Source organism: Canis lupus, chromosome 11, assembly GCF_048164855.1.
Source record: "Canis lupus baileyi chromosome 11, mCanLup2.hap1, whole genome shotgun sequence".
NCBI lineage: Eukaryota > Metazoa > Chordata > Mammalia > Carnivora > Canidae > Canis > Canis lupus.
Window position 1 is genome coordinate 12387364 of NC_132848.1, and position 72089 is coordinate 12459452.

Below are 72089 nucleotides of genomic sequence, written 5' to 3' on the forward strand. Positions count from 1 at the left end.
TCAGCTGACTAGAAACCTCAACTCCATGTGCAACCACAATCCCCTTTTGCCCTGTAACAGCATATTTATAGGTACTGGACATTAGGATGTGGACATTTGTGGGTTTATCATTCTGCCTCCCAGAATGCATAACGCCAAGGTATCCTGGAGAAGCGTCACACTCCAATCTAGTTTGAAAAGGGATCTTCACCACTACCTTGCTAGCTCTAGGCATTGCTGGGTGTTTTGTTTTTTTCATTTTGCTAATTCTTCAGTGGACGATGATATCACATATGGTTTTACTTGTACCTACTTGATTATTATTTTTTAACCTACTCGATTATTAAGGAGTATAAGCATATAGATGAACTTTTATTCTTCTGTGAAGAAAATCTGCCCCCTTTGCACAATTTTTATTTTTATATATTTTTTAAAAGATTTTATTTATTTATTCATGAGAGACAGAGAGAGAGAGAGAGAGAGAGAGGCACAGCAGACACAGGCAGAAGGAGAAGCAGGCTCCACACAGGGAGCCCGACGTGGGACTCGATCCCATATCTCCAGGATCACACGCTGGGCTGAAGGTGGCGCTAAACTACTGAGCCACCCAGGCTGCCCTGCACAATTTTTAAAGGTCTTTTTTGTTTGCCTTTCTCAGAGTCAAGAGATATTAAATATTTGCCTAGCATATATGCTGTAAATGTGGAGGTTTTTTTACAAGTCATCATCAGTTTCTCAACATTTTTTAATTACCTAGTCAAATCTGTCAAAATTTTTTTGGGAGGGTGGGGTTCTCTGGCTTTTGTGTTCTGTTCAGAAAAATATTCTCTACTGTATGGTTTTTTTCACTTCCCCTGGAAGGATTTTGCTCCATATTTACCATGAAAATTAGATATGTAGCCATTTGTCTAGTGAATTGCTCTAATCCAAGAGGATCAAATGGTTAAAGCCTGGGATAGGTACCCAGGCAAGCCTTCAAGGGGTCAGGAAAATGGGAGCTCTATTTCCCTAGGTAATTACATTCTAAAAAGGATGAAGCCCAGACTTTAAACACATTACCTAGCTTGTAAAAGATGCAGACATCCACCACTTCTGTGCTCCTTTAGAAGACATATTTAAATTCCAGAAGATTAGAGTAAGCACTCAGGACTCTTTCCATACCTTCCAGAAGGAGCAAAGGGTTTTTGTTTCCTCTCTCTCCTTTCAGGAGGGGAGAAGGATGGCTGTCTCTCCTTCTATACACAAATAAGGAAAATCGGTGTAGCTAACTCACTGCGTCCTGCTCTCATAGGAGTCTGACCTGGCTGGCCTGGTTTTCATCACATTACCCCAAGGATAAGGGCTGGGACAAGTGAGCTTTCTCACTTGTCACTACTGCAAGGTAAGTATAAGAAACCTCTCTTTTACCCAGAACATGTCATATGTACATTCAGGCTTAAATTAATAAAGAGAAATATTAAAAACCTAACAGCCCCTCCCAAATTATAAAAATATTCTAACTTCTGGTAACTTGCAGTTTCATTTCACATATTTCAATGTTGATTTTCTTTGTTTTGTTTTGTTTTGTTTTAAGATTTTATTTATTTATTCATGAGAGAGAGAGAGAGAAAGAGAGAGAGAAGCAGAGACACAGGCGGAGGGAGAAGCAGGTTCCATGCAGGGAGCCCGATGTGGGACTCGATCCCAGGACTCCAGGATCACTCCCTGGGCCAAAGGCAGGTGGCTAAACCGCTGAGCCACCAGGGATCCCCCTCAATGTTGATTTTCAATGATTTTCAGTGTTTTATTTGGTGTATAAGAGTGAGACATGGATTCAATTTTTTCCTCACAAATGGCTCTCCAATTGCCAGAAGCTCATTTCTAGAAAAAACAAACAAACAAACAAACAAAAAACAAAAAAACACTTTATCCCCTGTGACTTGAAATCTTGGTGGGGTCAGAAGTGAAGACAAAGACATTTTATTCCTATTTTATAATTAGGAAATCCAAAGGCCAAAAGAATTAAATGATTTAAGATTACTAAAAACTACTAGGGAAGCTAGAGCTAAATTTTTGGTCAAAGTTCCCGCTCTCTCTCTCTCTCTCTCCCCCTGTGGGAGAAAAGAAAGTGTTTCTGTAGTTTGTTTCTAGTAACGAGTGGGTCATTGCACCCAGGAAAAATCTATAGGAAAAAAAAAAATGAACGGAAGATGATGACGTGGCCTGATATTTCACACTGATCATCCATCTTGGAGCAAAACACACCATCAGTAGCACTTTCTCCTTCCTACAGATTCTCAGAACCAATTCCGAAGTGATTTTGTGCCTTTTTCCTTATCTATACACTGTTTTGCCCAATGGTAAAATCTTAGAAAATCTGTAAATATATAAATAAACCATGATACCTTTTTAAACATTAAAGAAGAAAACTGCTGTCAAAAACCTTGACTTGTATATATAAAAAATAAGCAATCAAAAAAAATTAACCTATGAATTATTTTTTTTCTCCCAAGGACCATTATTCAAAACTCCCTAAGAAAAAAGAATTTTCCCCATGACCAACTTCTTACAGTCACAAACACATTACTGTCTTATTGTTAATCCTTAAAAATGTGTGTAGTAAGTCTGATGAGTTTGTTTACATCATTTACTTCAGGATCCCGGGCAGACTTCAATTGAAATGGTTAAAAAAAAAAAAAAAAAAGCATCTTGAAAATGACCCTGCCCCAAGCTGAATGCAAAGTTTGTAGGGGCCACCAACTGAGCAGAAACTCAGATATTTGTGTATTTAGAAATACCACAGGCAGCTGAATTCACTGGCCATAGAACTGTGGCTGTGTGAAGATCATCATCTATTTGCACCTCTGTCCTCTGACTTAACTTTAAATCACAAAATGCAGGCATGCCTGGTGAGTTTTTGCTTGCTTTTTCTATTTGTTTAAACAACTTTCAAACCACATAAAAAATATTAAATTTAAAAGAAAAACTGCATATATACCACCACCCTTATAACATCACATTTTTATTTCTTTTTGTTTTTAATTCATTCAACCAATATCATGGAACACATTTTGTTTCGTATTCATTTCATAAAATTGTAATTATAGAATAAATAAATGTTTTGCTCATTTTCATTTAACGTTACTTTGAACATTACATTTTCTGCAGAGTTGTATTTTTTATTTGATCATAAATTCAGTGGTGATTAAGTAGTCCATTTCATTATAAGGTATAATTTGCTTAACTGTTTCCCTTTTCTGTTCATTTACATTGCTCTTAGGTTTTTGCTAATGTAAGAAATATCACAGTATGCATTAAGATATTGGCCCATACAAGTCATTTTTTGAATACTTAATTTAGAATGAATCTTTAGAAAGGCTATCAAAGGATTAAAAGTCATGCACATTTTCATAGCTCTCTTCCAAATTATTTCCCAAGGATAGATAGTAATTTGCAGAGCCACCACCAGAGTATGAGTATACCCATTCCCCTGGTAAATCCCGGACTTTGAATTTTAATATGAACTCTTGAAATTTTCATAAAATTCTTCATCAGCTGAGTTAATCATTTTTAATTACTGGCAGATTTGAATACCTTCCCAAATATTTATTTTCTAAACTTCTTCTTGAGTGAACTGTTGATGCCCTTTTTTCCATGTATCTATTGGAATATGACTGCAGTTCTTTAGTTGTGGGAGCTCTGCACACACCACAGAGCAGTTTCTCATGCATAGCCCTATTGATATCTTGGGCCAATTATTTCTATGGATCTGTCCTGTAATTATAGGATGCTGAGTAGGTCTCTATCAACTAGATGACAGTAGCAGTTTGTGACACTCAAAAATGTCTCCAGAAATCGCCAAATGTCCCCAGAAGGCAATTGCCCTAAGAACACTGTCATAGATCATGACAGGTATCACTGTCAATTACTAACCAGTCACTACAAGTCTAACACGGCTCCAAGTGTCTGTTCTTATGCACTCATGAGAACTCATGTTCTCATGCACACTCATGCATCCGCATCTCCAACATTGCTACAAGTCGGATACTATTAGCCTCAAGAAAAAGAAACTGAGACACTGATGAATTAAATACCTTGAACATGTTTACACATGGAGTAAAGGCAGGATATGGACCCAATGGTCTGACGTTAAAGCCCCTGCTTTACCCACCCCTCCTGGACCTTCTTCTTTCCCATTATCTACTGCCATTTTTCCATTTTAGCAAATTCTTTTTTTGTTGTTAGTTTGAATTTTATACCCAATTTTACTTAATCAAAATTGTCCATCTTTTTCTCTATGATTTCTTCTATTGCTTTAATTCTCTCAAAAGCATCTATCTCTTTGACATATCTGGGAATTATTCTCTTTAAAAAAAATTTAATGTTTTACTCTCCTATGTTGCATTTTGGCATATACCTCTAAACTTAATTTTTCTCCATATTGCTATCTACTTATTAGAACATTTAATAAAGTTTTCTATAATTTAAACTTGAGCACACATCTACTATTATAAACTAAATTGATTAGAATTTCTACTACATTCACTCAACAGATAATTTTAGCACTGATACACTGTTTAACTATTATTATTATAACATAATCTACTATCTGTTAGGATTGGTCTTTCCCATTATTTTTCATTGTCTTTGAAATATGCCTTGATGTTTTTCTTGCTAATTTCCAATGCAATTTAAAAACCATTTGGTCTAGTTCTGAAAAAAACGGTTAAAAATTTTGTTTGATGTTAAAGCTATTAACCTGATGAAAAATTGTCATCTTTACAGGATGAGGTCTTATCCAAATGTACTGGATTATTTTACAAAATAAAGAGAATAAATTAATGGTATTCACATAATACATGAACTGAAAATACGTATTATTCTACCCAGAAATTTAACGTCCAAAGTGAGTCAATACATAAATGCCATGACTTCAAAATTTGAGTTCCGAACTCTCATTTGCAAGTTGATATTTTAGACATCAAAATTTTTGTTATGAAGAAACAGCATTATATAAATGTTAATTGACTGGGTTGTTGGGTAGCCCCCCCAAAATAAATAAATAAAACAAAAACTCTCTTATTGTAAGGAAATACCCAAAGAAGACCATTACTCTATGAAAAGGGCACTCACTGAAATGAGTATTTAGAGGTTTCCAGAAATGAAAGTCACATTTTGAGACAGGGGAGCAGCTGGGATTCGGCTTCTATTGGCCCTGAAAACTCCGTGAACACGGCCTTAACCGGACATTTTAGAAACCTTCTCCCTCCAGAATCAAATCAAGGAGCAGAGTCCAATAAGGCTTCTGTTATACTCTCAGACTTTATTACCCCAGGGCACATACCTGGAGGTGTCTGTTATTCATAAGCTTTTTAATTGACTCGTATTGTATCTGTTATTCTCCAACTTCTCACCATTATGATTAGAGTAAATCCTTAAAATGAAGAGAGATTTTTACTGGAGCAACTATATCCCCCTTCACAGCCTGGTGAGAAGGGGCTGAGGGGCAGGTGAAGAACCTCTGGGGGCCGAGTGAAGAGTCGTCTCACAAAGATGGAAAAGTTGATGTGCCTCCTGGACCTGTGGCAAGCAAGAATAATAATACTTTCTAGGGTTGGGGCGAAGAGCAAACTAGTTAATATATGCAAACAACATGTAGAACAGAGCCTGGCACGTTAACTGGATCTTCATAAAGTTAGCTGGAGTTAATTAGGAGTAATTATGATGCCTTGAGGGAAGAAATATCTTCCTAATTCTCCCCCCTAATGTAACTGAAATTTGTACTCACCCTTTAAGCTGACCCAGAGGAACTGTGGCTTCTTAAGCTAGAGGAAAAGAAAGGCAAGATGAAGTCACACGTATTAATGTGCCCAGCTCTGTAGTAGGCACGGATAGTAGCTCATTAATTTTCTAGGTCTTTACCTCCCTAGAGTGCCTCATTTGATCTGATCTCTGAAACTTAGTGGGATCAGTCCTGACTGGCCTTTGATGGGGACTCAATCTTACAGGAAGGCTATATGGCTTAGTGGTTAAGTGCAGCTGCGTGGTCATCAGTAACTTGCTAAACCTCTCTGTCTAAATTTCTTCATCTGAAAAGTAGGGCTAACAATGGTCCCCACTTTATGGAGCTCTTGTTAGCAGTAAGTGAAACAATATATATGCCTCACCTACAGTCTGTAGCCATTAGGTTAGCTACTATTTTCAATATCATCATTCTTATAATTCCAGGAGTTGGAAATCATTACTTTCATTTTAAGAAAACAGAATAGGCACAGAAAAGTTAGATAAACTAGGTCACACAGCCATTAGGAAGATAAAGCTTGTATTTTATCCTTAGACTGATTTTAGAATCCAGGTTTTGCATTTTTATATTTTTCTTTTCTTTACTTGACATTTCCTTAAGAGAAGACTTGGAGGAAGACATGAGAGCTGTCTGCGGCTATTTTAAGGGTAAGCTCGCAGATGGGCAGGACTAGACTTTCCTTGTTGCCTTCAAAATCAGATCTGAATCCCAAGAGTATAGGCTGCAGAGAAGCTCTTTGGGGCTGACTATAAAGAGAAACGTTTTGCCAAGAGGGAAGAAATGCAAAAGCAGAGTGGTCTCTCTAAAGGGCTAGTAAATTCTGCTACTACCTCAACGTCTTAGCCTCTGGTGGCACGCAGACAGGTTAGATGTCAGCTTGTTGAGGATATGCCAGAAAAGATTCCTGTAACTATCTCCAGGGCACCCTGACCTCCTGTCCTCAGCACTATTTTGGGGACCAACATTCTACTACATGAATATATCCTCTTTCTTTTGTTACGGGGCAGATGGACTTCTTAGCCAGCCTCTAGAACCAAGGATGAATGAGGCTTCCCTGGCATCTGCAGGAAGAGACCAGCATTTATCCTTTGCTCACCTGGGATTATTTTCACACGCCTCCTACCAGATGACTGACCTATTATATCCAAATGTCTAAAGATCCTCTAGGTCATGCACAGAAGTTTTTTATTTATAGCTCTATCTCATCAGCACAGCTTCAGAACCCTTCCTGTCAGCTACTCTAGCTTTGACAAGATCTTAACTCCAGGGAACTCTCTGGAAGGATTCCACAGCTCGCAGGACCTGTCTACTCCTATACTTGGCTCTCTCTCAGCTCCTGCTCGCAGCAGACTCTGCTGTAGGTGCAGAAAACACTACTGGGGTGGGCAGAGCTGTTTTCAGGGAATGACCATCCCGAACCAAATGGGGCAGGAAGAGAATGACCCAGAGCACAGGTCATTTGCCCCCCAAAGCAACAAATAGTGCTTGAGCCTAGCCTCTCAGAAGGCATTTTATTGTTCACAGAATGTTTCCAGATATTTTCTCTCTTATTCCTCTGTACCTATCTATTATGATTAGATCAGACATATGTAAGAGAAAATTCAACCAACAATAACTTAATCAAAATAGGATAGTATTTTTATCTCAAGTAAATAGAAGCCTGCAAAGGCAAGGCTGAACTGGTGGCTCCACTGGTACCAGGAACCCAGGCTCTTCTTTTTCTGCTTCATCATTTACAATGAGTGGTTTCCATCCTCAAGGTGACCTCACAGCAACCTTAGGTCTCAGGAGTTCCGGTTATCATGAGATTGCTCAGGGTAGGAAGAAGAAGAAGGGTCTATCTCCCACTGAGCTACTTTCATTTAGAGATTTCCCATTGGCCACTCTAATCTGCAAAGAAAGCTAGGAAATGTATTTTGAATTTTTTTTTTCTTAATCTGGACACAAATCTAGCCTCATCAGCATACAGATCTATCGCTAAGGAAGTAGGGGAAAATGACAGCTGGGTAGAAAAACAATAACCTTCAATCAAAGAAATTAAGGCTAATTGAGATTAAATGACTTTGCCAAAGTAAAACGACTTGCTTCTTATATAGGTTTGTTGCTATACAACCCCCAGGGACCCAGTGGCATCATATTCTCTGTGAATGGAACCCTCCACACTTTACAGTGCAGTGATGAAGGGCACGACTTGTGCCTTCACATACAGTGACCTGACTCCTCCTCCTGCGCTTGGTGAAGTTTTATGTGTAAGACCTCTCACTGCCACCCCCCCGGAATCTCGCCTTCCCTACCCTAATCAGTGGGAGCTAATATTTATTGCTGCATATTCTCCTGGAGAAGTAAGGTCACTGTCCATCTCATGGAGGCCCTCTTCCTGCCCAGAGGCAGAGAGTCCTCCTCAAGTTTCTGCCTATCTGATCAGGGCCTTCCCTGATTAGGCGTGGAAATGGGAAGAGGATGCCGTCTTTTCACTTCTTCTAGTCGGGGAGTTTGCACTGCAGGCCTATTTTCATCAATATGTAGGAAAGTAAGTATATATTAAACACCAGTTTTTGAGGACCTCACTTGTTTATGAGAAGCTACCCTACTTTAGGCAGTACAGGGCTTTTGCTAATATTAATAAAGTAACACTTTGACTTTTATCCAAGTATGATCCTTGGGTGTATGTTCCATATGTAGAACCTTGAAGGATGGGAGGAAATAACTAAGAATACCACTTTATTACAAATAAAAGGAACTAAGTTTGGAATCATATATATTTTTTTTACTTAACGATTATATTGAACGGCTAACATAATAGAAAACTTTAAAGGTAAATAAATACATCCCCCAAACAGTTGTTATTCTGTCTTTTTTCCCTAAAAGTCAAATTGGGGAAAACAAGGGGGTGGGGGTACACTGGTTAATTAAAAATTTGGGTTTGGTTTATTGGAGGTTTCAGTGTAATAAGTTATAAATGCAATAAGCTGGGATCTCGCTTCCCCGATAGAATAGTGCATGGTATACTTCCCTAAATCTAGATTCCTACTTTCAAAGACATGATCACTACAGTCTGAAGTCAGAAAATGAGACCAGCAGATTGTCCTCGGGCCATCCGGGGGTCTGTCAGTAAACTGAAAGTAACTGAATGAGAGAGGAATCTCCAAGAGAGGCCAGGGGAGTGCCACCAGCCCACCACTACAGAGAATTTCAGAGCTAAGCCACTCACAGAAAGAAAAAAAGAAAAAAGAAAAAAAAAAAAAAAAAGCTCAACCACAGGGCGGATGTGATGCTTTTCACACCCAAGTCATTTATTTGAAAAGCAAAGGCAGTAAATTCTTGAAGCCTCCGCTATGTTAGGATTGCTCCAGAGGAAAAGAAAAAAAAAAAAAAAATCAAGAAACACTGAGCTTCCCTTTCCAGTGTCTTCCTTGCTCACTTTTTCTCATAGGGAAACTCTTTATACCTTATTTCTTTTTGGCAACAGAAACCTATAAAATAAGACAGTTATTTTTAGCCTTTAGGAGTCTGCATTTAATTACGTTCACTGTTACCTCTACTGTGTGAAACCAGAACTCCCAAGGACATGAGTGTAAGTTCCACGTGGACCAATGGCAAGAGTATTAAATGGCCAACCTACCACTAAGGCTTGAGTTCTAGTAGCCTGTTAAATAAATGAAGAATAAGAGGTTCTAAGAAGAATTAGGCTAAGGCCCCTCAAAAGCTAATTTCAAATGAAAAACCAGAAATAGCCAAGTGTTCTTTGGTATGCCAATGCCATCAGGGTTTTACTGTGCCTCTTACCCTACTGCCTAAGAATTACTATGAAAAATCTTTAAGGTCATCCCAACCCTGGATCTTGTTTAGCAAGAGCAGAAGTTTGCTTACTTAACCAGTCTGAATAAGGGGTTAAACCTACTCAAAATATTTCTATTGAAAGCCGACTCGAATGAGAAGGCACTGGAAAAAGTTGTCCGGACAGGCTGTTTACCTGTCAAACTGTCACTGGACAGTTTTGAAACCATTCAACTCCTGCTGTAACCACACTGATGGGAATGGAAATTCTATACATTCAGTTAAATAATTTGCATACTGGAGCAGTAAGCAAATACTGGAACAGAGGTCCCGAGCTTAGGTCTCTTGCATTTCTCACACTCTTCTCTGAACCTGTCTCACTTATGGTCAATACCTCACAGCTTACTGCTTACTCATGCGGCCTCTACTGTTTGGGCCCCCAAGCCGACTGGAAGCTCCATACATGACAGGGACCATTGTTACAGCTGTCACAGATCCCCCACAATTCCAGAAGTGGCCATGCTTGCGAGCATTTATTCATCCATTTATTCAACTAATGTGCATTGGGTGCCGACTGTCAGGATCCATTGCACATACAGGCTATGGTCTGTATGAAGTCTCTACTCTTGTAGGGCTGAAATCTGAATGAGATGACAATATTTGTCACTGCTGAAAAAGACCAGCAGTGACAAATATGAGAGTCATGTGAAAGAGGAACTGAGTGGCTACACTGAACTGGGTGGTCAAGACCTCTATGAGGAGGTGACATCTAGATGGGGATCTGGTGAGCTGGGCATGTACAAAGGAACTAGCAGAGGCCCCTCGCGGCCAGGGCATACTGAGAGAGGAGGATGTGATAAGAGAGGAGGTGAGAGAACAGTAGGGAAGACTTTTCAGGGCTTGGGAACACAGACATGTGGATTTTATCCTTAGATGCAGCACAAGGTTTTACCCAAGAAAATTACATGATCTGATTTATTTTTTTAAGGAGAACTTACTATTTTTATGTTCACAAAATACACAACAGCACATACCTCACCCAGTCTGATAGCCAGTTCTTTAGCCTTTACCTTTTCCAACTTGGCAACGTGAGCCACAGACTTTGGACCTTGGACATTGCCTCCTCAGTAACAGCAGATCTCATCACATCTGTCACTGTAATCAATGATTACAATTGATTGTAATCAATGATTACAATTGAAGTTCTGATAGCTTCCACCTGCTTATGCAGCGCTCCCTTTTCCTCTGAGTTAGCCTGTGTAAAGGCAGCAGTGGTACAGGTCTCCCTGGGTACTAGGTGCCCCAGCCTGGTCTTTCCCTCGATAATGCAGGAAGGAATCCCCATCTTAGGACACAAGGGAAGGAGGCAGACACCAACTCAATGGGATCCGCAGCATGTGCAGTCCCTACCAGCTGAGCCTTTTGGGTTTCCACCATCCTACCATGGTGGTGACAGTACTATCCCGAGCCCAAAGGACAGGCGGCCTCTTTGGGAGAGACATTCTATTCTCTTTGCCAGCAGTTTTCTACTCAGCCCGGGCCAACAACCTCTGCTTCTTCTTCTTGGTCTGTATCTGTGAGTCCACTTAAGCGGCTGAGTAGCTCTTTGACAGTCCAAGGCCTGGGCGAATTGGCTAATCACAGGAGGTGCTTCTATATTATTTCCATTTTTTACTTAAATTCTAGGTAGTAGAGAGGTCAGGGCAACATTCTTCCCCTCAGCCTTCTTTCCTTTCAGCATCTTCGATGGCTGGAGTGCTGATTTACATTTTTTAAATGCTCTAGCTATTGTGTGTGAGGGAAAGCAAAAAATGAAACAAGGAGAGTAGGTTATTGTAATAATGGAATACGACATGGGTATACATGGGTATAGTCTAGAAGATTATGCTCAAAGGCAGCATTAACAGAGATGGAGAAATACAGATTGAGAAGTTTTAAGGGTATCATCAAGATGATTTTCTGATGCATCAGGCGTGAGGGAATGATGGAAGAAGGAAATCAAGGATTACTAAGATTTGTGGCTTAAGCAAATGAATAAATGACAATGTCTTTTACTGATGGATGAGGAACAGGAGTGTAGGAAGTGAGGCTGGAGGGGGAATCTAGAGTTTCCTTTAGTAGTGAGATGCTAACTGAAGATGTCCAGGATGAAAGTTCAACCAAGCAGTTGAATACAGGATTTTTTTTTAAGTTTTTTTTTTAATTTATTCATGAGAGACAGAGAGAGATAGAGATGCAGAGACACAGGCAGAGGGAGAAACAGGCTCCATGCAGGGAGCCTGATGTGGGACTCAATCCTGGAACCCCGGGGTCATGCCCTGAGCCAAAGGCAGACACTCAACTGCTGAGCCACCTAGGCATATTGAATACAGAATTCTTGAAAAAGGTCAAAGTGAAGTTGTATGTTCAGCCCAACCAGGGTACCTAAAACCATGGGACTGGATGAGATCTCACCTAATGGTTAAGTAGAGAAGCATGAGGGACCTGTTTAAAGGCTGAAGTCTCTTCTCGTTTCCGTTATTAATAGATAAACAAGTTAAATAAGAGGCCAAGGCAATGAGTTTTCACAACATCTACATTAAAAGGTAGAGTACGAGTATCCGATTTCCTACTCCTTTTAACAGAAAAGGACACTAATTAATGGGTGGCTGTTTGCTATCTTCATCAAGGCATTCAACATCAGAAACTCTGATCAAAGTCACTAAGTATGAGAAGAATGAAATTGTATATTCATTGGATTTCTGTTTCATTAAACATATGCATATGTTGCTCACAGTTCATAATTGGTCTTGAATAATCACATTATTTTAAATAGAAAACTGAGGGATCCCTGGGTGGCGCAGCGGTTTGGCGCCTGCCTTTGGCCCAGGGCGCGATCCTGGAGACCCGGGATCGAATCCCACGTCGGGCTCCCGGTGCATGGAGCCTGCTTCTCCCTCTGCCTGTGTCTCTGCCTCTCTCTCTCTCTGTGACTATCATAAATAAATAAAAATTTAAAAAAAAAATAAATAAATAAATAGAAAACTGAGGGGATCCCTGGGGAGCTCAGCGGTTTAGTGCCTGCCTCCAGCTCAGGGCATGATCCCGGGGTCCTGGGATCAAGTCCCACATCGGGCTCCCTGCATGGAGCCTGCTTCTCCCTCTGTGTCTCTGCCTCTCTCTCTCTCTCTGCCTCTCATGAATAAATAAAATCTTTAAATAAATAGAAAACTGAAATGACATCTGCCTAAGAAAAGCTAGTTCTGTAATTATCTTGACTTATGAAATACAATATTAAAAAGTTCACTGGAATTTTAATGTGGTTCCCTCAAATAAACTCTATTTGTACTAAGTATAAAAATGAAAGGAAGGCTTGAAAGAGTGGGATAATGGAGTCCTTCCTATGTGAGAAAGTAAAATGCTTCTTTTTAAAAAGCTTATTTTCTAATTGCATAATATAACATATTGTAATTATTTAAAAAACAAATATAAAACTAAAGTCCATCTTGATAACACCCCTCAACCTCAAGCCTGTCTAGAAGTCACCATTTCACCAGTTTTGTGTGAATTCCTTGAGTCTTCTGCTTGTGTGTGTGTTTGCACTCGTGTAGGTGTGTATGTGTATACGTGTGCATGTGTGGTAGAGGCAGTTGCTGCCCCACCCAGGTCCCCTTTTCTGCTGTTGCCAGAGCTAATAGGAACTCAGCCTCCCTTTTCTCTGGAGAATTGCCTGTAGCCAACCGATGCTGTGACTACTCCCCGTATCCCTTGCAGATGGAGGCACGTCACATTTGCTCAATAATGGACAGACACGAGGATGTAAGCGGCCTCAAGGTAGGACCCACTTTGGTGCAATCAGTGCTCCAGAGCATCCCTGCAGAATCACACAGTGGTCTCCACACAGGACCACAGTCACCTCCCCGTGTCCTAACCTGCATCGTTCACTCCTGGGAGCATTTTCTCCATGAGTTGCTTGAAGAAGAATCATTTCAGCCTCGGCTTCTACAACTAAAATAGCGTATGTCTATATATCCATATGTGAGTATGAGAGTAACTTTTACATAACGTCAAGATAATATCATTAGTTTTCTGAAGCAATAGTTTTCCTGAAAGGTTGTTGTGTCAATATGCATAGATTTATGGTTATCTTTCAACTGCATTATATTACATTGTGAAAAAAAGATTAACTTAGCAAAAACTTCAAAAATGTTTCAATGTGGTAAGTGAATGTTATCAGTTGCATTTCCTTGATTACCAGTAGTAGAGTCATCTATGTCATCATAGACATAGTCATAGACATAGACATAGTCATAGTCATCAGAGTCATCTATGTTTATACTCCACTTGCAACTCCTCCTCTGTGAATTATTTTCATATTCTTTCATTTAGATTGTCCTTTCCTTATAGATGACCATTGGCTCTTTATAAATTCTGAGTATTTTTCATTTGTCTATGGTATGTTAAAAATACTTCTTCTTACTTATCACAGTTTATTACGGACTTTTTGATATGGCCTTTTGTATTATTCAGAAGTTTGCTAATGTACTAAAAATTATATTTTATTCTTGACTCATTAATATATTTATTTTAAGAGGATCACTGTACCACAAAGACAAAAACACATCCTCCTAGATTTTCTTCTAATATTTTATAATTTTCAGCATTATTTAATTCACCTGAATTTTTTAATGAATGGTATTAGGTATTGATATGAAATTATGTCAATGAAATTATTGAATTTTCTTTTTTTTTTAAAGATTTTATTTATTTATTCATGAGAGACACAGAGACAGGCAGAGGGAGAAGCAGGCTCCTTGCAGGGAGCCCAACGTGGGATTCGATGCCGGGTCTCCAGGATCACGCCCTGGGCTGAAGGCGGTGCTAAACCCCTGGGCTGCCTCATTGTATTTTCTAAAATGGATAGTTAATTGTCCTTTATATACACAGGCTCATTACTAGACTCTCAATCCTATTCTATTGATATTTTGGTTTTTTTTTTTCCTACTTGAATATCATACTATTTTTACTACCACAGATTTGCTATGTATTTTGATTCCTGGTGGGAACCAAAATATGATCTCCTTTTTTTTGTTCATTTATGTTTCCATATTAATTTTAGAATTAGCTTATGACATTTCTTTTAGGATTTTGTGATTTTCTTGAATTCACAATGTAGTTGGGGTAGAAGTGATATCTTTTCCCACACACAGACACTGTGTATGTTTTTTATGTTTAATAAAAAACAGGTCTTCTTCAGTAATTTTATTAGTTTTTCCATAAATATATATTCATTATTGGGCTTATTCCTAGATATTTTATATTTTTTTTCTGTAACTGCAAATATTTTTTCTAATACATTTTTAATTGGTCATTGCTGGAATTTTTATATGTTGATTCATACCCCTTCTTAATCTCTCCAGTTTATTCTAGTAATGTTTTCACTGGTTCCCTAAGAGTTTCTATATAGACTATCAAACATATATAAATAATAATGTCTTGTATCTTTCTTGGTAACAATTTTGTCCCTTATCTATTTTTACCTTGTATTAGATTGCATAGGTCCTCCAGTACACTATCAACCAGTAACTATGATGCCTGGTATCTTGACATTGTTCTCACTATAACAGAAATGAGTTGAATGTGGTGTCCTTAAGCTTATGCTAATTGTAGGGTTTTAGTGTATTCTCTAAGAATTTTCTTCTGTTTCTAGTTGCTACGGAGTTTTTACTTAGAAAAATTGGATCAGTATTGAAGTTTAACAAATACTTATTTAATATTGATTAGATGGTTTTCCTTTTCTCATCTAGTTAACGTAAGGAATTTCTTTGGTAATTTTTTTCTTTTGATAAAAACGTTAATATAATTATTTATCAGCAATTTTTTTCAAGTCCTTACCATGGCATTTATGGTCTTTAAGTGATTACCCAAAACACTGCATTCCTAAAATGGTAATTATCTAACCCATGTAGATATGTATGTATGGGTCATTACTTGCCTTTTCTTATTTATTGCCTTATAGGAATTTTCCAAATTCCCTCTTGGAATAGGCACGAAGTTTACCACATGAAATGACTTCCCTGCAGGCAAGTGATCTGAAGAGAGCTTAAGTTATTAAGTTAACATTTTTACATAAAAATTTTAGTTTTAAATTTCCCATCAATTTATTAAAAAAAAATCTGTAAATTATATTTGCTTATTTGAGTAATGCTAACAAGTAATAACACCTAGAAGCAGCATAAACATGTTGCTAATCATGCTGAAGACAGCAAGAGAGGATTAATTTCAAGATCACTTAGAAATCTACATTCTTGGGGTGCCTACATGGCTCATCAGTTAAGCACCTGACTTCAGCTCAGGTCATGATTTAGGGTCCTGAGATCAAGCCCCATGTTGGGGCTCCCTCCTCAACAGGGAGCCTGCTTCTCCCTCTCCCTCCGCCATTCCCCTCACTTGTGCTCTCTGGCTCTCTCTCTCTCTGTCAAATAAATAAAATCTTTAAAAAAAAAAAAAGAAAGAAAGAAAGAAATCTACATTCCCAGCAGCTTAGCCTCTGGGAATGAGCAATTCTGATATACCTGGTAAACAATTTCCAATTTCATCCAAATGGGTTAGTGTCTACAATATCATTGTTAAGACATATGCCAGCCATACCGGAGTCTTTCTTCATTCCCCATCCACTGTATTGTTTTTCATTTCAGACGTTCTTTCTAAGAAACACCATTTTCTTACATCCTGAAATGCATCCTTTAGATATTTACTTAAGAGTGGTCTATTGGTGGTAAACTCTCTCGGCTTTTCTTTTTCACCTTTAGTATAAAACTATAATTTTGCTTTCTTTCTTGCATCACCTTAAAGATAATACTCCATTTCTCCTGGCTTCCATTGTTGCTCTTGAAAAGTCATCTTTAAGTCCAATTGTTGATAATTTGCAGGTAACTTGTCTTTTCTATTTGCCTTTAAGATATTTACATTAAACACTGGAATGCTCAGGCCCCTTCTCCTGTCACCCCCTTTTATGGATATTTCAGCCAGTCTCATGTCTATAAATACCACTTATGATGACCCCAAAATCATACCTCCAATCGAGACTTCTCTCTAGCTCCACAATGGCATACCCAACTGTCTAATGAACACCTCCTCTTGAAACATCTCAAACATAAAAATGCCTAAATCTGAGCACATGGATTTCACTCCTTTCCCCAAACATGTTCTTCCCTATCTCACTAAATGACAACACTACTTTTCCATTATCTTAAGAAAAAAAGTAATCATTTTCCTTAGACTCCTCCTTCAGTTCTTCAGAAATTTCATCAGCTCTACATTCAAAAATAATTTTTTTAAAGCTGTCCTTTCTTAAGATTTTATTTATTTATTCATGAGAGACACGCACAGAGAGAGGCAGAGACACAGCAGAGGGAGAAGTAGGCTCCATGCAGGGAGCCCAACGTGGGACTCAATCCCGGGTCTCCAGGGTCACACCCTGCACCGAAGGCAGGTGCTAAACCGCTGAGCTACCCAGGGATGCCCTCTACATTCAAAATTTATACAAAATTCAATCCCTTCTTGCCACCCACACTGCTCCAAGCAACCACCATGTTTTGCTTGGATCATCACAATAGCTTCCTAGATGTTCTCCCTGCTTTTATACTTGGCCTTCCTCCAATTCATCTATTCTTAACATAGTAACAAGAAAAATGTTGTTACCCTGTTATCTCTGAATCAGATAATAGCACATATCTACTTAAAAGCCTTCAATGGCTTTTCGTTTGTCTCTGAGTAAAAGCAAAGTCATTTCAATGGTCTACACAACACTTACATGATCTGGCCCTCTCTACCTCTCTGATTTTATCTTTATCTCTCTTCCTCTTAATCATTTGGATCTAACCACACTAACTTTCTTGCTATCCCTTCAGCACACAAAGCATATTTATGCCTTGGGGCCTCTGCATATGCATTTGTCTCTCAGATAAATCAAATGACTCACTCACCTCTTCCAGGCCTTTGCTCAATTTTCAGGCTCTCAGGGCCACTTCACCTGATAGCTAAATTTAAGATAACAATGACTACCCCTCCAAGCATTCTCTACCTCCCTTCTCTGCTTAGAGTCTTACATAGCATTTATCACCATCAGATATACTATACCTTTTATTTATTTTGTGTCTAATGCCCTCCCCTACCACACAAACACCAGAATATAAGATCCATGCAGGGAGGGTTTTGCTTTTCTTTCTATCTTTTGATTATTGTATCCTTAATACTATAAAATTGTCTGGCACATGGTAAGTATCCAACTCAGTAAGTATTTGTCCAAGGAATGAATGAATGTTTTGCAGTTTCTCTAAAATGTCTAATTATGTATTTTTAAAACTTAATCTTTTCTTGAATTCTGAATGCAAATATGTATTTTATCAACATTACCAGATGATTTGTATGAATATTAAAACATACATAGCACTTCTCTAAGATGTATGCCTATGAGTATTTAGTCCTGGGCCACAGAATATACATGCTTTATAAAACGATGCTGAACTGCTTTTCAAAGTCATTATGTTGCTTCCTCCAATAAAGTATTAATAAACATTCTAAGAGTATCATCAGACCTCTTCAATTTTGTCAAATTAGTTGTGAAATGGTATTTCATTATACTTCTAACTTGCCTTTTCAGATTACTGATGAGGTTAAGCACACTCTTTTTTCATAGGCTTATTCACCCCTTATGTCAAATACCTACTTTTTTATTGTGTTAATTTACTAAATGAGTAGTTATCTCCTTATCAATTTTAGTGCTTTATACATTTGAGATACTAATGTATTGTTGGTAATACTGTGGTTAGCAGCTGCTCCCCTGTTATAGTCTATCCTTTTACTTTCTTATAGACTCTCTGATGAACAGTTCTTAATTTTAATGTAGTTACACATATCATTCTCATCCTTAATATTTCATGTTTTTATTTTAGAAATTTAAGATTTTAAAAATTCTCCCATATCACACAGTGATAAAAGTTTCTCCTAACATTTTAAATCGATTTTTCATATTTAAGCCCTTAATTCATACAAGAAAAAAACATTATGTATAGTGTGAGCTAGGAATCCAACTTCTTTTGTAAGCAATAGTCCCAGCACCATTTCTTAAGCAACTCTATCTCTCCCCAATGATCTGAAATGCCAACTCTGTAATACCAAGTTTCCATATATTGCTGAATTTGTGGCTGGCCTCTCTTCACTGGCATTGGTCTTTTTGTTTTAGTATACACAAATCCTACACTGTCTTAATTATTATATGTTTATAAGTTATGAACTCTTATAACCCACCTCGCTGTTGTTCTTCAGCAGTGCTGTGATTTTTCTTGGCCCTAATTTTCCATGTTGTTCATTTTAGAATCTATTTGTCAAGGTCCATTGGAAAAAAAAATCTGTGAGATTTCAATTAATATTTTATTGATTCTATAGATTAATTTGGAAAAGATTGGTATCTCTAAAATGGTGAGTCTTCTTATCTATAAATGTTAAAAAACACAGTATATAATATCTCCATTTATTTAGGTCTAATATTTTTCAATATGAAAGTTTATAATTTGGGCAGCCTCAGCGGTCTAGCACCGCCTTCAGCCCAGGGCGTGATCCTGGAGAACCAGGATCAAGTCCCACATTGGGCAGCCTGCATGGAGCCTGCTTCTCCCTCTGCCTGCGTCTCTGCCTCTCTCTTTCTCTCTCTCTCTCCCTCTGTGTGTGTCTCTCATGAATAAATAAAATCTTTAAAAAAAAAAGAAAGTTTATAATTTTCTCACATAGGTTTTATGGATCTTTTTAATGGTCTTCATACCTCTTACTCATCTTTATCTTTCCTGGCCATCAATATCCAACAACTATAAAGTGAGTTTTACCACATTAAACCCGAGGCTCAAAAATCTGTGGTAACTACCTATTGCCTATAGGATCAAATGCAAACTTCACAGGCTGGGATTTAACTGGCTCTGTTTACCCAGCCATCATCACAACTTGCTAGGACTCTACATCATTTGTTTACTTATGGTGGAATTAGTGTAGGAATGAAGAGCCCATTTACATAATATAAATAAAATTAGAATCAAGCCTTGACTCCATTACTTACTAACTTATGGCTTAGACAGAGTGATTTAGTTCTTGGGGTCCTCTTTTATAAAACAAGGAAAGTATGGATACTCACAGCATAGGACATTGTAAACAATAAAAGAGACAGTGAATGGAAGTTATGTGGCACTTGTAACTTACTAGAATTGCTATTATTGTGTTAATGTTATTATTGACTAATTAAAAATTAACAGATAATAGCATGTCTTCTCTAAGTAAATAACCATCATCATACCTATATTAAACTATCTTTTGCTTATTAAAGTGTCTTTCTGCTTTTTTTCTTTCCATACATTTTTAAACTTAGAGCAGAATCTGGAAGAGGAAATGGTCATACTCTAGATGGTGTGTCCCCCACACTGGGCTAGTGGTGAAGAGAGGAAACTAGAAATATGTAGGCCTAGGGTTTGGAGACCAAGCTAGCTTATAAATAACTCCTGATATACAGGCAACCAGCATCCCAAAATCATAATTACAAAAGCACACGCATAACAAATGCAGATGCAGTCCAAGCTGATTTCAACATGTAAAGGAAGCCAAGAGTAACCCATTGGTCACCAGAATGCAGGAATCACCTGACAATCATAATGCTAAGAGCCAGGTAAGTGGTGATATTGCTAGGACCTTCTTGAGTGCTTTATCCAGTGTTGAGGGCTGCTAATGGCCAGCCAAGTTGCTAAACTCCCTTCCAAAAAGGGCTGGGTTCAGAGTAGGGCTCCCAAAAAAGGAAATCGGTGTACCATCTTTCTTTAAAGTGACAAGAATTCAGCCATTCAGATCAAACAATCCTAGCAAGGGTAGACAAAAGACTGCAGCTTCTGTAAGTACTAAAGTTTGTTATTCTCTTGCTTAGCATTTGACTATGAAAAAAAAAATGATTAGTGAAGCCCCAACACTATTTTCTTTTTAATAATAACTTTAGCCACATAGTAGTAAACTCCCTATTTTGATGATATATGACATGACATATCATGTGAAATTATGTCAGTCTGACAATGGTATGCCTTAGGAAATCCGTCCATTTGTAATAGGAATTCCTACCAGATGCAAAACTTGAATCCTAAGGAAAGAGGACTTGTAAGAGCTAATCAAGCTCCTGGAGTTCTGGATCACCAGTCATAGAAGGAACCTTGAGCCATGTGGCAGGGAGGCAAGGCAGACTAGGATCAAGGAAGAAGCTTCAGTGTGCCGTCTGGGTTCACTTACCATGAGGTCAAGTAAACTTATTACTCAAAGACTATGAAAGTATGCAGGGCTCATCTCTGATACACGGATATACTAGTACAGTGGATACAGGGTCTGCTTAGCAAAATAAAAACATTCTTTTAATAGATAATGATGAAGTCACTGGTTTTGACATTTAAGACAGATACTATTAACAGGGTAAGTGAAAACTTGTAGGTGGATATTTGTTCATTTGCTTTTTCTCTCTATTGCTTAAGATTGTTTAAGAGGACACTGAGCACAATGGAGGATCAGAGGAATGATTTGTAGAGAATCCTGAGGAGGCCAGAGATGGAACTAAGGGCACACAGAAGAGGATGAGCCCTAAACAGAAGGGAAGAAACCCCAATGTCACAAGGGCTAATTAAGCATCACTTTATAAATCATTCTCACCACTAAGACTAGGGACGAAAAGTAGCTGATCAAGAATTGCAGCAGTATTATACAATGATGGCATTCTATCTTGGGTATAGATGGTGATAATTTCTCCTATTTGTCTGGAATTCAGCAGACAAACTCAACCAGAAATGCATTCTTGGTCCTTAGTTGATAACTTAAAACCACGTATGAATAGTGCTGGGGCAACAGGTCAGCCACGTGCAACAGGATGAAACAAGACCACTATTTTACACCAAACACAAAAATTAACTCAAGATCTGAATGTAAGATCTGAAATTATAAATTTCCTACAAGGAAACATGGGCAGTAACCTCCTTGACATTGGTCTTAGTGATGTGTTTGTGAATCTGACTCCAAAGGCAAGGAAAACAAAAACAAACAAACAGCTCATCAAACTAGAAAGTTTCTGCACAGTGATGGCAACTATAAGCAAAACGAAGATGGAACCTACTGAATGAGAGAAGATATTTCCAAATCATATATCTGGTAAGTAGTTAATATCCTGCATATATAAAGAACTTATGCAATTAAAAAATTAAAAAAAAACAATAAACAATTAAAAATAGGCAGAAGATCTGAATAGAGATATCTTTAAAGAAGACATACAGATGGCCAACAGACAAATGAGAAGACATTCATCTTCACTAATTATCAGGGAAGTGCAAATCTAAACCATAATGAGATATCACCTCATACCCGTTAGAATGGCTATAATAAAAAAGACAAGAACTAACAAGTGTTGGAGAGATTGTGAGAAAAGAGAACCCTCACACACTGTTGATGGGAATGTCAATTGGTGCAGCCTCTATGGAAAACAGTATTCAGATTCCTCACACAGATCTACCATATGATCCAACTATTCCACTTCTGGGTATTTATACAATGAAGAATGCATAAATATTAATTCCAAATGGTACATGCAAGCCCTACATTTATCGCAGCATGGTTTACGATAGCCAAGATATGAAAACAACCTAAATGTCCCTGAACAGATGAATGGATAAAGAGGATCTGGTATATATATATATATATATATATATATATATATATATATATATATATATATATATATAATGAAATACTATTCATTCTTTAAAAAGAATGAAATCTTGCCATTTGTGACATGAATGGACCTTGAGTATATTATACTAAGTGAAATAAGTCAGATGGAGAAAGACAAATATTGCATATTCTCACTTATATGTGGAATCTAAACAAACAAATAATACAATACAGAAACAAGCTCACGGACACAGAAAACAGGTTGATGGTTACCAGAGGGGAAGCAGATTGGTGGGGAGTGGGCAAAATGGGTGAAGAGGCTCAATTATATGGCAGTGGATGGTAACCAGACTTTTGGTAATGACTATTTTATAATGCACACAGATACCAAATTATGTTATACACTTGAAATTATATAATGTTATATGACAATTTTATCTCAATTTTAAACAACATACATTTGAAAAACAGATGAGTTTCATAACATTCTTGCTAAAATATCTGTAAACAGAGTCAAAGTCAACGGTCTAACCCCACCACAGAGGTTAGGGATTTTCCTCTGTACCTTACTTTGACCATTTATCAGTAACATGATAACCTCAAGAAAAAAAAAAAAAAAAGGAGAGTGAGTTTAAAAATCCCACCAGAACTTTGGTTTTCTTCATAGTTTACCTGACCTCCGTATTATTTCAATGACAGCCATTTAGTGACAATAGCCAGGGTGGTGGCTGATAATTTTTCCCTCCTGCAAGTTAAAGCCAAAGCACTGTGGTGGGACCCACTGAGAAGTTTGCTTCCTGTCAGTGCACAGTTTGCTATGAGCAACCCTTGCTCTGGGCTGCCCGGGCCTGTGGTCTGAACTGTGTGACACTAACATTCAATTACGGTAAAAAGTCTATTTAATAACTGACATTTCCAGTAACTTCTTGTGCATTCAATAAGCCTTGAGGCTAATTAGAAAAGTTCCAGAGGATACTAAGAAATACTTTATTGACAAATAATTTACACTCCTTTCCTGATTTATTCTGACCAAAAATATTAAGGATTCTCCTTGTAGTTACTTAAGACATAGCTGGGATAGATGTGGTGGGGCTTTAGTATTTAAACCCTGGGAATTAAGGAACCTAGAACTATTTTTGTTGGGCAGAAAATACTTTGGGCTGCTGAATCCAGGTCTAGAGAAGCATGAGAACACCCTTTAGGTTTCCCATGGTCTAGTGACAAATATACATCCTCTGGTCCTTATATGCACTTTAATCGAACCACAATGGTTCCTAGTAACATTCTGATCTCCAGTCATAGGCATAGCTCAAAACAAAGAGAATTTGAGGAGCTCCCAGTTAAGGTAATCACTAGGATTTGCTTCTTTTGGGAACCAAGGTAAGTTTTTCCACAACCTTATCAGGTTCTAGATATAAGTATTCATCTGGTTAACAAAACAATTAGATATACCTTTCCTGATACTCTGAGTTTTCTTAGAAAGTTTGAATCATTTTTCTTTTCTTTTAAAGATCTTAGGGTGGGGGGAATATCTCTTCTCTTTCAGTTTTGATGGAGTTAGTCAGGGCGTAAAGATTAAATCAGAACTGGCCACAGGAACCCAGGGTTCTTGGTTTCAAAAATCAAGTGTCAAGCTGGAAGACTGGGTGGGAGAAATTTAACACATGCTCATCCACTTTTCTATTCTTCTCCAGAGATATAGAGCTAATAACTTTAAATGAAAACACCCACTAGATGCATAAAATTTTGTGGATAAATCTGTGGAGTTTAAATATTACTTTTGCCTGATAGGTTGGGAATAGCGTATTATATTACATCACTTCACAGTTCACTATCAAATATATTGCTTCATTTGATGTGCAAACATTCCTATTAGGTAACCAAGGTACATATTTCCAAATTCATTCACAGATTGGGAAAAAAAACAAAACAACAAAAACGAAAGAGTTTAGTGACCCGACCAAGGTTAGGAGTTGGAAACTAAGCAATAAGGAGTGTATCATAAGATTTAGTCTCTTCTGACTATTCCAAAAATGGGAGATGTAATCTTAGGGATTATGTAATTTTTAAAAACTTGAAATATCTTTTCAGTAAACCATCTTTTGTATCAAGAAAAATCTCCAAATCTAACTTCTTAAAAGGACAGGCTAAACTGGTCTATGCTCTACATGGGTACAGCTATCCTCAGCACAACCCCTATACTACACTGAAATTTTCTCAACAAAATCTGTGATGACCTTCTAGTTGCCCAATTCAATAAATCACCTGACTTTACTCACAATTTTCTGACCTAACCTTCAGTTGAACCCATGGTACCATGTTCACATTCACGAAATTTCCTTCTTCTCTTTTTCTCAGCACCATTGTCTCTGTGTTTTCCTAGGCTAGGTATGCTGGAGCAACTGAAAAATCATTGGATTTGGAGTATTATCTGGGTTACAAATCCAGTCCTTCCACCTCCTAGCTTGGGGTCTCGGGAAAATAGACCTTAACAAGCCTTAATAAAAAATAATTAGTATTACCACTACGAAAGGGCAGTTTAGAGATCAGAGATAGCCTATGAAAGCAGGCAGAGCCCAGCCCATTAGAAAGCCCTCAGTGGATGGAGGCACCTCCTCAGACTCTTTTTGTTGAGCTCTTTCAGTGACCACACAGTAATACCAGGGTGCTGATACATTTCACATCTCTGCTCTTTTCACTCTGTATACCAGAGCTGCTCAATGGGACTTTCTCTGAAGACTAAACTTTCTATAGTCTATGTGTGTCTAATACAGTAGCCACAAGCCACAGGCAGTCTTTGAACACTTGAAGCATGGCTAGTACAACTGAGAAGCTGAATTTTTAATTTTATTTATTTTGAACTAATTCAAGATCAAATTTAAATAATCACATGTGACTAGTGGCTCCCATATTGGACAATGCAGCTGTATACTTTTTCCCTTAGTAGCTTCATTCCACTCCATGACTTCGGCCACTACCCCATACACAAAAGAGTTCCAGCTTGCTGTATTTATTTTGGGGGTGGGGAGGCAGAGGGAGAGAGAGAACCTTAAGTAGGCTCCATGCCTAGTGTGTAGCCTGAAGTAGGGCTCTATCTCACAACTCTAAGATCATGACCTGAGCCGAAATCAAGAGTCAGACACTTAACTGACTGAGCCACCCAGGTGCCCCGATTGCCAGCTTTCTTCCAGCCTTCCAGCCTTTCTGCCATAACAGGGCATCTCAGAGGCACTTACTATTCATCATGTTCACAATGGAATTCATCAAATCTTCCTTCAAACTTGATCCTCCTCTTGGGTCCCAAATTCAAATCAATAGCACCACAGTCCAGCATCCAGTTCAGTCCAGATAAGTGTTGCAGTCATGAGCCAGGAGTTACTATATGGAGTCCTTTTCTCCACCCAAATTCTATGCCTATCAGCCCATAATCATCTGTACATGTTAAATATCCTTCTCTCTCCATCTGTGCTGTCAGAGGCTTAATACAAGCCCTCATTATTTCTGACTGAGATATTATGATGGAGTTCTAATTAGTTGACTTGTTTCCAGTCACACCCTTCACCCCGCACTCAATCAGCTTGGTTGTGAGAGTGTTCATTCACTCACTTGATCTTGTCTGGAATTTACCCAAAATCTTCCAGTGGTCCGTCACAGATTCACAGTGGTCTGACCCCTGGAAGTTCTCCAGGTTCATGTCCGATTACACATCCCAAAAGGAAAAGAGAGAGAAAGGGGCTGAAAGCCTATTCAAAGAAATAATGGTTAGACACTGGGAACATATAGTTTTACAGGTAAATCCTATCATAATTTTAAGAAAAAGTAACTAGAATACTAATTAAACTATGCCAGAGCACAGAGAAGGAAGAAAAGCTTCTAAATTATTTCTGTAAAAATCAGCAAAGTGAAGCCAAATCTAACAAAACTCCTATAGACAAAAACAAAAACAAAAACAAAAAAACTAGACGCAATATTACTTATGGCTATTAGGCAAAAAAAATAGTGAATGTTGGAAAATATTCTGCAGCACATTAAATAATATACCACAAAAAAGTGATCATTATTATTATAACACTACAGTTCTAAACATCAATGGGTGTAGGAAAGAATGGTTCTACTCCACGACTCCACATATTGATCAAACTGTGGTCACTTCATTGTGGTCCAATCTCAATGAGAGAAATAACTGCATTGTTATTCTATCTGTTCTCAGCCCATTATTATTAAAAAATAACTTTTGGATGGGGTCCCCCGCAGTGGAGTGGCTAAGAGCACTGCTCAGGATTCAGAGACTAACATCATGGTCTGTGTAACCTCTGGCTATTATGTCCCTAATATACTTTCCACTCAAACTCCTGATACAAAGTCCTCCTATCTCCCTTCCATAAGAATTACAGTTTGGTTACTATGGGCAACTTCTCCTCACCTACTATTCACACACAATTGATGATTAGAATGTAAGAGCTGCTATCTTAGCCTGAAACTTCATTTTCTGGATTGAGAAAAGGAAAAGTATAGGTATTTTTAACAGTATGAGAGAAAAGAAGGCATAAACTCTTTTTCTTACCTTCCCCTCAACCTTCCTTATTTCTTTTTGTTTCTCTCTCTACCTCCGTGTTTTTCCTTTTTTCTATCACTCTGACAGGTGATACAAATGTTATCATTTTTCAAGGTCACTTGTGGAATAAAATTTCTAGAGAGAAATCAAACCATGTTTTATGCCTAGACTCAATGAGATCAGCACTGGTAGAAACTCAGTATGCACGTGAGGCTAGCCAAATCTGCTAAAATGATATATAGAGGTTTTTTTACTTATGATCCAAGCTCCCTCCCTCAAAGTCACAGACAGCCTTGGTGCTGCCCAACCTTAGAAAGGACAGACTAAAAGTCTTGTACAAGGAAATTTATAAAACTTCCTACTGGTGTTCCAAGTATAAACATTATATCAAGTGTTCTCTCAGATAGGGATTTATGACAGGATTTTGTTAATCTTGAAATATTATGGTATTTCCATGAGCCTATCACCCTTGCTTGTTGAGCCAAACTGATATTTATGAATTAAATTCTTTAGATTATATTGTAGTTGAAGATCAGACTGGTATATATAAAACTTTAAAATACTTTTTATTGGAAGCAATCTTAAAATGCTAAAGAAATAAGTAGACATTTAAAAAATGTTTATTGAAAGTGGAAGGAACAAGGAACTCATGTTTGTGCCAATAATAATGCCTAACATTTATTTAAGCACATTACATAGATTATCTTATTTGATCTCATAGGTCTGATTGGGGTAAAACCTTAGCATCCAAAATTTGCAGGTAAGAAAGCTGAAATTGAGAGAAGTTAAGAAACTCACCTGAAGTCACCCAATTGGGAAGTGATGGGCTGGAATCCAAACCCATGCACACTTATCCGTGGCACAGCTTATGAGCTCAGGTTTGAATTCTTGGGTTGGAGGAGATGCTAATGCCATCTACATCATAGAAGACATGCAGCCTGGCAAGCTTTAGCTTCCTTATCTTTGTCATATCACCCTTAAATGTATCTATGTATGTGCTTACTGATCATGTACGCACCTCCTTCTCCACTGCTGTCCATGGAGCTAATCCTTAAATATGTGCACTTGACCCATCTCCTCCTCTACTTGGTATTTCTCCATAACCTCCTATACCTTTATCTTCACTGTCTTCTTTTCCAATGACTCTCCCTTGAATTATAAAGTGTGAGTTATAGTCATTTTGAAGGGAAACAGGCTTCTCTCTCTATTGACTGTATAATCTCTTCCATTCTATTTATGGCCACACTTCAAGAAATAATAGCTTGCATTCCTTTTCTCTACTTTTTGACTACCGACCCACTCTCAACTCTTCTTCGGTATCAGCCTTTACAAGTCCTCTAAAATTGTTCTTAATAAAATCTAACATTATCTTCTATTCACTTTCATAGTCCAATAGATTTCAGGCCTTATCTCATGTCTGTAGAAATACCTGACACCATCCTTCCTTCTTGACATCTTCTCATCTCTTTCCTTCAATGACACCTCTCATTCTTCCCTTCTCTGCCTCCTTAGCTGTCCATTCTTCTCAGATGTTAGAGTCTCTAGGGTTCTTTTTTTTCTGAAAAAAAAATTATTGAGGAATAATTGACATACAATATCCTGTTAGTTTCATATGCACAACATAGTGATTCCACATTTATATACATTATGAACTGATCACCACAATAAGTGTAGTTATCATCCATAGCCAAAGTTAATATATTACTGACTGTATTCCCCATGCTGTACATCCCACCCCCTATTATTTATTATTAATCTAGAATTCTATTCTTAAACACCTCTTCCTAATCAACATGTTCTCCAAGGATGACTTCTTTCTCATGGAAAATTTCCAATGGTCTCTGGCCTCACTGCCATAATGTTCCAAGAGCTACTCAAACAACATGGATCAAACTAAATTAATTGTCCCCTGGATCAATTTCTCATACATTCTCTATAGTTTAATTATATAATAATCCTCTATTAGAAGCCAAAAACTGGAGTCAACATTGATTTTTTTTTCTCTTTTACTCCCTAGTCCATATGGGAATTTTGTATGCCTCTTTCTCTCCCCAATGACGCATTTTGCCTCAAGGCTTTATCTGCACTACTGCAAAAGCCCATTGTTTATTTTCCTGAACTTCTATGTCACGCTTCTTAAATCAACTCTGCATGTGATCAGAAGTGATACTTCTAAAACATAAATATTACTGTGTGTAATAGGTTGAATAATGGCATCCCCAAAGTTGTCCACATTCTAATCCCTAATGCCCATAAATATTTTTTGGGTTTTGTTTTGTTGTTGTTGTTGTTTTGTTTTGTTTTGTTTGAGAAAGAGTGTGCACATGAGGGGTGGGGGAAGGGCAGAGGGAGAAGGAGAGAGAATCCTAAGCAGGCTCCATGCTCAGAGCAGAGCTAGACGTGGGACTAGATCTCACAAACCTGAGATCGTGACCTGAGGCAAAATCAAGAGTCAGACACTTAACCATCTCAGTCCCTTAGACCCCCCCTTAAATGTTACTTTATAAGGAAAAAGAGACTTTACAGATGTGACTGAGTTAAAGATGGTGAGATGGGGAGATTATCCTGTATTATCTGCAAGCACACAATGTAATCACAAGAGTCCCAATAAGAAGGAGGTGAAAAGGTCCAAGTGTGTAGTGTGAGATGTGATAGAACCAAAAGGTTAGAGTGATGTAAATAATGGTCATGAACCAAGGAATACAGGCAGACTCTGGAAGCTGAAAAGAGCAAGAAGACAGATTCTTCCCTAGAACTTCCAGAGGAAATGCAGCCCTGCTGACACTTTGATTTTAGCCTAGTGAGACTGATTTTGTACTTCTTACTTCCATAACTGTAAGATAAAAGATTTGTTTTATCTTAAGCCATTAAAATATTTAAAAAATTTTTAAGATTTATTTGAAAGGAAACACTTATGCATGAGCAAGGGGAGGGGCAGAAGGAGACAGAGAATCTCAAGCAAGCTCCATTCTCAGCATGGAGCCCAAAGCAGGGCTGGATCTCACAACCCATAAGATCACACCCTGAGTTAGGCGCTTAACTGACAGAGCCACTCAGGCATCCCAATAATACCAAGATTTTTAGGAGTGACTGGATGGCTCAGTTGATAAATATACAACTTGATCTAGGGGTTGTAAGTTCAAGTCCTACATCGGGTGCAGATGTTACTTAAAAATAAAATCTTTTAAAAAATGTATATCAAGATTTCTTACAGCAGCCATAGAAAATACATTTAAAAAACTATTTGGAAATTGAGGGATTCTCATTTCCTACAGGATAAATTCCAGGAAGACATTTTTAGCCTTTCTGGTTTTGCCCTCTAGGGAAACTTCTACTGATAGGAACCAAATTTCTTTTCAAAAGTTGATCCACATGGTCTGACAAAGAATTTTGTGCAACTTGTATGTATGAAAGTTTGGGAGGAGACATAATTTAGACACCAAAATGTTAGGGGTTGGTGAATATGAACAATGGCACAGAATACTTCAGTAGCCAAGATGTACTCACTACAATCACATGAGAAAAAAAATATATTTTGCCATTTACTAAGTAATTTTACTGTATCAATTCTTGGACTTTTGGATGTTGTCCCTTTTAACTGAATGTCTTCTCATTTTTTGCCTGAACTCCCTCCTACTTATTCTTCAAGATTCAGCTTAATCATCATCTCTACTGTAAATGGATTTTCACTGACATACCCTGGCACAGTCACTCATTTTCTCTGTGTTCCTAACTGTACATTTAATATGCTCTTTTACCATATCCTTCTCTGAATGCTAATAATGGAATGATCTATTTATGAATCATCCTTCCCATTAGACTACTTGCTTCTATGGTAGTATCCCAACATGGCTCTCAATGAACCTCAAATTCTGGTGTTCCTATCTTTGTGTAGTTCCCTCTCACAATGAGCCTTGGTTGACATATACCAGTGATATGCCATAGCCAGCTTGTGTGAGCTCTCAGGAATCAACTGTGCTCATCTCTTCCCAATTCTGTGTTCAATGGTGTTACCCTGGCTTGAAATCAGCAAAGGTGGAATTATTTACACTAGAAAAATCAGCAAATGTTACAAATTAGTGGAAGTTTTTTGTTTGGTGGGAGAGTCAATTACCCAATATACCTCTGCTTTTGATTCACAGTAACAAATAGAATGCAATGGAAAAGATTTTGTGTAAATGCTTGACTTAATTTCAAAGAGGATTAGAGGCTTCTACACCCACCCCTTGAACACTGATTTTTGCCACCTCATATCAGTTACCTGATAGACGGACATTTGAACAGGTCCATGTGAAGAAGAAGCCTTGAGATTATATAGAAAAAGAGAAAAGCCCACTTATCCTAGCATTCCAAGTAAGTCTCTGGATGGCTCCAGTCACAGCCACCATTTCACTACAACCACAAGAGACATCAACAAAGATCAGAAGAACCACCAGGTCACCTATAGAATTATTTAAAAAGATAAATAGTTCCTATTGTTTTAAGCCATCAAATTTGAGAATGAGTGATTAGAACTATTATTAAATTAAATGAACAGTTTCCCATGTCAAGAGCCATATGTCCATCTGTGTATCCACAATATCTAAACAAGTACCCAATGAGTACATGCTGGATAGAGTGGATACTGTCTCCTTTTTTTTTCTTCAGTACTTCCATAAAGTAGTACATACCCATCTATTTCATTACAATGAAGAAATATACCCTTCATAATAATATAATACTATATAATAATAATTAATGAAAGCAAATTAGTTCCTAACAAAGATAGATCCTTCCTGGACAAAACACTATAACTCCTTTCAAAACTCCACTGAAATGGCCTTCTAAAACGGACTAAAATGTCTAGCTTCTCATCTCCTGGTAAGTATCAAAGGTCTCTACTCTTCTACTTGACTTTCTTAAGGGTTTTCCTCCCATGATGACACCAAGGCAAGATTCCTGGAAGGAGGAAATACCTGAGATATCTGAGGTATGTAAAAAGAAAGCCTGTAATTTTGGTCTCAGGTGTGGTAGTAATCTAGTTTCTACTTCTGACTATGTGGTGCATGGCAAATGACAAAATCTTATTTTGAACTCTGAACTTCTATCTTTTTTCCACAATAAAATCTGTTTTTCTTTTACCTATTTAGTATTTTGTAACTTCCTATACTTTCTCCTCCTTTCCTTTGTTCTGGTCTCTTGTTTTTCATCCCTACATATGTTCCCTCTTTTATACGTTGCTATGCTCCCTAGCCCTGTAAATTATCTATTAAAAATTAATCATTTTGCAAAATGCATTACACATATCCCATTAATCCTTTTCTCACGCCCATGTGCTAGGTATTATTATTTGCAATGTATAGATAAGGCTCACAGAGGTACGTAACTGGTTCAAAATCTCAGCCAACAGTAGAGCCAGATGTGCAGCTGGTTCCAAATGTCCTCAGATCTGCACAGCTATAAAATACAAGAAGTGGGAGATTGGGGGAAGGGGTTAAATACAGTTAATGTATACCTTTAAAAAAAAGAAGGAAATTAAAGAAAACAAGCAAATATATATTTTGCATGAAGAAACACAGAAACTTGTTAAACACTGTACAGATAGACTTACTAAGAAAAGACGTTTTCATTTCCACTTCTAATCTGGGGGTATATAAGGAAACTATTCTCTTTTTCTTAGAACCCTTACTCTGCAGGATCAAAATGAGCAAACGGTGACCACGTAAGTGAGAAAGTAAATTAAGATGTGCTTATAGTTGCATTCTTGTGACTGACATAAAACTCTGTACCACAGCCACTCCTTAGAAACCAGCTCATGGGATCAGACATACAGGCAAGCCCACTTCTAAATTCTGCATCTAGAGACCACAGTGTAGAACATACTTGTGAATTCCTCTGTACCCAACCTAGCTGCCACTTCACCATCGCAAAAGGGAACTGCCAACAGTTTCTGTCAAACTCACTGCTGTGGACTCCACAGCTGGCACAGACCTGGTCTACAGTCATAGGTGTCCAAGTCATACAAATGGTCTGGACTTGATGAAGAGGTGGGGATCAGAACTCTTTGGTAAGCTACGTTACCATCAAATGTTGCGACACAAGAAATGAGCCCAAAAATGTTTCAGGAAGGTACAGTTTTATCTTTGCAATCCATTTGCATGTGGTAGTTAAATATTAAGGCAAAAGCAATGTAAAAAATTACATAAAATTATAAAGCACTTATGAATAATAATGTCCTAAGTACTTGAATACTTATTACATGTCAGGAACTTCATACACCTCATCTCACTCCATCATTGCAATACATCGGTGCAGCTGGTACTACTACCCTTTTCCCAGGAGGTAATCGGGCTCTGAGATGTTTAGTGTCTTTCTTAATTGCTAGCTAGTTAAGTGGGAGAATCAGGACATGAACCCTAGTCACTTGGTTAAAGAGGCAGAATGATATGGTGATTTAAGAAGCAGGACTCTGAACCCAGACTGCTACCTAAAAATTCCACACTAGCTATATGACTTTGTTGAAGTTACTGTGCCTCAGTTTCCTCATCTGTAAAATGGGGATCATAATAGCTTCTATGACATGATACTATTTTGTTACTGTTCGGATTGAGTTAATATATATAAATGTGTAAATATGTGTTATATAATATACATAGTATACACAGCACCTGACATACACACTATCAAGCATTGCCAATTATTACTGATTCCCAATCCACTGTTTTATATCTACCACCATGTCCCCTTGTGTGCGTGTGTGTGTGCATGTGTTGGGGTTCTAAAATCTGGAATGGAGGTGGAAGGTAGCACTGAGAGAGAGGAAAGGACTGGAGATGGCAGCAGAGAGCTTCTGGCAGGTATGTTTAGGCTCTGACTCAATCACTGACTCAAAGAAGCTTGATGCAGCTCTTTGAAGGCAGGAGAGTAAGGAAGCCCTAAGTTCTATAGTCCTATTTTGAGACTAAATCAGTATAACATCTTCACCCAACCAAGAAATAGAGATTCCAATGTGGATGGTGTAGCTCTTACCTGAGGCTGTTCAACCCATTCACAGCTGATCAAAATAAAATCTCCAGAAGCTCTGAAAAACCTAATTACAATTCAGGTCATAAAGCTAATAATTTTCTGACCTCCCAAGTTCAAGATCTGCTCTATCTTGAATACTTTACCCACTTATATTTATAGAAATCTTTGTCTATATTGCTTTACTAATTTGTTATATAAAAAGTAGAATTAAGAAAAAGGATTTAACACTTTAAGCATACCATGCATATTGCCAAACTGCTTTCCAGAAAAGCTATGCCAAATTACACTCGTTCAGCCACTCCCATCTACCACTTAGTATCATGACTCAAAAAGGAAAAATCTTTGCTAGTGTTAAAGAAGAAACCTGGTTGATTTAACTTGCATTTCTTTTATTACTACTAATGTCAATTTTTTTTCTATTTGGAAGCTATTTGTATTATTTTTTTAACTATTTTTTTTGTCTTTAGTAAGCTTTTCTGCTGGGAGATTCTATTTTATTTAATAATTTATGCAAGATCTTTTTCTAGGGTAACAACATTGTTTCTTCGTTAGTTTGGTGGAAAATACTTTCCCAGTAATTCATCTGCATGTTAATTTATTTACCTTTTAATTTTTTTAACAGAAGTTTGGAGTCCTTCTCATAGGAATTCAGAAATAATTTTATACATTCCTATATCAAACTGAGGTATTTAAGAAATATACCACTCTTATTTTCTTTATATACAGAAAGGTCAGTTTTATCAGAATACAAGCTCTTCAAAAAAAGAGATCCGACCTATTCACTCACCACTGTGTTCCCAGCACTTATAACTGTTCTTAGCACGTGGCAGGAGTTCTACTTATTGAAGAACTAAGTGCACTGCTATCTTGCAATTTGCATGAAATCAGCAAATCAAACTCCCAAAGACTTTGCAAAAATAAAACAATTATTGCTGACATGCAAAATCTGCAGTGACAATGCCTGGGTTACTGGCTAAAATACATGTCATTATTAGAATATTAGAGTGCATAAAACTTGGAGCTTTTGGGTTTTTTGTATTTCTAATTTTTTCACCACATAAATGAAAATTCTGCATGTTACCTGAGATTTCCCTTATGAAAGTAGTTCAAAAATATACCTCCTCTTCCTCTTGATCTCCACTGTCATCACTTTAGGCTAAGCCTGCATCATCCTAACTTGGACTCTTGCAATGACCTCTCAACTAGTTCTCCACTTCCTCTTTTGATCTCTTTCAATATCTTTTTCTATACAGCTTGGAACATAAGCATCTCAAACCATCAATCTGATTATGACATTCCCTTACTTTCATTGCTTCCCACTGTTTTTAAGATAAAATTTAAAATCCCAAACCCCACACAATCTGGTGTAGCTCCATTTGGGGAAACCCAACCCCACCTGCTCTTGCTGTGCTCAGCCATGCAGTAGTAGCCATTTCAGTTTTCTGAACAGGTCTGACTCATTTCACCTGGGCCTCCCCACTGTCTGCTGCTTCTATCCAGGTGGCTCTTACACCCCCCTGCTTGGCCAGGTCCCAGTCATGTGGTCACTTTCTGAGCATCACCTTCCCCAATGACCCACCATACTCCAAGCTACATTAGGTCTTAGATTCTTCCCATACATGTGCTACATTGTACTTGCGCAGCATTGTTCACAGTCTGTAATTACATATTTACTCCTGGAATTCTTTGCTTTTCCTCTCTCTCTGACATAGGGTTTGGTCTGTTTTGCTCATCATTGTACCACTACTACCTGCCACAGAGTCTGGCACCTATATGACACTCAACAAATACAAGACGAGCAAATGAATGAAGGAGAACAGCTCAAGGCCATCATCTGCCAGGAAGCCTTCCTCACTGATGCGGAGGCTACAGGATACTTCCCTTTTTGAATAGCCAACAGCTTTCTTGTTTATTTTGTCCCAAATGACTTCTTATGTTGTAATACATAATGTTTCTCATTTTCATTTTTCTAAGTCTGCTTATTTTCTCAGCTAGTGTCTCCCCTTCCCCCTCCAACCCTGGCCTCAGAGCTGGTTCTCAAACACCCTTGGCTCACCCTTATCAGAGACCTGTTTGCTGTTCTCATTCAAAACACTCCTCCCCTACATATTCGAATGATTCCTTCCCAGTTCATTCAGCCTCAAAGGTCATCTCTTCAGGGAGACTGCCTCTCCAACAACTGATCTTACCTAACTGTTCCTCGCAGCTTTCATCACTACCTCCCATTATGGTACACATTTACACACTTGTCTATTATCTGCCTCATCAGAACACAGAATAAGAGAATTTGTTTAGTTTCTACTGTATACCTGGCATATAGTATTGATTATATACTGGCATATGAATACTTATTAAATGTCTGCTCTGAATACCAGCTCCATCCAGAGTCCAAAGCTTCCTCATTTTCCAGATCAAAATGAGGATGAATAGTTTCAGCTGGCTTCAGAAGCTAACTCAACCTTCACTTCAGGGTCCCATCTCAGGGAAGGGAGTAGTCATTTCTTTACTGATTGTTTCTGATGCAAAGAGGCAACTGATGCAAGGAGAGGAGAAAGTTGATGAAAAAGAAGGTGGAGAATAGAGGAAAAATCAAGTCAAGTGAATGGGAGTGAAAGGGAAAATACTGGAATTGTAAGGATATGAAACTTTTCAACAGCTACACGACAACCAGAAAGTCAAAGTTTGAATTGATCTTCCTTTGATAAATGCAATCTCTCTGTTTTGGCAAATCAGAGATCAAATCAGTGTGGTGCTCATGTATTTGATGAGATATGACATGTAGAGATGTAATTAGAAGAAACTAAACAAATACAAGAGAGAGAGAATTTAGGTCATATAAAAAAGAAGTTAGATGCTAATTTGGGCCAAAATATCTATCAAAGTCTCACAAAAAGAGTGAGAAAATAACAAAATCCTTTGTTAAACATAACTGCTACATTATAAATGGGCTGATCTGTCCAGAGCTCTTGGAAGGATGTTTCTACACTGAAAACTACCCCCAAATCTATAACTTTAGTTTTGTATATAGAATATATAAATAAAGTATAAGGCGTGATAAGGCGTTACTACAATACAGCAGTAAGAACTGTGATAAATTAGAATGAGTAGGTGGTTTTCTGCTGTTTGACTGTTTGACTCAGAAAGCAAGTGCTGGAACAGTTCTTTGTACTTGATCACCTGATATAAGACTGGAATTATGCTTGCAGTTTAATATTCACTTCTTGGGGAGAAAACAGCTATGTCTATAAAAATATCAAGTACAATTTTAGAATCTATGGTTATCTGAAATAAGCTAGCTCCCACCACGAGCCATTTAACTAACTTACATATCCAAAAATGAACTCTTATCAGCAGTAAGGACTTCAGGTTCTCATTTTCTTCCTTGATAAACAAAAAAATCCAGGCAATGAAAAGCTCAAAATAAAACAGAAAAAGTTTTTAAAAACTGAGAAAAAATTTCCTTTGTTTTTTTTCATATTTTTTTTATTGGTGTTCAATTTACCAACATACAGAATAACCCCCAGTGCCCGTCACCCAATCACTCCCACCCCCCGCCCTCCTCCCCTTCTACCACCCCTAGTTCGTTTCCCAGAGTTAGCAGTCTTTACGTTATGTCTCCCTTTCTGATATTTCCCACACATTTCTTCTCCCTTCCCTTATATTCCCTTTCACTATTATTTATATTCCCCACATGAATGAGACCATATAATGTTTGTCCTTCTCCGATTGACTTACTTCACTCAGCATAATACCCTCCAGTTCCATCCACGTTGAAGCAAATGGTGGGTATTTGTCATTTCTAATGGCTGAGGAATATTCCATTGTATACATAAACCACATCTTCTTTATCCACTCATCTTTCGATGGACACCGACAGTTGATAGTTACATTACAAATCAAAACTTAGAAAAGGAAAAGAATTATGTATAAAGTCAAACTCATAACTGAAGAAAATGCAAATCATGCAGTAGGAAAATAAACAATGTATTATGTATCACCAGCATCTACACATTTATGTTTTCATCCATCTTTCTCTCTGAATAGCCCAGCCATCATTAGTAAAAAACGATAGTTTACATGAATTATTTTATATACATTCCCAACAAATATTCAATGTAAAGTGGAAAACTCTTTTTTTATGCAACAAACTCAGAGCACATCATTTTACCTCTGTTCTAACTGGAGAAGCCCATGCAGTAGGATTCATAGTCTTTTTCATCACTTTCTGGAGCTCCAAAGTTTTATCACAGACATCTTCTCTCCTATTGCTTCTCCCTTGCTAAAATGAAACTTACTAGACCAAAGAAAGAGAAAAGAATGCAGGAGATCAAAGGGTAAATTTTTTTCTTCGCTGACCTTTTAAAATGAAGCAAAATGAAATTTTGCTTGTGAATAGCATTCATGACCCCCACCCCCCATGATTTAAAAAGTGGAAAGCAGAAGAGTGAAAAAAATTCCAGTGGTAAAGCCTACAAAATGCATTGCTGAAATTACGTTATCATTTTATTAATTAGATTCTATTCAGCAGAATGCAGCATTTCCACCCCAGAGGTTGATGTCACTGTGAATTCTTGGAAGAGAAAGCAGGATCAGAGTATTTGAAAGATATTTATGGCTCTATCATGATTTTGCGTAAGTTTGGAGGAGAAAAACTCAGACGATTTTATGATCGTCTGGTTATTTTATAATCAATGTTTGAAGATGTTGTTATGCACTGTATTATCCACTTGGGTTACTGTCACAGCCCTGGAAGGCTTAAACAACAGAAATTTATTTCTCAAGCTCTGAAGGCTAGGGAGTCCAACATCAAGGTGCTAGCAAGGTTGGCTTCATTCTGAGGCCTCTTCTCTTTATTTGTAAGTGGTGGCCATCTTTCCATGTGCTCACATGACCTCTTCTTTGTGTGTGCACAGAGACAGAGAGATAGATCCCTGGTATTTCTTCTTATAAGAGCAATAATCCCATGAGACCAGGGTCCTATCCTCATGATCTCATCCAACCCTAATTATCTCCCAAAGATCTCATCTTCAAATACCATTACACTGGGGGTAAGAGCTTCAACATATGAGTTTGGGAGGGGGACATAAATCTTCAATCTGTAACATGCACATGTCATTTTGTTCTTTCAGTCATCAAATAATATACATTCTAAGGATAAAAAAATCCAGGGTCCAAATAATTTAGATGACAAAAAAATATGTATACATAAATGTTGAGTTCAGTTCCATACAATTTAATAAACCTCATTTAAGTGATGAGTATATTCATTTTACAGGTGTCACACTTGAGAACCACAGAACTGAAGTCTTGCTCCAGATCACAGAGCTGAATGATAATAAATAAGATCAGTCTGCTGACTCCAGTACTCTTTTCAATAAACTCACATCATCTCTAACTGGCATGAATACATTTCCACATGTCAGTCAATAGAACATGTCATAACCTTGGGTCATATTATAGTTTGAGACGTAAGCCCTAGGCTGTATACTCCTGACCTCTGGGAGTCTGGTGGCTCACCTTGAGCAGAGAAAGAGGTTGAGAACCTAATCCCTATCCCAAGACACCATAGAGGGTTGCACTGACAGACATCCTCGGTGCAGATGAAGAGGGCTTTGAGCAAGTTCCTTAAAACTTTTTGCAGGCACATAGCTGCTGCTGGAAGGTCCAGACAAGTTTACCTTGAGGAGCATAGAAAACCCATAGTTCCAAAGAACCCAGAAACCCTTTTAAATGGAGATAAACTCCATCAGGGCTAACTGGCCCTGGGAGGAGTTCCTCAGAGCCTCTGATGTGACTGAAGAATGTAAAGGAGCTGATGTGTCCGAAGAATCCCAAGCAATGCTACAGAAGGCACTGGCAAGGCCAGAAATGAGGTAGAGCCACCGCAGCAGATGCCTGGTTGGACGAGCCACCTGAAGACACTTATCTCAATTCTTTTTTTCAGAACACCAGTCTTAATTGCACTTAATTATGGAATTACATGGTCAAAATCTGCATTCCCAGACAGATTATAACGCCACAAGGTCAGGAACAATTTATAATCTTCACATTTTCCCCCAACACCTAGATCAGCATCTAGTCTATAGTAACTGCTCAAAAAATAGTTGTTCAACTAAGGAAAAGGAGTATCTACTAGCTTTGCTAATGTCTTCAGGATAAAGATTAATAAGGCATGGAAGCTAAAAAGAGGAAACAGAAACTTTTAGCTTTCCATTACATTCTTCCTGGAGCAACCTGTCTCAAAATATAATGTTGGAAGCCCTGAAATGAGTGAAAGCTTGAATAATTACAACAATAACAACAAAACTTTAATTTACATGTGTATAGCATTTTATTCTTCCAAATAACATATTATTATTACTTAGTTTTCATGATATTCCCATTTTAAAATGAAGAGGCTGAAAATGAACTTCGGGTAGGTTATAATTTGTCCTGTATCACACAGCTATTGAAGGACAGAGCCAGGATCCTTTTTCTTTTTTTTTTTTTTTTTAAGATTTTATTCATTTATTCATGAAAGGGAGACAGAGGCAGAGACACAGGCAGAGGGAGAAGCAGGCTCCATGCAGGGAGCCTGACGTGGGACTCTATCCGGGGTGGGACTCGATCCAGGGTCTCCAGGATCACACCCTGGGCTGAAGGCAGCGCTAAACCCCTGAGCCACCCAGGCTGCCCCAGAGCCAGGATCCAAATCCAGGTCAAACAATCCCTTCTCTGCTATTCTTTCTACTTTAACTACATTAAAATAACAAAAATAGTAGTAAATGCTGATTCTGAAGTAAATGAGGGAAAGAACCATTTTAAAATTAGCAAACTGCTGTCTTCTAGAAATTTTAATTCATCTTTGTGTCAGACAGTCCCCTTATTCTGGGAAAAGAATAAGAAAAAAGAAATACTTGAGGGAGGTTCTGCTGTTATGCAGATAGGAAGCACACATCCACCAACCTTGCTTGGGGAAGACCCAAATGCAGTGAAACATCCCTAATGTCAACGCTACCTTTACTCACTCCATATTTACTGAGTACTTCTGAGTGCTGGTCATCATTCAAAATGGGACACTGTGTACCATATAATGTCACCTGGGAGTGTCTTAACAAATCTTTAGTCCTGCAAATTATGTTTCAGAGAAAGAAGTGTTTCCTCCTAGGTAACCATGCTATCTGCCCCCACCCCCTGCCTTTTTTGAAGATTTTATTTATTTATTCATGAAAGACACGGAGAAGCAGAGACACAGGCAGGGGGAGAAGCAGGCTCCCTGCGGGGAGCTCAGTGTAGAACTAAATCCCAGGACCCTGGGATCACACCCTGAGCCAAAGGCAGATGCTCAACCACTGAGCCACCCTGGCACCCCTCTGTCTGCCCTATTAAACCTATATCCTATTTGGGCCTATCCTATTTGGGCCTCCGTGCAGAGTGGGATGTGTCAAATCCCACAGCTCTTTGTAAAGAGCTAGGATGCTAGGAAGAAGTGTGTGCTTGAATCTCCCTTCTGTCCTGCTGAAGGAAAGACCGTGGAAAGGACACTGGTGGGGTATGGGACCCTGTGACCCAGGGTAGTGTACAGAATCCAAATGAAACTTTAAGGAAAGCCCAGAAGCTGGGAGGCACTAATGTGTGATCTAGGTGTTCTGATGATTTGGGGGAGCTGAAGGTTAAACCTACACCAAAGGGGTAGGTTTTTCCTTTAAGGAAACGGATACTCCCAGTTGGATACTCCCTATGGACAGACGTTTATTCCAGTACAGAGAGTATAGTCAACATGGTGGCTTCACGCAGAATGTGGGAAAGTCTGCTTCCTGTCTCTGGGGCCTAGGGGAATTTTGCAGGGTTTCCATTGCTTGGGACCTTCCTATAGATGGGGTGATGGGGAGGAACTGGTCTATGTGTTAGGTGGTGGCCAACTGGAAGCTAAGCAATTTTGAGGGCTCTAAGAAAAGCCACAAGTACAAGAGTGGTTATTTAAATTTTACTACTTATGTGTTTGGTCTCAGTTTTATTACAGGGAATTTTGGAAGGGCCTGCCCTAGAGTTCATACACACTGGCAAATGGGAGCACAGGGATCAAGGGGGAGAGTGTGAGGATGGTTCCCAAGAGATGACAGGGTGACCAGAGCAGCCCAGCCCCAAGTGTTGGTGATTGCAGAGGGGGAAAACCAGGGACCTAGAGGAGGGAGGTGGGGAGCAAGTGTCATGGGGAGTGCTCAGTGTAGTCAGAGAACAGTTCAGGCAGGGGGCGCTAATATCTAACATTTGGTCCAAAAAAGAGGGTAGCCCTCCACACTTTAGTAATTTAAGCAGTTAAAATTTTTTAATTAAAAAGATGTCTCTATTTTATTTTATTTATTTTTAGATGTCTCTATTTTAGAATCATATTGATGAAGCCTCAGACATGTGGGTGCAAACCCTCTGCCCCTAACTGCTCTCCCACCTCAGATTGCACAAGGGCAATAGGCCCATGGAAAAAAGATTCCCATAACTCTGAGACAGAATCAGCAAAAGACTTCACAGACAATTAAGTGTCATGTCTGAAATACTAAATTATGCCACTGGAGTAATTCCCTCACCCTCAGCTGTCTCTCCTTGCTAACTATTTTCTCTATGGAGCCAGGATTCTCTGATAGACTCTGTCTTAAGGAATCTGGGCCTCCCCAGAGGCAGGGCCCAGTCCCACCCAAGGCAGCCCACCTGCTTCTCCCTCCAGAGCAAGAGGTCACCTTCAGAACATCTTTGAGCAGGAATTAACCACCTGAAGAAATGAAAAGGACTCATCTATTCAGCACATGTAAAAAGATTATAGTCCCTTCTTCACATGCCTAATTTAATCACAATTTAGTGCACATTTTCAGAGTAAATGGACAAACACTCATCTTCTATTTTGTGTATATGTATGTACAGATATCCTGGAAGAGATACAGAACTCACACTTGCAGAATATTAAGCACAGCCCACTAGTTTCTGTTTAAAGGAAACTAACCTTTCATTAGCACTTCATAATTAATAACCTAAACTTATTTTTTTAAAGATTTTATTTATTTATTCATGACAGACGGCGGGGGGGCGCAGAGATACAGGCAGAGGAAGAAGCAGGCTCCATGCAGGGAGCCCGATGCGGGACTCGATCCCAGGTCTCCAGGATCACACCCTGGGCCGAAGGCAGGCGCCAAACCGCTGAGCCACCCAGGGATCCCCTAGAACCTAAACTTAAATCAGACCTGGGTTTCAATCTCATGCTCCACCATGGAGGCCCTAGTATCCTCAGGACCGTTCTTATTCCCAGCCTCAGCTGCTCTGACCACAAAATGGACCTGACAATTAGATCTGCCTCAGGGGGTGATGGTAAGGAGTCAATTATTTAACGTACAGGAAACATCTAGAGACATGCCTGGCACCTGGTAAATACCCGAAATTTTTACTATTTATATAATCAGTATTTCTAAAATGTTGCCGGAATTCAGGTGCTACCTACTGGGGCATCCCAAAGGAAAGGAAGGCACTACTAGGTAGGACTTTGAACGGTACCATAACTGTGCTTCCACTTCATCACTTGCCGCTTCCTTCTACTGCTTTTTTAGTAGCATGCTGGAAAATCAACCACAGTACACTAACACCCACACCCCAGCAGCTCTCTAAATCAGTTGTTCTTAAATGAGTCAGCATACACCCAAGCCATTCATCGGATGTCCACAGGCCGCAGGTTCCCAAACAAACTGCTAACATGTGCTGGGCCGTATGCCACAGAGGCCAGGGGGCGTGGGGACACGGGTCCACACCTCCCCAGCTCCGGGTTCAGGGTTCTTCAGGTGCAGACACGGAGCCTCCATCCGCAAAAAGGCAAGAGTGGCTTAGGAACCTTTCGCCGGGGCGGCCGGGAGGAAGCACCTGCTGCCCACGTTCTGCCTCCAGGTCCCACCAACATTCAGCACCACTAACTTCACGCGATTGGCTGAGCTATATATAAAAAGTCTCAAAAAAAAAAAAAGTCTCTCTCTACTCCTCTGTCTATTTTTCTCCTTCAGTAACTAAACCTAACACTTGTGAAAATGTTTCATTTTGTTTTCCTTGAATAAAACTGAGCTCACTCTTGTTTTCCATGCACAAAGGTTACAGTAACAGGAGCACCTTATCTCCAGTTCCTTAGGAGGAGTCTGGGAAGCTCAGGAAGCAGGGGTGAAGCAAGACTATGCAGCCAAGAGTGATGAAATCAGGTTTCAGAATGAGTTCAGAAAATGTGACTTAAACTAACAAGGCACTTTTGGGATGTTAACGATCTCTGTTGAGGTTTTCCAAAAAAAAATGATTCTACACACTGAGGACAGAAAGACACTGCTTACCTACATTTAGAAAGACAGAGAGCGAGAGATCCTAGTTGATCATGCTTAAAATGAGCCATCAGTGTAAGTAACGTGCTTGCCAAAACGCGGCAGGCACCGTCCCAGCACTACCACCGCAGCACCGGGTTCCCCGCTTAAGGACCAGACAAACTAGATCTGTCTCTTCTTCCTCACTTCCCGTTCAGCCTACTACTCGCTGAGTTCCGCACCACCTCCGCCCCAACCTCTCAAATGGTGACTGCCAAGTCACCAGTGACCACAAATTGGCAAATCAGTGGACTTGTTTCCAGTCTTAAAACCCTCCCCCTTTCGGTATTTGACATGGCTGACCACGCCTCTCTTCCTCTGGCTTCTCTGAGGCTGTTCCATCCTTCCTCCTGACACCCTGGCCACCTGTTAGCCCCCTCCTTTCTGTCCTTCAGTGCTACCTGTAACTGAAGCCTTGGTCCTTGACCCTGTTCTCTACACATACCACCTAGTGACCTCAGCTATTCCCACAACCTCAGGAGGATAAGAAACCTCCCATCTAGCAGTCCAGGCCAGACCCTGAGCACTTGATATATCCCCGCACCCTGGAGAGCCAACCAGGCTCTTCCTACTTCTCCAGGCTTGGTTCTCCTTTTCTTCCTGTCCCTGTACCCTTATCTTAACAAAGAGCACCACCATCCACCCAGTGGCCCAAATCAGAATCCTCAAGATTTTCAGATTCTCCCAATCTCTTACCTACCATATTGAATCAATAATAAAAATCCTGTTCCTTAACTTGTTCTCTATTTACCTCTTCCTCCCCTCCCTTTTGATTTATATGAGAGAGGAGGCTTCTTTTATCAGGCTTCTCTTACGGACTTATCCCCTCAGGCCTAGAAAGATCATCTCTTAGGTTGCCAGCCTCCAACTACATCATTCAAAGTCTCTTCTCCTGAAAATAGCTCTATTTTCTATATAGTACTTTAGAAAAAAAAAAAAGTGATTAAAATTTTTTTAAAGAATGTAGGACTAATGCAGATAGGGAAAGAATAAGGAATAATTTCTATTCCTTGATCTTAAGGCATCTAGTAGGAACTATCTAATATTAAGAACTTCTCAATAAAAGAATGACCATTATTTATTCATTCTTTCTTTCCACAAATATACACTGACCCTTCATTTTGTGGTAGGTGTTCTTCTGAATGCAAGATGGTCGAGCTGGGATAGGGTGGATGATAGATGATGAAGAACTCAGTAAATGAGGTAATATCATAGTAGTAAGAGTTATGCAGAGTGTAACAAGAGTGACAAGAAGCTACTTTACACTGGAAAGTCAGGCAAGGTCTCTCTAAGGGAATGCTATGTAAACTGAGACCCGAATAGTGAGAAGGAGGCAGCCACGGGAGGACCAGGAGAAAGAGCACTGCATGCCAAGGAAACTGTATCAAGGTCTTGGGCATAAATAGCAGGGCCAGTTGGAGAAAGAAAGAGAAGGCAGCTATAGTTGGAACTTTGTGAGCAAAGGGCACAACTGGGTCACATATCAGATATCCATAAACAGGGGAGTTTTTATTATTACCACTTAAAAGCTAAGGAAATGGAAGTTAAGAAAAATTTACTTCATGCAGTGAGAAAGGAAGACCAGATTTTTCTTTGTGGTATCTCTGATTCCAAAACATGTTGCTTTCACAGAGGGGACAATTCAAATAAACCCAAGATGTGTGACATTCTGGAAAATTTTCACATCAGTCTAGCCCCAAAGTCTGCCCCAATTTCAACCCTTTATCACAGTGATAATTCATTTCCCCTGATCTTTTTATAAACAAGGGAGGCTTTTATGACACCTCATATCAACGAAGTCACTGAAATGTGTGAAACTTGGGATGCCCCGGGGTTACAAAAATAAGTCTAGTGTTTGTACGTTTTAAAAAACATATTTGTGTTTTCTGAGTAAAAAAAGTAATATGTGAATGTTTAAATTAAAGCAAATACAGGCGTACATAAGAAAAACAGCCCATGAACCTACTCTTTAAATTGGCTTCTGCCTAGGGTTTATAAATATAGTTTTGTTTTGTTGTATTTATTATTTAAATTCATGTGATTTTAAACATGCTTGAGGGTATTAAGGATAATATAATAACGATACCATTACCCAGGTCAAGGAACATTATCAATACAATGAAGCTTTCTGCATTTCCAACTCCACTGGTACTTCTTCCTTCCCAGCAGAAATAATCAATACTTTTAATTGGATATTTGTTAGTCCACTTGCTCTTTCATTCTTGTGTTCATTTTTTATATACTTTTTCCCAAATGGAAGAAGAGTTGAAGCAAAATAACTGACACATTGGTGAAGGTCAAATGAGGAGTAGTGGAACAGTGTGAAGCCTGTGGGAGTCCCAGGAATAACTGTGTGCCATCTGGAAGGTTCTTTCTCCATGAAGACCAATGGGTATCCACAGAAAAGACAAAATGGTATATTCTGAAACTGTTATACACTGCTCATGAGAATGCAAAGTACAACCAGTTTCTTACAAATGTAAACACACAGCAGGGTATCTGGGTGGTTCAGTCAGTTAAGTGTCTGTCTTCTGCTTAGGACATAATCTCAGGATCCTAGGATTGAGCAGCTCCCTGCTCAGCAAGGAGTCTGCTTCTCCCTCTCCCTCTGCTCCTCCCTTGGCTCATGTACACACTCTCTCTCAAGCTGAAATAAAATCTTTAAAAAAAAATTTAAATACACACCAATCCTATCATCCAACAATCCACTTTTAGGTATCTACTTAGGAAAAATGAAAACTTGTGTTCCCACAAAAGCTGCATGTACATATCTATAACAGCTTTATTCATAAGCTCCCAAAATTGGAAATAACCCAGATTTTTTTTTAAGATTTTATTTATTTAGTCACAAGAGACACAGACAGAGAGAGAGAGTCAGAGACACAGGCAGAAGGAGAAGCAGGCTCCATGCACGGAGTCCAACACGGGACTCGATCCTGGGTCTCCAGGACCACACTCCGAACCGAAGGCAGGCTCTAAATCACTGAGCCACCAGGGATCCCCCTCAGATGTTTTTTATTGTAAATGGATAGACTGTGGTACGTGTATTCAGTGAAATGCCATTTAGCTATAAAAAGCAATGAACTATTCATAATGACATAAATAAATCTTAAATGCATTTTGCTAAGTGAAAGAAGCCAGTATGAAAAGGCTACATATAATTCCATTTGTATAATGCTCTGGAACTACAGGGAAGGGAAACAAATAAGTGGCCACTGGGCACTGATTCACCAGAGGAGGGGACGACCACAAAGGAACAGCACAGGGAACTGGGACGCTAATGGAACAGAATGCAAATGTGGTAAAGGAAATAGAACTCTATGCATTTGGCAAATATCCATTGAACTGTACATCACTGAATAAATTCTACGTTCCATAAACTAAAACCAATCAGTGAGGAGGTGGGAAAGATGCAATGCAGACTGTGAATATTACAAATGATTAAGATAACCACACAGAAGGAGGATGGAGTAAAAAGTAGCTGATGGAAGTAACTTTGGAAAACACTGTTCTGCTAGATACTCTAACACTCGAAACAAAAAGAATTTAAAGATTGTACTCTGATAAATTTGTTCCTTCCAAGGGTATAGACTTGCAATTCTAAAACTACTTGTATATTAGGTGAATAATAATACAAACACATTGCAGATAATGGAAGGAAGATTTCTTGGATAAAAAAGAAGTGTCAAGGCTACATTATGACTAACAGTATTATTTTTTATATGTATACAGATAGAAACAGAAACATATACCTATGTGCATGCATAAGTAAGCGTCCCTACTTATATTTGCTACTCCCATTCATTAAAAGAAACTAGAAACAGTGATACTTGGCCTACCAGCAACCAGACCGCGGGTTCTAAATATCATTCTCCTAGAAAAGGGATGTAGCCCTGGCTGACTCCAGTGCTGGGGCAGAAAAAAAAAAAAAACGTAAATGATACTAAAGCATCTGGGTTGCCAGAAAATAAGGAAATGGTAAAACAAAACCAAGCAAAACAAAAACAAAACAAAACAAAAACAACAACAAAACATATTAAAAGGGCACCGCAGGAGACAACCTGAAATAGCTCCTAATGGCCAAAGTTAGAGCAACAATAGCAAAATAAATGATGATACTATAGGATCATAAGCCAAACAATAAAATAAGTATCCATGAGTCTATACTGAAATACAACTAAATTAGTAAATAAATGGTGGAGACAGACCAACTCTTCTGTAGAAAAGAATTTTAATTAATAAAGAATTCATACATATGGAAGGAATAAGGGAAATTAAGCATCATTAGAACATCACACTAATAACTACCAGAGACAACATTTACTGACAGAAGCTAAAGTAAATCACAAAACTACTGCATGATTGTAGTTTTAACACGAATTAAAACCAATACTGACGACGTTTAAAAGTTTTAAGCTGGGGATCCCTGGGTGGCTCAGCGGTTTGGTGCCTGCCTTCAGCCCAGGGTGTGATCCTGGAGACCTGGGATCCAGTCCCACGTCGGGCTCCCTGCATGGAGCCTGCTTCTCCATCTGCCTGTGTCTCTGCCTCTCTCTCTCTGTGTATCTTTCATGAATAAATAAAATCTTAAAAAAAAAAAAAGAAAGAAAAATAGACAAAAGGTAAAGTCAGATGGTTCCCAGAAAAATAATGAAAATAGCATTAACATGACCACAACAACAAGCTCAGTCACACAATAAAAATGCAAATTAAAACTACTGGAAGGGCAGCCTGGGTGGCTCAGCAGTTTAGCGCTGCCTTCCGCCCAGCGTGATCCTGGAGTCCCGGGATCGAGTCCCACGTCAGGCTCCCTGCATGGAGCCTGCTTCTCCCTCTGCCTATGTCTCTCATGAATAAATTTAAAAATTTATTTAAAAAAAAAGATAAGATGTGCACACCAGAGAGAGAAAATATATCTACATGTATTTTGCTTATTTCAAACTGGAGCCAAAGTAAAACCATTCCCACCAACAGACCATCGGGGTGTCGAAGTGCTAAGGGGGAGAACAAGGGAATGTTGGGGCATCACCTCTGGCTGGTGTTTTGTCTTTTTTTTTATTATCTTATTTTGGATTGAGAAAACGGTAACAACAATGAGGCAGTGTGAGTAGAAAAGGAAACCTTGAAAACTCTGTTTCTTACAGACGTGAGAGTGGCGAGGATGCTTTTTACATGGCACAGAAATCCGTCTCCCAGAAGGCTCACCACAGTCCCAGGAGCCCCCTGCACCCGGGCCTTAGAGCCGCCTTGGGCCTGAGCTGCTGTCTTTGGAGAAGCTCCCCTTCTGAGCTGGACTCAGCAGAAACAATGAGCTCAAATTTATTTATTTACTTTTTTTTTTTTAAAGATATTATTTATTTATTCATGAGAGACACAGAGAGAGAGAGAGAGGCAGAGACACAGGCAGAGGGAGAAGCAGGCTCCCTGCAGGGAGGCCAACCAGGACTTGATCCCGTGACCCCGGGGTCATGCCCTGGGCCCAAGGCAGGCGCTCATCCCCTGGGCCTCCCAGGCGCCCCAATGAGCTCAAATTTAGAAGCGAAACAGGAGTCACGACCTGAGGTGTCCATTCACACATCACCTGCCTCCCAATACTGGGACAATGATCATCTTATTTGAAGTGAGGTCAAACATACCCGCGTGTCTATTTACACGTAGATCCCATGCATGGTTGTCGACTGGCTTGTTGGAAGAGAAGTAGTCCCACCTTCCCATATGGGAATCATGGCTGTTCCGGAAGGACCCCTTACCTTTTAGAGATACAGATTTACACCTAAAATGATAAGAGTCGCTGGGACTCATGCCAAAAGGCGACGAGAGGGAAGATAAAAGAGTGAAATCCATGAAGAGGCGTCGATCCTGGTCGAGGTGAGCGAGCACGCGCCCACGCGTGCCACGTGTCTACTTCCGTCCCCGTTCGAAAGTTTTCGTGATAAAAAAAAAAAGTTTACAAAGAAATACAGATTTTTTCTTTTTTTTAAACATTTTACACAGAGACACAGAGAGAGGCAGAGACACAGGCAGAGGGAGAAGCGGGATCCATGTCAGAGCGTGAGGTGGGACTCGATCCCACGACTCCAGGGTCACGACCTGGGCGGAACGTGGCACCGAGGGATCCCCGAAATACAGATTTTTCTATAATTCGATATACCTGACACCAAAGACCCCTCAGCTGACAGACACTCCAGAGACAACAGTACCTGTGGAGGAGGAAGGGCAGAGGTAGACGAAACCACGGCGCCACGAGAAAGACTCCCCACCCTCACGAACGCAGCAATGCTACTCCCTCGACGTGAGGCCTGGGAGGAAGACGCACCGAGGGAAACAGCGAGGACCTTACCTCTGAAAAGCAGGAGACGACGTTAGGGGGCGGGAGTCGGGAGCCACGGTGGCCTCGCGGGGAGGGTCACGTGACCCCGGCCGCCCGCGCTCAAGATGGCGGCGCGCTGGGCTGCGCCAGGCAGTGCGCGCCCCGCGCTTCCCACTCCGTCACCCACAGCTGGTGCGGAGCCCCGCGGCCGGAGCGGATGCTGCGCGCGCAGCCGTGGGATGACGCGTCGGCCAGGCTAACGTTGTCCCACCACCACCGCCACCACCACGCTGGTCTTGGATAAATGAATACCTGGCGCGCTGTGTTGACTTGGAGGAATGTTCTGGAATTTCTGATGTAGTGTATTGCCCTTAAACTCGCTCCTTTGCTCCGAAAGGATTGCCTCGGGCAGCCCGGGTGGCTCAGCTGTTTAGCGGCGCCTCGGGCCCAGGCGTGATCCTGGAGACCCCGGATCGGGTCCCGTGTTGGGCTCCCTGCATGGAGCCTGCTTCTCCCTCTGCCTGTGTCTGTCTCTCTCTCTCTGATGAATAAATAAATAAAATCTTAAAAAAAAAAAAACTCACTTGTGAAACGATTGCCTCGTGTAACTTATAATGGGTCTTAATAGGTTCATAGGGAAGCAGAAGTTCCGACAGGCCCTGGAGATGCAAAGTGGAAAGCTCAGGTCTCCCTTGTCCCTCTGGTTTCTACCTGGTTTCACTCCCCCAAGACAATGGTTTTCATTATTGTTGGGTTTTAGTTGTTTTGTTTGTTGGTTGGTTTTTTTTTTTTTTTTAATAATTCTAAGCAAGTGCTTGTTATTTTGAGTTATCTCATGGATTGGCCGACTTTAAATAGGAGTTTGGACTCCCTTTTTGGGAGTATAGATAAAGACCTTTACCTACCTTCCTTCCCCCTACTGGTTTTTCCTAGTGATGCTTGTTTTTACTTCTTTAACAGTCATATTCCTGTTTTTGACAATATAGATATTTCTTGATCCATCTTTTTTTTTTTTTTTGACATTTTATTTATTCATGAGAGACACACATAGAGAAGCAGAGACACAGGTAAAGGGAGAAGCAGGCTCCCTATAGGGAGCCTAACATGGGACTCTATCCTGGGTCTCCAGGATCACGCCCTGGGCTGCAGGCGGCGCTAAACCGCTGAGCCACCTGGGCTGCCCTCGATCCATCTTTGACTCGCATTTGTAAAATAAGATCATTTACTTGCCTTGCTTCACATTGCTATCCAACCTGTTACCTACAATTCTGCTTCCTAATGGCTGCAGATTGTAATGTGTACAATGTGTTATATACAAGAAGTGAGTTTTTCAGAGGTTTGTCCACAGATTGGTTCCAATTCATGTTCAAAATATTATAGTTATTGTTGGGCAGCCCAGATGGCTCAGGGTTGAGCATATGCCTTCAGCCCAGGGCGCGACCCAGAGGTTCCAGGATCGAGTCCCTCGTAGGGCTCCCTGCATGGAGCCTGCTTCTCCCTCTGCCTGTGTCTCTGTCTCTCTATCTGTGGCTGTGTCTTTCATGAATAAATGAATGAATGAATGAATGAATGAATGAATAAAATTACAGTTATTGTATTATAGTCAACTATTCATCAACAAATAATGGGGTTGAACCCAAAGAGAGATGTAACTCTGTGTCACTAATTGAGCTGCTTGATGAAACAAGCACAAATTGGTTCTCACTTCTTTCAGCTCTATGGTTACTTCGTTTAATTTTCTTCATATGATTTTTTTTCATATTACATTTTGATTTGTGTTGACAATGAGATGATCTTTCTTTTTACTCTAGTTTCTTAATGTTACTGTTACTAAAAATTGACTTTCTTTCCCGAGCATTCTCTCATAGCCTAGGACTTTCTGTTCATATATGGACTAATTTGTCTCTAGCTTGCTTTACAACTGTGATACTGGATTTTTTTTTCTTGGTATTCTTGATTAAATCCCCAGTTTATTGGATCCCATGGCTACCTTTTCCCCAGATTTCCATTTTGCTTTGCCAGAGTCTGTCTCAAATAATGTTCTTTTTTTTTTAATTTATTTTTTATTGGTGTTCAATTTACTAACATACAGAATAACCCCCAGTGCCCGTCACCCATTCACTCCCACCCCCCGCCCTCCTCCCCTTCTACCACCCCTAGTTCGTTTCCCAGAGTTAGCAGTCTTTACGTTCTGTCTCCCTTTCTGATATTTCCCACACATTTCTTCCCCCTTCCCTTATATTCCCTTTCACTATTATTTATATTCCCCAAATGAATGAGAACATATAATGTTTGTCCTTCTCCGACTGGCTTACTTCACTCAGCATAATACCCTCCAGTTCCATCCACGTTGAAGCAAATGGTGGGTATTTGTCATTTCTAATAGCTGAGTAATGTTGGTGGGAATGTGAACTGGTGCAGCCACTCTGGAAAACTGTGTGGAGGTTCCTTAAACAGTTAAAAATATACCTGCCCTACGACCCAGCAATTGCACTGTTGGGGATTTACCCCAAAGATACAAATGCAATGAAACGCCGGGACACCTGCACCCCGATGTTTATAGCAGCAATGGCCACGATAGCCAAACTGTGGAAGGAGCCTCGGTGTCCAACGAAAGAGGAATGGATAAAGAAGATGTGGTTTATGTATACAATGGAATATTACTCAGCTATTAGAAATGTCAAATAATGTTCTTCAGAAAAGATGTGTAGAAAGTAAATTTTCTGAAATCTGGCATCTTCCAGAATATCACTACTCTGTCTCCACATCGCATTTATTGTTTGACTAGACATACAATTCTATACTTAAAAATTATTTTTCAGAACTTCATGTCTGGTAGTTGGTGAGCAGTCTGGTGCCACTCTGATTCTCATTCCTCTGTAGTGTTTTGTTTTGTTTTTTCTTGAAACCTCTGGAAGATCATGCAACCTGTCTTTTATCTCATGTTTCCTGGAATTTCATGTGTGTCTGCATGTAGAATTCCTAAAATTCAAAATGCTGGCAACTCAGTGGGTTATTTTAATGCAAAGCCATATTATTGATCAGATATAGGCAACTGTCTTATATTGTCCCTCTGATGATGGCTTTCTCTCTTATTTCTTTCTTGACTCTTCTGAAAGTGCTATTAAATTTATGTTGGACTTCCCAGATTGCCCTTCAAGTTTTTTTAACTTTGTTTCATCTTTCCCATCTTCTTCATCATTTTGTTTTATGTTATAAGAGATTTCCTTGAAGTTTTCTTCTGGCATTTCTTTCATTTTATTTTTAATTTTAGCTTTTAAATTTATTAAATTTTATAAGTACAATTTTGTAATCTTTGAAAATTTTACAAATATGGTACCTTCTCGGATTGTTCTGAGGGCACTCATTGAAAATGTATAAAGTTCTTTTCTGGTCCCTGGAGTCAGCTCTTCTGTTTGATCACCTTGGTCTTTATTTGTACTCCTGATTTCCTGAAATAACGGGCACTTCTTTGTGCATTTTCAAATTTACAGTTGAGGGGTCAGGTTGATTACTGTAAGTGGCTGGCATGGGTTCCTCTCTAGACCTCAATATGTTATCTACTCAGCCATCTATTCCCTAGAATTTTCCAATTCCAAGTGCTTTGTGTGGGGCCAGGAGTATCCCCCAACTGCCTTTAATTTAGGTGCATAGTCTGAGAGCCGGCCTAAATGCTCCACCAATTTCACATGTCATCCTCATACCAGCATACCATGCTCTCCTCTCACATGAGATTATTTGAAAGAGTATTCTCCAAATTCAACAAGAGGATAAACCCTCTCACTGCATCCATGATGGATGAAGGCTGATATGTGCTATATGCCCTTCAGAGCTTCCAATTATATTTTTTGATTTTTGATCTACTTCACATTCCTGTTCTTTGTATGTGCTGGGGGTGAACGTCTACCACCTACACTGTGGCCTTTCATGTGTTCTGGGCTGTGTCCACTTAGCTCTTTCTTATCTCATTGCGATTCTATTTACCTCTTATCATCAGAAATATGTCAGATGCTCACATCTGATGTCTTTCACCATGTCTTTTCAACACCTTATCAGTGTGGTCATGAATGTATTCACTCTTGTTCTGAAAGGGCAAGATGGTAAATGTGGAGGTTGGTCAGAACCAAAAGCCCAAATATCTTTCCACTATCTTCCAAATGTACCAATGAAACTGAATTAGGATAATGGTATCAGATAATTCACAAAAGTATGATCTCACATTATGAATTTTCAGTAGAAGAAAGAGCACACACATATAAAACAGAACTCATCCCATTGTCAAGTAGCCTAAACTACTTCTTAACTGCAGGAAGAAGAGAACAATATGATTTTAACTGGCAAGAGTTCAAAATGAAGATTGCTGAAGCTAATAACTCCACAACAACATTCAGAATATAAAAGAGAAACTGAGAGATTTGTATAGCATATGTACCAATACTAAAATGAAGAAGCTCAGCAGAGACTTAGACTTTGATATCTTTAAAACAGGATCTGGAGCGGATTGTCCCAAGAGTCCTATTAAGTAATCTATTAGATTGAGCAAATATAACAGGCAGACAACAGGGTCCAGAAAATCATGAGGCTGCACTTCAGATGGAAGACAAAGTCACAACATAGCAATGTGGTTTAATAATCAACCAGAGAAATGAGACATGCCATGAAGGAAATAAATAAATGAAAGTAAAGGAGAGTACTTTGAGTGGCTTGTTTTTAGGGAGTGTGATCTAGGAGGGCAAATTCGAAAGGCTGATGTATAAAATAAGATCTAAAGGATAGCAAGAAATCATCTTTGGAATAGACAGAAGGACGAGATTTCCGGACAGAGAAATATCAAAATCAAACACAGATTTCATGCTGTAGGAAGGGGTGATGTGCAAGAATCTGGGGTACAGTGAACAAAAGAGAGGACAATAGCAGATGACACTATTGAGACCAAAAGAAGGTCGGAAGTTTGAAGACTGCTGTAAGCCATGGTAAAGAATTTGGACTTTAACTGCAACAGAAATCTAAGTGTTAGACCGGGGGAGTGACAAGATCTGATCTGATCTACAAAGGTCCCTCAGGCTGCTATATATTTTTAAAAATGACTTGTGATACAGCGACTAGGTAGGAAGGGAGTGGGTGTGGAAGCACAGACAACTGGGGTCACGGTCCGGGGAAAAGATGATGGTGGCTTGACTGGAGGGTAGTCATGAAGACAGAAAGAAGTGGACAGACTAACGATGCATTTTGTGAGTAGAAAGAGCCAGACTTGTTAATGAACAAGATAATGGTATTTAGTAAAAAGGAAGCATTAAGAATGATGGCTAGATTTGCATATAGATGAACAGAGAATGGTGCTACTTGCTAAAATGAGGCTAATACAAAAAGTAAAAGATGGTGTAGGTGGGGTGAGTTTGGGTTCAAGGATTCCATTTTGAACATAGCAAATCTGAAATGTCTGTTAGACATCTACATGGAGAAGTGAAGTAAGCCATCAACTTTTGAATCTAGGACTCATAAGAAATATGAACCTAGAGAAATAAATCTAGAGTCATCAACATAGAAGACACAATGGTCAGAAAACAGAATGTTAGACCTTGAAATTAGGAAAACGTTCCAGTTGCTTGCAAGGACAAGGTCAAAGTTATGACCATGGGAGTAAGTGACTGCGGTGGCACGACAGACAAGAATATCAGAAGAGAGGACGTTAAGGAAATGAGGCAGTGAGAAATAAAGAGGATCCCTACCAACCCCTCCTCCAGGCTCAGAGGTACGAGGGCTGTGAGAGAGAAAACAGTCACTTTTGAGACAGTTTCACAGAAGAGATATTTTTCAGCCGGAAGGCAGGTTTCAGGTAGAAAGCAAGAAACACTCATAAAAGAGGCTGAAGATACGGGGGATGTTTTTGATGGTTCACTTCAGGGTCCATAGGGCGCAGAGAAAGGCTTTCAGGAGGTGGGGAAGGATGCGGCACAGGGTAAGAAAGAAAGCAGAGGGGAGCAGTTCCCTGAGGCTTTCAGGGATTAGAGTTTGAGGGTTAAGGATGTACTGAGAAGCCAGAAAAGCATCATTTTTCTCTTTCCTTTTTACCTTTGTACATGCTGCTCTATCTGGCTGCATAACCCCAGCCACAGCAGAATGGAGATGTAATACTTTGTTATTAAACACCCACCACATGAAGAAAAAAAAAAAAAAAACCCACCACATGAAGTGTAAAAAAAAAAAAAAGCGAAACTTCCTATTGAGTCATTAGCTGCCAATCTAGAGTCCTCCAAAATTTAACAAGGTGGGATTCTTCAATCTCAGCTTTTAAAGCCACTTTACTTGGCTGCCCCTCATGAAGTCTATCCTTCGCTTGTTTTGAACACTCTCTTCTCTTCTCTGAGCTCTCTCTATTATTCATTTCCCTCCCTTCCTTTCCAAAGAGGGGATGGGGAGAGTCATTGAAGGAGCTTCTGTACTACAATCAGACTTCTCCTACTGCCAAAATAGATGTTTGTCTTAGTCTGTTTGGAGGACTGTAGCAAACTACATAGACTAGGTGGTATATGAACAACACAAGTTTCTTTCTCACAGTTCTGGAGGCTGGGAAGACCAAGATCAAGCACCATCAGATTCAGTGTCTGGTAAGAACCTGCTTCCTGTTTCATAGAGAACCGTCCTTTTGCTATAATCTCACATGTCAGAAGGTGTGAGGGGCCTCTCAGAGGTCTTTTTTATGAGGGCTCGGATCCAGTCATAAGGGCTCTAAACTTATAACCTAATTACCACCCAATGGCCCTCCCTCCAAATACCATCAACACTGCAGGTTAGGATTTCAACATAGGAGTTTTGGAGGGACACAAGCATTCAGCCTATAACCACTTCCTCTTTGATGTGCGCTCTTGAAAGTTATCATACTACAAGAATCTCCATCTCTATCCTCACCTTGAATTGCTATAAAAATGCCCTTTCGTTATCCTGAATTTGGGATGTGCCAAATTTCAGGAGGAGAGGAGACAAAATCTATAGTCCTACAACTGGAAGGTTATTCCTCTTCTGTCTCACCTCATTAGCTCTTCCAGTGGCACATCTTCCACGGGCATCTCCATCAGACCTTACTGTGATCTTGCAATTATGTTGTTTGTCTGCTTTTACGTTAGATTAGATTAGGAGTTCTTTCAGGGCACAGATGGTCTTTTAGAAGTATCCATATCACCAGTGCATATGGCAATGCTTGGTTATGTAGGTGCTCTAGAAATTTTTGTTGAATACATAAAACTAGTTTATTTCCAGAGAAGTTGAAATCCAGTTGCAGGATTATGGTGGCAGAAATTGAATTTAAGAGTGTTTTTTTTTTTTTTTTAAGATTCATTTATTTATTAGAGAGAGAGAGAGAGAGAGCAAGAGCTGGAGGGACAATGGAGAAGAGGAAAGAATCTCAAACAGACTCCACTCAGAGGCCAATGCGGGGCTTGATCTCACAACCCTGAGTCTGGGATGTGAGCAGAAACCAAGAGTCGGACACTTAACCAACTGTGCCACCCCAAGGTATGTGCTGAAGAGATAATACTTTGATTAACATCAAACCTTTTTTTTTTTTCAAGAACTATATTAGGAAGAGAAAGTTAGTGATAAATGACTATTTTACAAGAAAGAATTGCTTAGGGAAGAAATATGAGGTCCATTATTTCATAAAAGAAAACTTGAATAACTATTTTTATCGTATGGCATCTCTGTCATTCTGACAGGTCTTTGTCAAATATTTTACCAGAAACTGAGTCATACAGGGTCTTATCAGCACCACCCTGTCTTCTAGTGAGAGGGAAGGAAAAGATTCCTTAGGAGAAAAAAAAGGTTTGCAGACACTGTGAGATCTCAATGATTTGTGAATTAAAGAGGCTACTATTAAAATGTGGCTCTAAAAAAATAAGATAAAATAAAATGCAGCTCTCCTAGAGCAATGTTACTCTGTCCGTGACACTTGAACTGTCACTTTGTAGGAACCTTACATTTACACATTTGCTTGTCTGCTTTTCCATTAAATTGGGAGTACCTTCAGGGCAGGAATGACCTCTCACAAGCATCAATAACCCAATGCATATAACAGTGCTTGGTTATGGAAGTGCTCTGTAAACTTTGTTGAATAGATGAAAACCTAGTTCATTTTTTAGGGGCCTAAATCTAGTTGTAGGGTATGGTGGCAGTATTTGGATTTGATTGAATTCAACTGTGAAGTTCATAAAGGGTTATATCTTGCTGGTGGAACTGCCCTGGGCTATAGGCCTCTTAAGATTGTCTTTTCCTCAAATGAATCCTCCTACAGTGTTTACCTTAATCCTGTTTGTTACACAAAGGCACATTTGTTGAATATCTTCCTTATACAGTACAAGAAATGTATGAGAGTTGTTCCTGTCCCACAAAACTTGATAATTTGTTTAGGAGATAAAATACAGAGTAGCACAGATAGCATAAAATCCAATGCATCGTAGACCGTGCATCTCATTTAAAATGCTTCCCGTAGAGAGTGTGCAGCTTTACACATAAGCAGACTGATTCTGTGACTGGTGCCTTGTATATAATGGGATGTGTAAAAATGCCCCCACTCCCTGAAGCTACAGGCCCTGAAGCTCCTCCCTTAGAATTTTATTATTTTAGAATGCCATTGACACTCAGGAATATTCCTTGAAAACATTAACATCCTTAGACTAAGACACTCAAAGACCTGCATTTAATCCAGCTTCTTAGGGAAAAAAAAAAGGGGGGGCCTCTCAGACTTCTTCCCACCCGGTCATCAGGTGGGAGCATTACAGAACCAGTAAAAGGTGTGATAGGGGAAACAAGAAGGCTGCACGCTAGATATGAGGTCTTGTAGATGGAGGAGAGCAGGTCCAAGTAAAACCTGGAACTGAGGAACCCTTGATAAACAAAGGGCTTTGAGGTCAGAACAGGCCAAGGTGTCAGGAAGGAGACTCACAAAGACAAAGTGAGTGGGCACAGGATACTTGTTTCCTGCTCCCCAAGGCATTTTCTTCCCTGCCCCCCTAGTTTTACCATTCTTCTGAGTCCAAGCCCATGAAGCCCTGCTTAAGACCCTTAAGACTCAGTTACCCAAGGTTTCTGCTGTCCCTCAACTCCCCCAAGAAGACTTACTTGTGTTTATGATTCCTATTCCTCTGCATGGATTGCGTCAATACCCTCCTGCTGCTGGGGTTCCCGCAATACCTGTCCACGCGGCTTCCCCTCGTCACGTCAGAGGCCATGCCAAGGAGCTGCAGGCCCCAGGAGTGCAGGGGCAGATGGGGCGGGTTATGCAAAGGTCGTATCACAGCAGAATAAATAGTTACGGGCCCTACTTTCCTGACTCTGGCCCTGTAGACCGTCTCTGCTCACAGCTGCTGTCTGGGCTAAGGGCTAAGGGCTTCTTTGCGATGCAAGGAGACTCACTTCATCTTCGTTAAGTGTGTTTCCAGGATTTGCTGCCCAGACACAGGCCCTCAGCCAGTGCCAGAATCTTCTAGCTCCTGGCTAATTTCCCTTTTTCTCCTGCAGTGTGTCCTAGTGGAGAGTGTGATTTCTGGATCCAGGCTCCCAGTGGTTGAGCCTTGGCTCCACTACTTCCCAGCTGAGGGGTCTTGGGCCTCAGTTTCCTCATCTGCAAAAAGGGAACAGTAATAATACCCCTCTCAGAGCTACATGTGAAGAGCTACCTGTGAAGAGGTTGGCACCATTTCTGGCCCACATGCTCAAATAGTAAACACAAAGTAAATGTTTGCTACCGTTATTACCTCCTCGATTACTCCAATTAATCACCCAGCCAACAAGCGCTAATGAAAAAGCTCCTCTGTGCCTACCAGCAGGCCGGGAATAAAACACTCCACTAAAATGAAAAATGGTAATGATAAAATTGTGACTTTCAGTCATGAGGGCTTATTTTGTGTCAGGCACTGTGCTCAAAAGTTCTAGTGACTTGCGTTCTCTTCTCCGCTCTTCCAAACCAACAAGGAGGTGGGGGAGTGGGATGTCCTCTTAGCATCTCATTTTGCAGACTCTGCACAGTCCCACTTGCTCCCCTGAACTGCAGTCTTTCCAGACCTGGGAGCAATCCATTTCACCCAGTGGCATTGTCTTGGCCCTGCCTTACGCCATCTAGCCCTCCTACATTTAGTCTCGAATCTTCTACCAGACTGCCTTCCTGTCTCCCCTACCACTCCCATCTAATAAATCTAAATACGGCCTCTCATTTCACTTCTGAGAAGCCGTTTCCTGTCATCTCTTCAAAGACTACCTCTTTCCCACTGACGGTCTCTAATGAGGAGCAGAAAGCAAACATGTAGCCCTCCTTGTCAGCAGAATCAGGAGACTGCTCTTCCTCCAGCCACACCTGAAGTCCCTGCATTGCCAGGAGCAAGTCCCTTCATGTTTTACTGTTTTGGAGGTGTTACTGGTTTGCTGAGCGGTATGAAAATTAGTTTTTGACACCAATGTCCTGGTCTAGTCTTCAAGATAGGAAAAAGATGAAAATAAATATGTTTCCACATTTTGGGGTAGAAACCCCAGTCTGTGGTTTCCCTGGCACTGTCATGCCATTCAGAACCTCAAGCCATTCAGCCTCCTAGGCTGCACTTTTCCTCATTTGCTAACCTGGTCTTCAAAAAACAAAGAGCAAAAAACCCTGGTTTCCTTCATAGCGCTTGATTTTGATTTTACTGAAACTTGTGTGGTTAAAAACATTCTTATACTAATAGCTATGTGACCTTTAAGATATTTGGCAGGAAAAAAAATCTCATAAAAGTAGAGCCTTGTTTCCCAACTCAGGGTCTTTTCACTTCAGAAATGGAGACCCAGGAAGCTACCTTTTCCTTGTCTGCGTCCTGAAGCTGCTCCTCATGCCTCTTGTGTCCTCTTGCCAATTCTAGAAGGGCTCTGGGTCCCTATCCCATCACGGAAATGGTAGTGATGGGTCAATAACAAATTGTCTGGCTTTTTCTGTGCCCTGCAATGTGAGCTCCTGGGAAATGGGCAGGAAACAGCAACCCTGGAGCAGCAGCCACAGACTCAACTGTAAAAGCTGAGACAGAAGTTAAACCAGAACTACATGAGACAGTTTATCACTTTTGGATATACACACTGGTTAAAAATGTAATAACTTGAAGTCCTTGGAAAAATGCCAAGTCCCAGGTGTTGCGACCACTGTTCGAAAGTTGTATGGACATTTTGAGAGATTACAGTTGTTCATGGTGTGATTCCTTTGTGTTGCCACCTTCTCTGTACCTGCTTTGCTTTTCTGATTCATCCACAGTGGTTGTGAGTCAGGAATTAAAATTAAGCAGAAAACACACTGAGGGAAACAGTCATTGCCTTTAACTATATTTTGATAAGCCATCTTCCCAGATGTTACTTCATAAATTGATGAGGGTCATATTGTCCTGTTGTCATAATACCTGGGCACACTTGCCACACTTGCAGACTCATTGGGTTCTGGGGTCTGGCCCCTTCAGTATGCCCACTTCAACCCCAGTGTGGTAGCCTAAAGAAATTGACAGTGGGGATTTCCTAACTCCTGAACCAGAGTTTCCAGCATGTCATTTTCCAATTATGCAGCATTTTCTACTTGGGTCATAGTGCCTTGACTGAATGACAAAAACAAAAATAGCTAAGACTCAGTTACCCAAGATTTCTGGTGTCCCTCAGCTCACCCAAGAAGAGTTACTTGTGATCATGATTCCTATTCCTCTGATGTTTTCAATGTCTTGTACCTTCACTGTATATTACTTGGTGCAAAGTACTGTCAGTGAATGAAAAAAACTGAAGGGAAAATATTTGAAATGATCTTATCCAACCTATTGGGAGATTAATTATATACCATGATTAGAAACAAGAGAAACACAAAGCTGCAAAATTATGGCTTCACACGTGTACAGATCTAGAAGGCTCTCTAAAATTCAATTAGTTCAATGCTCCTAGGGCTAAATGACTAGTACCAACCTACCCCTGCCAAGGTAACTTTGGAGATGTACAGGGGTAACTTTGACTGTCACAATGATTCTAGAGGTTTTACTGGCATTCCACAGGTGAAGAAGCCAAGGATGTTAGAAGTCTTGCAATGCATGGAACAGTTCTGTGCAATGAAGAATTGCCCCATTTCCCATGCAACTTACATACATTATCTTCCCTAATTTGCACAATGATCCCATAGATACTACTTTAATCCCCATCTGACAAACTTTATCAGACTTTATCCTTCCTAATTGCTTGTTACTCTCTACCTCTAGAATTAATTATCCTGTTTCAATATATTCAGACAGTACTTCTCTTTCAATTCCTTTGGCCTGCTCACATCCCTGGGAGGCACATAAAGACCCTCTCTAGAGACCTTCGCTACAACATCAAAGATAACTTACCACGTAAGGTAGTGAGCAATCATTCTGGACACCCATAGGCTCCCAGAAAGGCTCAAAGATTAATTACTCGTGCTATTTTCAAACAGAATGGAAAACATTTATAAAATCTGAGAAAATCCCTTGAAAGTTCATGTAAAGCTCATATTGTGTGAAGATAGTTGAGCCATTATCCTATTGGGATATACTGAGGACACCTTTATGATGCTCTAGGAACATTGTTTCCACTTCCCGCTTCTTTTTAAGTCAGGAGGTAAAATCTCATGAGATACAAATGATTCTTTATTTTTCCTCCACCAAAATAAATCATTTCTATTTTCTTTACTGCAGGTATATGTGAATAGTAGGCTATGCTTAATAGGCTTTCTGTTCTTGGCAAACGGTAGGATGTAAGTAATAATAATAAACAAATAAGTAATAGGCCTGAAGGTAAATAGTTTTCCTAAGAGGATATATATTAGGACAAATACTAAGCTCTATTTGGTTTAAACAAGAAATATTGCAGTCTTTGAATGAATTCCAATGGAAGAATTTTCTCCTTTCCTGGGCTTTTGGAAGCAGCACAGTATCAAGGTGTTTAATGACCCCCCATGGTCAAGTATCAATGATGTAAAAACTACATAAGTTTAAGAAAGAGAAATAAGAATGGAATCTGCTTTCCCACATAATTTTAATGACTAATCATTGTAACTAAACTGCACTGGGCAATTGCTATATTAGCAATTAGTGAAAGTCTCCCATTGAATTGATTTGTCCTCTATTTACCCCTCTCATGAGGTGCAAACTTGATTGGACACTCACCTTAGAAACAAACGAGTTTGCTTTTCCCTTGAGTCAGCTTACTTCACTTCCCCATGTTTGAAGTCTGTTCTGCTGAGGCTTCTTTTGTCATCTGCTCTTCAAAGCAAAAGACAACTCTTACCTCACCAATCTGAGATAAAGTAGGACCACCCACATGATCACACAACCTGCTCCTCTTTATTTATTTAACATTAAAAAAAAATGTTTCCATAATATTATATTGGCTCATTTTTGCTGCACTTGAAGGCCTAAATTATAGATCATTAGGTGCTAGGTCTCTATTAGATAGATGCCTTACTCACCAATAGATACTAGATAGATAGATAGATAGATAGATAGATAGATAGATAGATAGATATTAGGTAGATACTTACTCACCAATAGATAGATGCCTTAAGTTTTAGAAAGATTTCCAGCCGTCTACGCAAAATCCTCAGAACACCTGAGCACCATTAGTAAAGACTCAGAAGTAATAGGTTTGCATGCCCAGGCAATCCAGGCCCCAGTGAATATGCTAATAACTAGTGCTTCCTGAAGTCAACAAGCTCACCTTCTTAATGCTAATGATGTGCAAATGAAAATGGTAAGTGTATGTATCTGCTAGTGGGTGTCCCCAAGCAGGATGGATGATAAGAGACAGACTTATAAACATTGCTTTGAATTCTACCAAAAACATACTCCAGCCCATGAAAACCTCTCCAAGCATAAGAATAAGCATATTTCTATCCATAATTCTGCTCTTGTTTGTTATCCTTTGATTTTTCTATCTAGACTAATAAATGTCTTGATGCATCCGTAGCAGTATGTGTAAATTATATGGACATAGAGAAATTTGTTTCCATTAATCATTATTTTTCCCAGGGTCAAAGAGCAAATACATTATTCCTATTCTTACACGCTCGCATATTGTACTATTCTTTAACTGCTCCAGTGACAAGGAGTAAGAAGAATGTCAACCATATTTGTTTAAATATGAAACGAAATCATATACTAGGGTTTATGAGACATCAACAGATTTTTCTAGAATGAAATAGAGTGGGTTTCCCAGAATCCTTTGTGAAAATCAAGAACAACATCCCTCTGAAAGGTGTTATTTGTTTGATTCTAGGTGATGTATGGTTACTCTGCTCAAATAGAAGTTGGCTGACCTGTAGGTAAAAGCTGTTCTGGTCCAATGATTTTCTCAGGTTCTTAGTTATCCCAGAGCTCACCACTTTTCCACCACCATTTTATTTCTAGTTTTCCCTTCTCCTTCCAGCTCAGGCAGTCCTTGGTTGGTCTCAGGGTTGGGGTAAGCCTTGTTCTTCTAATTCATGATGTTTTCTCTATAGAGTTGTTTGCCTACATCATAAATGTTTTTTCTTTTTTTAACTTTTTAACATCCTAGGCTTTTGAAACTCAAGTAGACACTGGTTTTTCTCCATTTTTCCATGGTTACATCACGTCTCTGTGACAAGAAGCACAGAATGGTCTTTTTCATCGGGAGGGAACATTCGAGGTCAGACAAATACAGAGAAAACAATCAAGTTAAAGATTCAAAACAATTATACAATACATTCTTGTAATATGAAACACAAAACCTTTTTAAAGGCATCTTTTATCAGTAAGAGCTGGCAAGTTTTAAAGAATTAGACTTTGTTTCAGCCTCAAAGAAACAAAAAATTTTAAAAACCTGCTATATTTCCTCATCTCCTATAGTTCATGAGTCTTAGCCCCCAAAATATTACAGGGCTCCTTCCAGGAATTGTGTTAGCATCCCACTACCTCATTTTTATACAGGACTTTGTACTTGACAGTCACAAACATTACATCATTTGATTCTCCGATATCTTTTGAGTTAGGGTCACACAGCTGATGCCTGATGGTGCCAGATCTTCAAAAATACTTGGTATTTCTGAAAATTGAGTGCTCCGAGAAGAGTCATAACCTCAATCATATAGTTTTTATCCCAGTATGGCTACTGATTTCACACACTTGTCTTTACAATTCATGTTTCTTTTGCCATTTAAAGACCACTGACAGTCCCCTATCTTGGCCTTTCCCTGCTTCCAGTATGTTCAGTCTCAGCCCATGCATACCCTGGGGCCTGAGCCAATACTGATACAGGCAGGACATAATCGTCTTGTTATTTTTACAGCCACAGGACCTTAGCAGGAATCTGATGCAATGGAAAAGCTCTGACACTCTTTCAAACTCCCAAGCCCAAGACACCCTGCCCGCCTTCGTCTTCCTGAATTGTTGCAGTGCGCTTGACCAGATAGATATTCAGGTCAGCATCTCATCCTCTCACCCTTGTGCCAGCCTCCCTGCTCAGGACTAGATGCTACCATGGAGACCCAGGTCAACCGTCAGGGGCCCAGCCCTTTACAGACAGATCTCTAAAAATCACACTCACTACATCTGCCTCTAGGTTTGAATTACGATATAGACACCCCTCCCTTTCCCTCAAACCACCATGTCACAGCCTCTCGCTGACTTCCACAATGCTCTGCACCCAAGTCTCTGAAGCAAAGTCAGCTTTAACAAGCCTTGTATACCCCAGTCCCACTCCTCCCTGACGACACTCAGACATGAGGCCTGACAGAACTTACATATCAGCCTAAGTGATAATACATGATGCCAATGAGAACACAACTAAAACAAAGTCAACAGCTTCTGATTGCTTTCTTTGACTACTTGCTTTCTTTCTTTTTTCTTCTTCTAGAAGTAAAAATCTTTTCAGATCAAGGAAAACTAGAGAGAACCCGTTACCCTGGGAAAGCTGATAACAGTGATTCACTGATAGTCAACAGAAGTAGCAATAATAATAATATATACTATAGACACAGCATCGTCTCTCTTCTAGGCACATTACATTCAGTTTTTAAAATGTAATCCTCACAAGGGCCTTATAATCCCCATTTGACAAATGAAAGAAATGAGTCTTGAATACAATAAATGACATTCCTAAAGTTTCACACCTGATGAAATCTAGATCTAATGGAATCCTGCACAAAGGCTCTCAACTACAGTACACAGTCAGTAGTTGCTTATTGATATTATTTTATGCCAGCCTATTACACATCCCAGGGGGTGGCCATACCCAGGATGCCCCTGGTTCTCTGATATTGGTTCTCTGATAATGACTTTACATCTGCCCCTCGGATGCTGATGTCACTTTCACCTTTGATCCCTTATCACAATATGCCTAAAGAATCCTTGTCATGAGGCTGCCAGATTCTTATTCTAGGTAAAGATAGCAGGATAAGAAATTCTTACCATTGTCTTTTATCTTATGAGCATGACAGGGTTCAGGATATGCCATCCCAAAATATGGCTCCTCCATGTATTGAATATTTCAAGCCGAAGGAATTTGAGAAATTTGTACAGAATTTGGGAAATTTCTATACCTTCTCTTTTTTACATTTTTAATTTTTTAAAAATATTTTATTTATTTATTCATCAGAGACACAGAGAGAGAGAGAGGCAGAGACAAAAGCAGAGGGAGAAGCAGGCTCCGTGCAGGGAGCCCAACGTGGGACTCCATCCCAGGTGTCCAGGATCATGCCCTGGGCTGAAGGTGGCGCTAAACCACTGAGCTACTGGGGCTGCCCGATTTTTAATTTTTTTTAAACTGAGTACAGTTGACACATGATGTTGCATTAGTTTCAGGTGTACAATTTAGTGATTTGACAAGTTGCTACATCAGGTTTTGTTCCACCACAAGTATAGCTGCCAACTGTCCCATTACATCACTATTACAATATCATTGACTGTATTCCTTATGTACTTCTTTTTAACTTATGTCATTTAAAATCAATTAGTTAATATATACTGTATCATTAGTTTCTAATGTAGAGTTCAGTGATTGATCAGTTGTGTAGAACACCCATTGCTCATTACAGCACCTGCCCTCCTTAATGCCCATCACCCAGTTACCTCATTCCCCTGCCCTCCTCCCCTCTTCCAACCTTCAGTTCATCTCCTATAGTTACGAGTCTCTTATGGTTTGTCTCCCTCTCTAATTTCATCTTCTTTTATTTTGCCCTCCCTTCCCATATGATCCTCTGCTTTGTTTCTTAAATTCCACATGAGTGAAACCATGTGATACTTGTCTTTCTCTGATTGACTTATTTCACTTAGCAAAACACCCTCCAGTTCCATCCATGTAGATGTAAATAGTAAGATTTTATCTTTTTAATTATATTCCATTGAGTGATATTCCATTGTATATATATACATACCACATCTTCTTTATTCATCTGTCCATGGACATCTGGGCTCTTTCCATAGTCTGGCTCTTGTGGACATCGCTGCTATAAACACTGGGGTGCAGGTGCCCCTTTGGATCACAATGTTTGTGTCCTTTGGGTAAATACCTGGTAATGTAATGCAATTGCTGAGTCATAGGGCAGCTCTATTTTTAGCTTCTTGAGGAACCTCCGCACTGTTCTCCAGAGTGGCTGCACCTGTTTGCATTCCCCGCAACAGTGTACAAGGGTTCCCCTTTCTCTGCATCCTCGCCAGCATCTGTTGTTTCCTGACTTGTTAATTTTAGCCATTCTGACAGGTGTGAGGTGGGATCTCATTGTGGTTTTGATTTGTGTTTCCCTGATGCCAAGTGATATGGAGCATTTTTTCATGTGTCTGTAGGCCATTTGTATGTCTTCTTTGGAGAAATATCTGTTCATGTCTTCTGCCCATTTCTTGACTGATTATTTTGAGGAGGCAGGTGTTGAATTTGGTAAGTTCTTTATAGATCTTGGATACTAGCCCTTTATCTGATAAGATCCTGGGTCTCCAGGATCAGGCCCTGGGCTGGAGGTGGCACTAAACCACTGAGCCATCCGGGCTCCCCAAAGCTTTTTATCTTGGTGAAGTCTCAATAGTTCATTTTTGCCTTTGTTTCCCTTGCCTTTGGAGACATGTCTAGCAAGAAGTTGCTGCAGCCAAGGTCAAAGAGGTTGCTGCCTCTGTTGTCCTCTAGGATTTTGATGGATTCCTGTCTCACATTTAGGTCTTTTTTTTTTATTTTTTTTTATTTATTTATGATAGTCACACAGAGAGAGAGAGAGGCAGAGACATAGGCAGAGGGAAAAGCAGGCTCCATGCACAGGGAGCCCGACGTGGGATTCGATTCCGGGTCTCCAGGATCGCGCCCTGGGCTAAAGGCAGGCGCTAAACTGCTGCGCCACCCAGGGATCCCTCACATTTAGGTCTTTCATCCATTTTGAGTTTATCTTTGTGTCTGCTGTAAGAAAATGATCTAAAAAAATGAAAGAAAAAGAAAGAAGAAAGAAAGAAAGAAAGGAAGGAAGGAAGGAAGGAAGGAAGGAAGGAAGGAAGGAAGGAAGGAAGGAAGGAAGGAAGGAAGAAAGGAAGGAAGGAAGGAAGGAAATGGTCTAGTTTCATTCTTCTGCATGTGGCTGTCCAATTTTCCCAACACCATTTATTGAAGACATTGTCTTTTTTCCATTGGATATTCTTTCCTGTTTTGTCAAAGATTAGTTGACCATAAAGTTGAGGTTCCATTTCTAGTTTTCTCTTCTGTTCTATTGATCTATGTCTGCTTTTGTGCCAGTACCATACTGTCTTGATGATTGCAGCTTTGTAATATAGTTTGAAATCTAGAATTGTGATGCCGCTATCTTTGGTTTTCTTTCTCAATATTCCTTTGGCTGTTTGGGGTCTTTCTAGGTTCCATATAAATTTTAGGATTATTTGTTCCAGTTCTGTGAAAAATGTCGATGGTATTTTGATAGGGATTGCATTGAATGCGTAGCTTGCTCTGGGTAGCATAAACATTTTAACAATATTTGTTCTTCCATGAACATAGAATGTTTTTCCATTTCTTTGTGCCTTCCTCAACTTCTTTCATAAACGTTCTGGAGTTTTCAGAGTACAGATCTTTTACTTCTTTGGTTAGCTTGATTCCTAGGTATCTTATGGTTTTTTATGCAGTTGTAAACGAGACCGATTCCTTAATTTCTCTTTCTTCTATCTCATTGTTGGTGTATAGAAATGAAACTGAGGGATGCCTGGGTAGCTCAGTGGTTGAGCATCTGCCTTTAGCTCAGGGTGTGAACCCAGGATTCTGGGATTGAGTCCCGCATCAGCCTCCCCAGAGGGAGCCTGCTTCTCCCTCTGCCTATGTCTCTGCCTCTCTCTCTGTGTCTCTCATGAATAAATAAATAAAATCTTAAAAATAAAAAAATAAATGCAATTTATTTCTGTCTTTATGCACTTTTTTTATTTACCTGACTTACTCATTCCATGACTGGAGGCCTGTATGTTCTCTCCCCTTCACCCATTTTGCCCACCATGCCCACTTCTGGCAATCATCAATTTGTTCTCTGTATTTGTAGTTCTGATTCCATTTTTGAGGTTTTTATTCATTTTTTTTTTTTTAGATTTCATTTATGAGTAGAGTCCTATGGTATATGTCTTTCTCAGTCTGACTTATTGACAGAGTAGAGTCCTATGGTATATGTCTTTCTCAGTCTGTATTATTAACATAATACACTCTAGCTCTATCTGTCTCAGATGACACAATCTCATCCCTTTTATGACAGTGTAATATTCCATTGTGTATATATATCACATTTTCTTTGTACATTCACCTATTCATAGTAACTTGACTTGCTCCCATGTTTTGGCTATTGTGAATAATGCTACAGTGAACATAAAGGTGTATATATCTTTAATTAGTGTTTCATTGTTCCTGAGTAAATACCCAATAGTGGGATTATTGGATCATATAGTATTTCTATTTTAAATTTTTTTAAGAAACTCCATACTGCTTCCCATAGTGGCCATACCAACTTACCTTCACAACAACAGTGCACAAGGATTCCTTCTTTTTTCCCCATATCCTCACCAACACTTATTTCCTGTGTTATTTATCTTAGCCATTCTATCAAGTGTGAGATAATATTTCATTGTAGTTATGATTTACATTTCCCTGTTGAAAAGTGATATTGAACATCTTTTCATGTGTCTGTTGGCTGTGTGTCTTCTTTGGAGAAATGTCTGTTCATGCCTTCTGCCCATTTTTAAATTGGATTATTTGGTTTTTGAGTGTTGAGTTTTTATAAGTTCTTTATGTATTTTGGATAGTAACTCTTTATCAGTATGGCCTTTGCAAATATCTTCTTCCATTCAGTGGGCTGTCTTTGTTTTATTGATAGTTTTAACTCTTCTTTAAAAGTCTGGTAAAATTCACGTGAGAATTTATCTTTTCCTGAACATTTATTTGGGTTTTTGTTTTTTTGTTTTTTTGTTTGTTTTGTTGTTGTTGTTTGGTTGGTTGGTTTTTTTTGTTTTTTAATTATCCATTCAATATCATTACTTGTAATAAGTTTGGTTGGATTTTCTATTTCTTTCTGGTTCAGATTTGGAAGATTATGTTTCTAGGAATTTATTTATTACTACTAGGTTGTCTGGTTTGTTGGCACATAATTTTTCATTATATTTTCTTATAATTCTTTGTATTTCTATTGTGTCAGTTGTTACTGGTCCTCTCTTATATCTGGTTTTCTTTATTTGGGTCCTTTCTCTCTTTTTTTTTTTTTTTCTTGATGAGTCCAGCTAAGGGTTTGTCAATTTTATATTGATGAACTTTAGTGTCCCTGGAGCTGGTGTGGGCTTGAGGACTCCCACCTGGCCAAAATATCAAGCTCACTGAGACAACTGGACCCACTTGTTACATTATCCAGACTCTGCTCTGGTCTAGGCTTTTGAGGTGGGGTGAGGACAGAAACCATATCAGTCTCCAGTCCCTCTGACCAGGAGAGCTTTCCCACAGCTCCTCCACCACTTGACAGAGTCCTAAGGTTGTCTCTTTTCTATGTTAGTTGTTATTAAACCAGTTGTTTTAAAACCTGTTTTCTATGTTAGTTAGTTTTTTTTGTGCCCAAGGACTAACAGATCTGCTCCCAGTACCTCAGCACTACCCCTTCCCACTGCTGCCTGTTCCCTTCGTTAGTGTTTCCAGCTCTCTTGCTATTCTTTCTCTCTTTGGTTGTTCAGTAGCTGTTCAGTCAGCACTTCCTGTTCTTCAGGAAGCATTATTCTGTTAATAGGAATAATTTGATGTGTTCTGTGGCTGGGGTGAGTTCAAGTTCTTCCTAGGCCATCTAGAACCAGAACAATATGCTTTTCTCTTGTTGATCTGTCTTTTTAAAAAAATAAAATAAAAAAAGGAACAAGGAGTCAACAATTTAGAAGAGTAAAGAAAGAAGTTATTTTTTCCTTCTTTATGAGCTCTCAGATGCCAATTACATTACAGATAAGCCAAGATTACCTCAATTCTCTTCAATTCTTTCAATCAGCTATCCATTCAGAGTAATTACTGATGATGTCTAGCACCCAAAATTATCATCAAAAATTCTAAGGGGGGTGCGCCTGGGTGGCTCAGATGGTTGAGCCTCTACCTTCAGCTCAGTCACGATCCTGGGGTTCTGGGATC

General features: G+C 39.4%; 1 long non-coding RNA gene across 12 annotated transcripts; it reads right to left on the bottom strand.

Moving 5' to 3' along the window:
• Nucleotides 1-398: 398 nt before the first annotated feature.
• LOC140642507 (uncharacterized) lies at nt 399-50638 on the bottom strand. 12 transcript variants are annotated; one of them, XR_012038933.1, is made up of 10 exons: nt 50511-50638; nt 37981-38106; nt 37548-37714; nt 37139-37193; nt 32174-32243; nt 27826-28365; nt 26817-26942; nt 25859-25995; nt 5747-5783; nt 4310-5538 (listed from the first exon to the last, which is right to left on the bottom strand). It is a non-coding gene; the product is annotated as an uncharacterized lncRNA (long non-coding RNA). The 12 variants fall into 12 exon arrangements; XR_012038930.1 differs by lacking the exons at nt 37139-37193; nt 37548-37714 and adding an exon at nt 399-1839 and having other exon boundaries at nt 5303-5538; nt 50511-50637; XR_012038935.1 differs by lacking the exons at nt 37139-37193; nt 37548-37714 and having other exon boundaries at nt 27826-27956; nt 28237-28365.
• Between the last annotated feature and the right edge of the window lie 21451 nt (nt 50639-72089).